The following is a 71,216-nucleotide window of genomic DNA, read 5'->3' on the forward strand; positions in this document are numbered from 1 at the left end:
CACACCTTGCATATTTTGAGACCACAATGCCATTAAACTTGAAATCAAACACAAGAAAAAATTTGTTAAGACCGTGAATATTTGGAGGTTAAAGAACATCCTATTAAAGAATGAATGGGTTAACCAAAAATTAAAGAGGAAATTAAAAAGTACATGGAAGCCAATGAAAATGAAAACACGACAACCCAAAACCTCTGGGATTCAGCAAAGGCAGTCATAAGAGAGGAGTATAGAGCAATCCAGGTGTTCCTAAAGAAGGAAGAAATGTCTCAGATGCACAACCTAACCTTACACTTTAAAGAGCTGGAAAAAGAACAGCAAAGGAAAGCCCCAGACCAGCAGAAGATGGGAAATAATAAAGATTAGAGCAGAAATCAATGATATCGAAAAAAAAAAAAAAGTAGAATAGATCAATGAAACCAGGAGCTGGTTATTTGAAAGAATTAACAAAATTGATAAGCCCCCAGCCAGACTGATCAAAAAGTAAAATGAAAAGACCCAAATAAATAAAATCAGGAATGAGAGAGAGGAGAGATGACAACCAACACTGCAGAAACACAAACAATAATAAGAGAATATTATGACCAATGATAAGCCATTAAATTGGGCAATCTGGAAGAAATGGACAAATTCCTAGAAACATATAAACTACCAAAACTGAAACAGGAAGAAATAGAAAATTTGAACAGACCCACAACCAGTAAAGGAATTGATTTGGTAAGCAAAAATCTCCCAGGAAACAAGAGTCCAGGGCAGGATGGCTTTCGAGGATAATTCTACCAAATATTAAAAAACATTTAAAAAAAATTTTTTTTTAACGTTTATTTATTTTTGAGACAGAGAGAGACACAGCATGAACAGGGGAGGGGCAGAGAGAGAGGGAGACACAGAATCTGAAACAGGCTTCAGGCTCTGAGCTGTCAGCACAGAGCCCGACGTGGGGCTCGAACTCACGGACTGTGAGATCATGACCTGAGCCGAAGTCGGATGCTTAACCGACCGAGTCACCCAGGCGCCCCTAAAAAACATTTTTTAATGTTTATTTATTTTTGAGGGAGAGAGACAGAGCACAAGTGGGGGAGGGCAGAGAGAGACGGATACACAAAATCTGAAACAGGCTCCAATCTCCAAGCCACCAGCACAGAGCCTGACGAAGGGCTCAAACCCACAAATCTTCAGATCATGACCTAAGTCAAAGTCAGATGCTGGGTGACTGAGCCACCCAGAAGTCCCTATTCTACTGAACATTTAGAGAAGAGTTAACACCTATTCTTCTGAAGTTGTTCCAAAAAAATAGAAATGGAAGGAAAACTTCTAAACTCATTTTACGAGGCCAGCATTACCTTGATTCCAAAACCAGACAAAGACCCCACGAAAATGGAGAATTACAGACCAATTTCCATGATGAACATAGATGCAAAATTCTCAGGAAGATAATATCCAACCAGATCCACCAATACAGTAAAAGAATTATTTACCACAATCAAGTGGAATTTATTCCTGGGATGCAGGGCTGGTTCAATATCCACGAATCAATCAATGTGATACATCACAGTAATAAAAGAAAGGATAAGAACCACATGATCCTCTCAGTAGATTCAGAGAAAGCATCTGACAAAATATAGCATACTTTCTTATTAAAACCCTCAAAAAAGCAGGGATAGAAAGATCATACCTCTAGATCATAAAAGTCATATACAAAAGACCCAATGCTAATATCATCCTCAATGGGGAAAAACTGAGAACTTTCCCTCCAAAGGCCAGGAACACAAAAAGATGTCCACTCTCACAACTGTTATTCAACATAGTGTCGGAAGTCTTAGCCTCAGCAATCAGACAACACAAAGAAATAAAAGTCATCCAAGTCGGCAAGGCAGAAGTCAAAGTTTCACTCTTCACACATGACATGATACTCTACGTGGAAAACCCAAAAGACCCCACCAAAAAAAAAAAACCCTGCTAGAACTGATCCATGAATTCAGCAAAGTCCCAGGATATATAAAATCAATATACAGAAATCAGTTGCATTTCTATACACCAATAATGAAGCAACAGAAAGAGAAATCAAGGAATCGATCCCATTTACACCAAAACCCATAAAATACCTAACAATAAACCTAACCCAAGAAGTGAAAAATCTATACACTAAAAACTATAGAAAGCTTAGGAAAGAAATTGAAGAAGACACAAGAAATGGAAAAGCATTCCATGCTCACGAATTGGAAGAACAAATATTATTAAAGTATCGACGGTACCCAAAGCAATCTACATATTCAATGCAATCCCTCTCAAAATAACACCAGCATTCACAGAGCTAGAACAAACAATCTTAAAATTTGTATTAGAACCATAAAAGACCCCGAATAGCCAAAGCAATCCTGAAAAAGAAAACCAAAGCTGGAGGCATCCCAATTCTGGAATTCAAGCTAGGTTACAGCTGTAATCATCAAGACAGTATGGTACTGGCATAAAAACAGACACACAGATCAATGTAACAGAATAGAGAACCCAGAAATGGACCCACAAATGCATGGCCAACTAATCTTTGACAAAGCAGAAAAGAATATCCAATGGAAAAAAGACAGTCTCTTCAGCAAATAGTGTTGGGAAAACTGGACAGCGACATGCAGAAGAATGAACCTGGACCACTTTCTTACACCATACACAAAAATAAAGTCAAAATGGATGAAAGACCTAAATGTAAGACAGGAAGCCATCAAAATCCTTGAGGAGAAAGCAGGCAAACACCTCTTTGACCTTGGTCGCAGCAACTTCTTACTCAACATGTCTCTGGAGGCAAGGGAAACCAAAGCGAAAATGAACTATAGGGACCTCATCAAAATAAAAAGCTTCTGCAAAGCGAAGGAAACAATCAGCAAAACTAAAAGGCAACCTACAGAATGGGGGAAGATATTTACAAACGACATATCAGATAAAGGGTTAGTATCCAAAATCTATAAAGAACTTATCAAACTCAACACCCAAAAAACAAACAATCCAATGAAGAAATGGGCAAAAGACAGGAATAGACACTTCTCCAAAGAAGACATCCAGATGGCCAACCAAAACATGAAAAAATGCTCAACATCACTCATCATCAGGGAAATACAAATCAAAACCACAATGAGAGACCATCTCACCCGTCAGAATGGCTAACATTAACAACTCAGGCAACAACAGATGTTGGTGAGGATGCGGAGAAAGAGGATCTCTCTTGCACTGCTGGTGGGAATGCAAACTGGTGCAGCCACTCTGGAAAACAGTATGGAGTTTCCTCAAAAAAGAAAAAATAGAGAAATCAAGGAATCGATCTGTATCACCCAGCAATTGCACTACTAGGTATTTACCAAGAGATACAGGTATGCTGTTTTGAAGGGGCACATGGACCCCAATGTTTATAGCAGCACTATCAACAACAGCCAAAGTATGGAAAGAGCCCAAAAGTCCATCGACGGATGAATGGATAAAGAAGATGTGGTATATAAATAAAATGGAGTATTACTCGGCAACCAAAAAGAATGAAATCTTGCCCCTTGCAACTACGTGGATGGAACTAGAGGGTATTATGCTAAGTGAAATTAGTCAGAGAAAAGACAAATATATGACCTCATTCATACATGGAATTTAAGATACAAAACAGATGAACATAAAGGAAGGGAAGTGAAAGTAAAAAAAACAAAACAAAACAAACAAAAAAAAAAAAACGGGAAGAGGGACAAACCATAAGAGACTTTTAAATACAGAGAACAAACTGAGGGGTTTGCGGTGGGGGGATGGGCAAAGGGCATTAAGGACACTTGTTGGGATGAGCACTGGGTGTTATACGTAAACAATGAATTGATAAATTCTATTCCTGAAATCATTATTAGACTATATGTTAATTAACTTGGATGTAAATTAAGAAAAAAAAAAGTACTGTGAGTATGCCCTCCTAGTATTTGTAATTATTTTTTTATTAAAAAATTTATTTAATGTTTATTTATTTTTTTTGGTTTTTAAATGTTTATTTATTTATTTTTTTAACATTTATTTATTTTTGAGACAGAGAGAGACACAGCATGAGCAGGGGGGGTCAGAGAGAGAGGGAAACACAGAATCTGAAACAGGCTCCAGGCTCTGAGCTGTCAGCCCAGAGCCCGATGCGGGGCTCAAACTCACGGACTGCGAGGTCATGACCTGAGCCAAAGTTGGACGCCCAACCGACTGAGCCACCCAGGCGCCCCAATGTTTATTTTTTTTTGGGAGACAGAGAGAGAGAAAGACAGAGCACAGCAGGAGGGGAAGAGGGGCAGAGAGAGAGGGAGACACAGAATCTAAAGCAGGCTCCAGGCTCTGAGCTGTCAGCACAGAGGCTGATGCAGGGCTCGAACTCATAAACCATGAGATTATGCCCTGAGCCCAAGTCAGATGCTTAATGGACTGAAACACCCAGGTGCCCCCAGGGTGGATACTTTAAAATCCCTCAGTGCTGGTTGTAAACTGGGCACAAACACATTGTGTGCATCTGAGGAATAGGGCAAGGGATAAGATTTGGCTCCAAATGAATGAATACCCTGCCATAGCCAGAGCTCTCCGAAAATGGAACAGGCCCTCTGAGTTAGAGACCATCCTGCTCCTTGAGCAATGCAGGCAAAAACGGGGTACTCATGTGGTGGCTAAGATGTCCAGAGCACTGGGAAGTTGGACTCGATGACTGATATCTTTCAAACCCTGAGTAGCTAGTACCCTAAGCATTAATAGGGTACTGGAGTGTGATGTTGTCAACCTTGTGAAAAGGATCCAGCCAACTGTGAGACCACCATCCTTCACTGCTGTTGTACTCATTCTTGCTCTGAACTGTACCCTTACAAAACAGTTAAGATGGTAAATTTTATGTATAGTTTTCCACAATTAAAAACTCAAAAAAAAAAAAATTAAAACATATGCAGTAGTCAGTTCATATGAAATACCAACGTATGAGGAATGAGCCTCAAAAACAGTGGCTAATGACTCTTAGAGGGCTTGTAAATGCTCCAAAGAGGTGACTGTGAGCTGGTATAGTGCAGCTGTCTGTTGGCAAGGAGGCATCTTTGCAAACGGCCTGGGGACCAGATCTGCCTGGTGTGGAGACCTTGCAATTTTCCCAATGGAGGCGGGAAGCTTATGGACAGTGGACCTGTCCTCCCTCTAACTGCGCCTTGTAGCTCCCTGTGGCACCTGTTCCTGTCCCTTGACCAGAGAAGTTCTCCTGCCTCTGAGTGCAATATTAGTTCTTTAACTGTGAGGTTGAAATATAGAATTACAGATCACTTACTGAGTGCTACTGTATGCCCTGCACAAAGTCCCTTACATGTTGTTCCTATTATTTTCACAGTGACTCTATGCAAGTGTTTTGTGATTCTTGTCTTATTTGTGAGACCGAAGTCCCAGAGTTAAGTAACTTACTCAAGGATGCACAAAAAGGAGCTAAATTCTTTCCCTTCTACCATGTAGCCTCTAAAATAATAATAGTAATAATAATAATAATATCCCTAGAGCAACTAGGATATTTTTAAAGCCCATAAGGTCTCAGAGGGAAAAATGTACTGTAATCATCTCAGGGTTGCCACAAAATAGTAATTGCTAATATTTATTAAACATTTAGCAAAGGTTAGGAATTTGGTGAAACATTGCATTACCATATTTAATACATTCAGTAAAAGTATTATGTGTAGGAGTGCCCACTTGTCCAGTGCCTGGCACACTGCTCAGTAATGGTCAATTATCATCAGGACAGAGGATTGACACTTCTTTCACACTGAAATATGTGATGCCCAAGATCAATGCCAACTCTGAAACTGTTACTACTTTATTTTTTTGAGCACTGGAAACAAGTTGTCAGATGATTTTAAGGCGGAACTCTTGGTTGTAGCTAGTTCAATGCTGCCAGTGTTTTCCATGATACTAACCCTAAAAACAGGAAGATACACCAGAAGATGCCATTGAGAATACGTGTGTTTATAGTAGAAAGGGATTCAATTCATTCATTCATTCAACAAATAGGTCTTCCATTTGCCAGACCGAACTTCCTGTTTCTCTTCCTCCCCTCAAAAATCAAACAGACAAGGGGCCCCTAGGTGGCTTAGCCGGTTAGGCATCTTACTTTGGCTCAGGTCCTGATCTCAAGGCTCGTGAGTTCGAGCCCTGCGTCAGGCTCTGTGCTGACAGCCCAGAGCCTGGAACCCGCTTTGGATTCTGTGTCTCCCTCTCTCTCTGCCCCTCCCCCACTCGTGCTGTCTCCCTCTGTCTCTCAAAAATTAATAAACATTTAAAAAAAAAAATCAAACAGACAATACGGAAAACCTCCAAACAACCCACCCCAAACAAAGCAACAAACACCACCCCCACAAATATATCTAGTTTTCAAAAGGGCTCAGGTTGTCACTTGCACATAGAATAGATCCTTCGCAGCAAGTACTGTAGTACTGACTTTGAAAATTTTATACTTACACATTGAATCTCATGGATCTTTATTAAATTCACGGTTAAAGGGGCGTCTGGGTGGCTCAGTCAAACCTCCCGACTCTTGATTTGGGCTCAGGTCATGATCTCACCATTAGTGAATTCAAGCCCCCCACCCCCAAGTCTGTCAGTGCAGAGCCTGAGTCTCTCCCCCTCCCCCGCTCACTCATGCTCCCGTGTGTGTGTGTGTGTGTGTGTGCGCGCGCGCGCGCGCGCGCGCGCACGTGCTCTCTCTCTCTCAAAATAAACTTAAAAAAAAAAATTCATGGTTAAAGCTGAAAAGTGGCGCTTTTGGTGTGTGGCTATTCTCCTTTAACGATATGATGACCTTAAAAGGATCTTTGTGTGATTAAAACATATATTTAAATACTTACAAAAGTTATTTTTCCTTCTACTCCTGATCCTCACCTTTTCATTTCTGCTCCTTTTGTTAGACCAGGCAATTATTGTTACCAGTTTCTCTGTGGAGATATTTTATGCCCATGCAAGTGTCAGAGCAGAAAATTTTTCCTTCTACGTTCTTTGTGTAATAATTTAATTGACGTAAAACACATCAACAGGGAAAAAAGTTAATTTTGTACACACAGAAACCCCATGAAAAGGTGCATCCCAAAGGTACTCAGGCAATTGAGGTTTATATGCCATTCTGAGCCAAAGAATGGGATAGGGGCTTGAGACTTCAAAGGGAAGGAGGGCTATTCAAAAGATGTTTGCCCTGCCATGCAGGAAAGTCCTTCAGATAAAAGCTAACCCTCGTAAAAGCTCCCTTTCTGGGCCAGGTCCCTCCATTTAAGTGCTTTCAGGCAGTTAAGTGAGAAATGTTTCTCTTGAATCGGCTGGGCCTGGATTGACTTCAGCCCAAACCAGTTCACATGCCAAAGAGGCAGACACATTTTGGGGTGGCATATTCTGCTCTCCCTCATAAACTCCTCTGTATCTTTATCCATGTGAGTCTTTTAATTTTTTATTTTAAATAATGTTTACACCCAACGTGGGACACCACCTCACAACCCAGAGATCAAGGTAGTCAGGCTCCGCTGTTGGAGCCTGCCAGGTGCCCCAGGACTATCCAAATGGGTCTTAAAAAAACAAGACGCCTTGGGGTCTGACCACATACATTTTTCTGTGCTTCGCTTTTTTTCACTTAATGATTCTTGGAGTTCCTTCCATGTTAGTATGTAAACTGCTCCTTTGCTCTTTTTAGCGATGGTAAGTTATTCTTCCGAGAAAATTTAATTTCACCTGGTTTTCTTGGCTCAAGAGAAGAAAAAGCAAGTCTCCTTGTCCACATGAGTCAGTTGCAGGTTATTAGGAATCCCCGTCCCGCCCACCTCCCTTAGTTGTGGGGAGGGAAAATACCTTGACGTGCTACAACAGGGTACCATTAAGGTGGAAATCAGTCCCTGGTGGAGCCTGGGCGCGGAAGCCCGGGAAGCGACGCCCACCCTCCCACCGCACACAAAGACAAGGCACACAAAGACTCCGCGTGCACGCCGGGCTCCACCTGCGGCGGGGGCGGAGCCGGCGCCCACCCCGCCCCACGCACGCACGCTCCCATTTTTCCGGCTGTCTCCGCGCCCGCAGTGGGAGCCGCCATCTTGGACTTTGGGCCACCTACCCGTCAAACAGACTCCTTGAAAACTCCGCCGCAGCCATCTTTCACGAGAAGCCTGTGCCGCAATCACTGCGCTAAGATTACCGCGTTTCTCACAGACGGGTCATAACTCTCAGCGTTCCGTACAACCACAAAGGAAGCAGCCATCTTGTACGGCAACCCCCTCCATTTCCGAACCGGCCCTCCGACGTGACAAGGCCAACATTGTCGTGACGAGCCAACATTAGGCGACTTTCGCGCCCTCTAGCGCCGGTGCCCTAGCAGCGACTCCAGCTTTGACCTGTTAGGGATTCTGCTTCCGGGTTTGTCGGGCGGGGCCTTGACGTCACTAGGCCCCGCTGTAAACGCCGAGCAGGGGCGAGACTGGGCTGGAATCTGAGCTTGCGCGCTGAGCGATCGAGGCGTGACGTGATTGGCGTGACGTGACGTGGCGTGGCGTGGCGTAGCGTGGCGTAGCGTGGCGGGGGAAATCCGGGGAGGACATCCCCTTTATTTAGAGTTCTTGCGTGTTGTGTTAATCCGCCACGACCCTGTGAGGCGCGTGTTGGTACCATTTCCAGAGGCGGAAACACGCGTCACCCTTGGCCACTCTGCCAAGCCCCGATAAAGACGGGATTAGGCATTTCCCTCACCCATTTCTTTAAATGGCATAAGTAGGGGCGCCTGGGTGGCGCAGTCGGTTAAGCGTCCGACTTCAGCCAGGTCACGATCTCGCGGTCCGTGAGTTCGAGCCCCGCGTCAGGCTCTGGACTGATGGCTCGGAGCCTGGAGCCTGTTTCCGATTCTGTGTCTCCCTCTCTCTCTGCCCCTCCCCCGTTCATGCTCTGTCTCTCTCTGTCCCAAAAACAAATAAAAAACGTTGAAAAAATAAATAAATAAATAAATAAATGGCATAAGTAATCCGTGGGATTGTTGCAAAGATTGAGTGTCCGGATTTAGTGCCTGGTTTCTAATTAATACTAGTTTCTTTCTCATTGACGGTAGTAATGACATAACATCAGCAACCCCGTTGCCAGGCACATTGGTATCTTAATTTACGCTACAACTCTATGAGGTAGGTATTTGTCAGCATTACCAAGTTCGCGAAATAGCTAGTAGCAATGGCCAGATTGTGGTGGGAGACTGATCTTAACTGTTATACCTACTCTTTGGCAGCAGGACCTTGTTGGAGTAATGTGCTAAAAAGGCAGTAAAGAAACGGGCTAATCACCATAGTTCTTGTAGCTTTGTTTTGACAGAGGATTCAAAGGACAGGCTTATGGAAGAGGGAAGAGAAGAGGGTGGGAGAACTGCACCAGAGGGAATGGATGAGAGAGAATAGAACATTTTTTGTCTTGTCTGCACCAGAGGTGAAGAAATGGCTTCGAGCTTGCAGAATGAGAAGTCACGATGGTAGTTGCTATGACACGTTTAGTAGTTACTCTTAGGTGTTAATCCAGCCCCAGAAATGGAGGTTGATGTTGGAAAAATAGGTCCTTTATTCTATTCTGGCAACGTTTACTTACCTATAAAACTGGGGTAATAGGAATCCCTGTCCTAGCCACCTAGCCAGATTGTTTTGAGAGAGAGTTTTGGTGTCCAACCCTACCATTTGATGTGATTTTCAAGGCGACCCCTGTGTTGGCAACGCTACCTACTGGTGGAGGGAATGTGCATCTTTACAGCCTCAATAGAAGCCAAACTGGCAGTGTCTGTTAATACAGAAGTAATTCTTTCCACGAATCTTTTGATCAGCCACATAAAGGCCATAAAGGAAATTATTTTACAGGCGTATGCCCTATGTGCACAGACATGTGTACAAAGAGATAACAATCCAGCATTGTTTGAAGAGCAAAAGCTTGGAAACAACCTAATTGTTCATCACTAGGGGATTGGTTAGATTTAAAACATATGACCTATCTATGTGACAATGTGACCTATCTATATGACCTATCTATGTGCAGCTCTTAAAAAGAACAAAGCGGTGCTGTTACGGAATGAGCTCCAAGATTATATTTATCACATATAATTATGATGGCATTTGGCTGCAAATAATAGAACATTCTTCTACTGCCGCTTAAACAGACAAGTGTCCATCTATTGCAAGTAGTAAATAATCCAAGCATAGTTAGAGCTGAGGCTTGTATGGGTATGGTGTGCCTTCAGGGATGTAGACCCTTTTTTTAATGCAAAAAAGTTTTCTGACTGCGAGCCACATATAAAAAAGTACATAAATCATTAACGTGCAATGTAGTAAATTATTGTAACGTGAACGCCTATGTAACCACTGCCTCGGCTGAGAAGGAGAATGCTGCCTGCATTCCCAGAAACTCCCCGTTTTGCTCCTTTACCCCCTGTGCTGGAAGATCCCCAGTAGGTGTGCTTCATTCTAATCACAGTGCACACAGCAAAATCCACGGCAGGAACGCCATTCAGGCCAGCACTGAGCTCCAGCACGGCCATGGATTTGTGGCCCAACCAGTCAGAGACGTTGATGATAGTCAAGAAATAGGACACAGGAATAAAGTAATTTCCTCAAGTTCTGGTGCCCTCAACACTGGGCCTAACCGTGGTGGACCCAGTGGGGACACGTCTTCTGTGCCAGGGGAGACAAAGCAGATGTATGGAGCCAGGCCTGTGATATTTCTGAGAACCAGCTGAGGGTCGTTGGAGGAAGGCTGTGGGCTGAGGGCTGAGTATCTCATCCTGTGTGTGGTCCACCTTGCTGCATTGGTCCACATGCTTGTGGTCGTGGCAGAACTCTAGCCTGGACAGGGCCAGAAAAACAGGGTGGGCAGCAGTATGACCAGGAAGATGTAGCTGAAGGCACTGTCTGATGCTGCCATGCCGTGGAGTTGGCACTGGTCATGGGCAGGGAGATGATCATCAGGCACTGGCGGCTTATGATAAGAAACATGTAGTTGCCAACCAAGGAGAATGGGCTGTCCTGCAAAGTGGCACTGAAAGAGTCCAAGTGCACGACCTTGATCATGGATGGCGGTAGTGGAGAATGGCATGGTTTCCAGGTGCCCCTCCACCAATATGGCAATGAGTATTTAAACAGCAGGATGGCTACTTGGCTGCCCAGGACTCACAGACTGAAAGATCTTCCTGAGCAGGGAGAAATTGAAGTAGTGAAGGACGGTAGGAGCATTGTGGCAAATAGGGTCAGGACATTGCTGATGAGAGTTGAGGAAGCTTCTGTCCAGAGGGGCCAACTGGGAACTAGATGACGAATGAACATACCTGCTAAGTTAAACGAGGCCAGCAACACGTTGAAGGTTATATGCCCAGATGGTTTATGAAGCACCCAGAGGTGGTTATGGAGACGTTCCGGGGAAGCATGGTCCCTAGGCCCCATGTGAAGAAGCCAACCCACATAGCCTTGTTCCTTGCCTGTGGCTGGTGATGGTTTGCCATGGTGAGGGTGTTCTTGTACCACCCGGCTATCAGATCTGTCATTCAGGAAGTTGACTGAGGTTGGGCAGGACCTGGGAGACAGTCCTGGCTTTGTCTCAGGAGTCTGGCAGCCTGACTCTCTTGGAGGGTTCCTACTTGTCAGGCTCTTCATAAGAAGGAGGAGAGCTGGAACTCTTTGGTATTCACACTTCCAAGATCCACAGCACCTACTTCCCAAGTAAGATGTTACAAATAAACAGTGATTTTAGGGATTTTTAGATATCATTACCTGCTCTATCTGCCTCAAATCATCACTTAGACCACGTCCAATTCCAATAGGGTAGCTTTCTGTTTCTGGAAATTGGATACATTCCAGGTCTTCAGGACTCTGTGAAGTGCAAAAATAACTTCACATCTGTTACCAGCTCCTACATTGGTTTATTAGTTAGCGCCTCAACAGGGATGTATTTAATACTTAATTAAGAGCAAGTATGAGTCACATTTTTCTTCCTTATCATCATATCATCGTCGTCGTCATTGTCATCATCATCATCATGATATCCTGGGTGAGAATCCAGTACCTAGAGAAGGTGCTGTTTCTGTCCATGGGAAAGACACAAGATTTGTTTGTGCAGGTGTGCAAATGCACATATGTTATTGTCTTGTTGTAGAAGAAATAGGGAAGCCTTTTCCTATTTTTCTACGACTAAGAGATTGAAATTCCACAATGTCCCTCTTAAACTTATGAGTAACATTCATGCAGGACAACACAAACCAAAACGAACAGGAACGTCAGACCTTTGCACTTTTGTCCACATAATATGCACAATTATTGCTTTATGCAGTTGTCTTTTAAGTCAGAGGAAAAAGGGGTACCTGGGTGGCTCATGTGGTTAAGTGTGTGATTCTTGATTTTGGCTCAGGTCAAGATCCCAGGGTCGTGGGATCAAGCCCCATGTCGGGCTCCGTGCAGGGTGTGGAGCCTGCTTGGGATTTTCTCTGCCTCTCTCTCTCTCGCTCTCTCTCTCGCTCTCTCACTCACTCACTCTCACTCTCTCAAATAATAAAAAAAAGTACATCAGAGGAAGGAAAGAGCAGAGCTACAAATAAAAAGTTTCTTTACTTTTTCATTTGGAATTGAATTACTGACTAGTGTCATTTCATTTTAGCCTGAGAAATTCCCTTTAACGTTTCTTGTAGTGCATGTCTGCTAGTAACAAATTTTCTTAAAAAAAAAAAAATTATTGGGGCACCTGGGTGGCTCAGTCGGTTGAGCATCCGACTTCGGCTCAGGTCATGATCTCACAGTTTGTGGGTTCGAGCCCCACATCAGGCTCTGTGCTGACCGCTTGCTCAGAGCCTGGAGCCTGCTTCAGATTCTGTCTCCTTCTCTCTCTGCCCCTCCCCCGCTGACGCTTTGTCTCACTCTGTTTCTCAAAAATAAATAAATGTAAAAAAATAAATAAAAAATTTGTTTATTTTTTGGGGGGGAGGGGCAGACAGAGAGGGAGACAGAGAACCCCAAGCAGACTCAGTGCCATTAGCTCAGAGCCTGACATGGGGCTTAATCTCATGACCAAGAGACAATGACCTGAGCCTAGATAAAGAGCCGGATGCTTAACCAACTGAGCCACCCAGGCACTCCTGTTAGTGACAGATTTTCTTAGTTTTTGTTCATCTAGAAAACTCTTAGTTTCTCTTTCATTTTTATTCTATTACAGTATTTCATTCATTGATTTTTTTGGATATTAAACCAAAGAATGAAAATTCTTGGGGAGAAGTCCATTTCATCATGATGTATAATTCTTTTCATACATTACTTGATTTTGTTTGCTAATATGTTGTTGAGAACACTTGCATACATATTTATAAAATATATTGGTTTATAGACTCTTGTGATGTCTTTGGTTTTGTTGTTAGGGTAACACTGGCCTTATAAAATGAGTTGAGAAGTGTTCCAGAGGCTGTAAGTGTTTGTGTTTTTATAGCTTTCACCAGTTTTACCCCAAAGGTCAGATGGCCTCCTCACGTCATGCTGGAAGTCAGCCCTTCACCCATGTTCTTCATTTAAAAACATTTTTTTAATGTTTATTTTTGAGAGAGAGAGAGACAGAGAGACGAGTGGGGGAGGGGCTGAGAGAGAGGGAGACACAGAATCCGAGGCTGGCTTGAGGCCCCGAGCTGAGCTGTCAGCACAGAGCCCGACACGGGCTCGAACTCACAAGCTGCAAGATCATGACCTGAGCTGAAGTCGGACACTCAAATGACTGAGCCACCCAGGCGCCCCATGTTCTTCATTTTTTTCATTAAAAAAATTTTTTTTTTAACGTTTATTTATTTTTGAGACAGAGAGAGACAGAGCATGAACGGGGGAGGGTCAGAGAGAGGGAGACACAGAATCTGAAACAGGCTCCAGGCTCTGAGCTGTCAGCACAGAGCCCGACGCGGGGCTCGAACTCACGGATGTGAGATCATGACCTGAGCCGAAATCGGACACTCAACTGACTGAGCCACCCAGGCACCCCTCAAGGGGGTTTTCAACTGTGCATGTTTTCAGCTTTCCACTGTACACTCTCTTATTTACAAGACAAAAAATATATACAACTTCATATGCAATATAATCACGTATCTTTTTAAAAGAGCATTATAAAAGAAAAAAGAAATATTAAAATATGAGCAATAGTAATGTCTGGGTGGTGGTTTGGTCTTCCTGTTTCTATTATTCAAGTTTTCTTTTAAAAACATGGCCTACTTTAGGGCACCTGGCTGCTCAGTCATTGGAGTATGCGACTCTTGATTGCAGGGTTATGAGTGTAAGACCCATGGTGGGTGTAGATATTATTTAAAAATAAAATTTAAAAAAAAACCCAAAAACAACAAAAACTAAATAAATAAAATCATTAAAAAAACAAACAAACACGTGGCCTACATATATAAATGGGGGCACTTTTTTTTAAAGATTCTTTCTGCTGGTTCTAACACTGTGAGCTCAACTACTTGAACACCAAACAATCCCAAACAACGGTCAATATTCAGATACTTTAAAAAAGCAAAAGAAAGGGCAGATATGACACAGAATATCCGACACAGAATCCGAAACAGGCTCCAGGCTCTGAGCTGCCAGCCCAGAGCCCGACGCGGGGCTCGAACTCACGGACCGCGAGATCATGACCTGAGCCGAAGTCATCCGCTCAACCGACTGAGCCACCCAGGCGCCCTTGTTCTTCATTTTTTGAAGGATATTTTGTTCCTAAAAATTCCTGGTTTACAGCATTTTTTCTTTTTAGCCTTTTGAGGGCATCCCAGTGCTTTCTGGCCTCCATGATTTCTGATGGGAAATCTGTTAAGCTTATGAAAGATTCCTTGTGCGTGGTGAATCATCTCTGCCTTGCTACTTTCAAGATTCTCTTTTTGTGTTTGCCTTTTGTTCACTTGATTATGATGTGTCTAGGTATGGATTGCTTTGAATTTATCCTACTTGGACAATTGTTCTCATACTTTGCTTTAGTTCTTTGAACATATTTAAATAAAAAAAATGTTTTTAGGGTTGCCCGGGTGGCTCAGTCGGTTGAGCGTCCGACTTTGGCTCAGGTCATAATCTCTAGTTGTTGTTGCAACAGTTTGTTTAGCGACTTTCATGAAGGAGATCTGTGTTTTTTGTCATGTGTGGCCAGTGAAGTCTCTGATCAGTTAGCTTAGTGGTCAGCTAATGCTTAAACAGAGATTTCATTAAGTGCCTGGAACCATTAAATCTCCCAAGCTTTGCCGAGAGGCTATGTGTGTATGTCGGCCACAACTTCAATGCTCATGAAGGCAGTTTACAGCCCCACCTTATCCTTCATTTACTGTTTCCACACAGCCTCACCTAGCCAGAAGTGAGAGCTTAAGTCTTCTGAGGTATTTTTTGGGCATGTGTGCAGCCCTACACGTCCTTCTGGTTTCCAAGAAGATGGGACATCTCATTCCTCTGTTCAAAATATTGATTTTGACCATTTCCCCCCAGTTCTCAGTGTATTTACGAGGTGTTTTGGAGGTCCTCACTTCGCCATTCCTGCTAATGTTGTCTTATCCATGTAGTATTTACAAAAGTCTTTACTTTTCACCTCTCGACAGATGACCACGTAAGATGTTTTTAATTTTTGGTCACTGCAAACAAAGCTCTATGAACATTTTTGTCTGTCTCTCTGGGCAGATGTGCTCACATTTCTCTAGCATATATATCTGGAAGTAGAATTGCTAGCCCTTGGGTGTGCACATCTTTGGTAGGTGATGCCAAACTGTTTTCTTAAGTGGTTATACCAAATTAGAGCAGGGTATGAGAGTTCCCCTTGATCCACATGCCCACCAGCAGCTGGTATTCTGAGACTAAAAGTTTTGCCAGTTGGTGAGTATATAGTGGCATCTTCTTGTGGTTTTAATATACATTTCCCTAATTACTAATGATACTGTATGCCTTTCATCCTTTGTTTTTTTTAGTTTGTTTTTAAATTTATTTTGAGAGAGAGGGCACGTGCACATGCCATGCAAGTGGGGGGAGGGGCAGAGAGCGAGAATGAGAGAGAGAGAGAATCCCCAGCGCTGCCAGTGCAGAGCCTGATGCAGAGCTCAAACTCATGAATCGAGAGATCATGACCTGAGCCAAAGTCAGACACTTAACTCACTGAGCCACCCAAGCGCCCCTGCCTTTCATCCTTATTGTCCATTTGAGTAATTCTTCTTTTGGAAGTGCCTGGTCAAATAAGCAATTCTTCTGCTTATTTTTCTACTGTCTTGTCTTTGTCTTATTAATTTGTATTTTTGTATATATTTTCGATATGAATCCTCTGTCTGTTAGATGTGTTCCAGTGACCATCTCCCACTCTATGGGTTGTGTTTCACTTAATGGCATCTTTTGAAAAATCTTTTTTTTTTTTTTTTTTTTTTAATTTGAGTTCTGGATTTGTAGAAGAGTTGGAAAGAGTAGCAGAGAGTGTTCTGGTCTGATCTCAGACTGTCTGCACAGCTGTTAGTGTGCCCCTCTCATCCTTCACCCAGCTTTCCCTTGTGTGATCCTCTTGCGTAATAATAGAATGGGAGTGGGCATCATTTTTTGTAAAGATCTCTGAGAGTAAGTGGTTTAGGCTTTGTGGGCCACACAGTCTCTGTTGCAACTGCACAACTCTGTTTTGTAGTGTGAAAGTGGTCATAAATCATATGTAAATGAATGGGTGTGACTATGTTCCAATCAAACTTCATTTACAGAAACAGGTGGTTGGCCTACAGACCATAGTTTTTAGACTCTTGCTCTGTAGGGAAGGAGCATGCTCTCTTCTTCCCCCTTCTCTCTTCCCATTAGGCAGAATATAGACATTATGAGGAAGCAGAGGCAGCCATCTTGGTTCATGACATGGAAGCCATGTGTTAAGGATGGGTGAGTAATCTTATTGAAGGAAGCTGGGTTCCTGGGCTCCATAGGATTATTACATGAGGGATAAACATTCTTCTTGTTTAATCCATTGTTGTTTGGGAATTTTCTAAGAGCAGTTTGCACTGCATACTACTATGCCCATTTTGAGTGGGGTTTCTATCTCGTGCCACCAAAAGAGTTTTGACTAATACACATGACAATAGGAATTTGGGATCTAAATAAAAGAACTGTCCTGAACATTCTTCTATGGGTAATTGATAGGCTCAGTGTTTGACCTTGTTTTCTGTAATATCTGGGTAGTTCTGTCTTTCCAAAATAAGGGAATAGTAAGGAAGGTTCCCTGATCTTGCTAATGTGCAGAGTGTTATTTCTTTTTTTTTTAATTTTTTTTAAATGTTTATTTTTATTTTTGAAGGAGAGAGAGAGTGTGAGTGGGGGAGGGGCAGAGAGAGAGGGAGACACAGAATCGGAAGCAGGCTCCGGGCTCTGAGCTGTCAGCACAGAGCTCGATGTGGGGCTCGAACCCACGAACTGTGAGATCATGACCCGAGCTGAAGTCGGGCACTCAACCAACTGAGCCACCCAGGCGCCCCCAGAGTGTTATTTCTTAAACTCACTTGACTGAATGGAAACACTTCTCTGTACTTTTTTAGTGAGCATCTGCAACACCACATGCACATCATGGGAAAGGATGAATTACAGTTTGGTGTTCCCCTTGCCTGTAAAGAAAGACAGGTATATAGACTACCTAGTAGGGGACACAGAGGTAAGAGGGATTAATTGTGTGTGTGTGTGTGTGTGTGTGTGTGTGTGTGTAAAATTCATGAATTGTTCTCAGATGATTTTAATTTTTTTAATTTATTTTTGAGAGAGAGAGTGCAAGTGGGCGAGGGACAGAAAGGGAGGGAGACACAGAGTCTGAAGCAGGCTCCAGCTCTGCACTGTCAGCCCAGAGCCCAATACGGAGCTTGAACCCACGGACTGTGAGATCACAACCTGTACTGGTCATGTGACTATCTCTGTGACTATCTTTGCAAGGAAACCAAAGAAATGGGAGCAGCAGTTGCCTCCTAGGAGTAGGACTAGAAGAACAGAAGATGACGACTGACCTGGTACCCTTTGTGGTTGCCTCCCTCCAAAATGGTCCGCAACTATCTCTGTCTGCCTCCTGGTACCATGGCCTTGCATAATCCCTTCCTACGCTGCACTATGGTTTGGTCTATCACCAATAGAATATGGCAGAAATGATGATATGTCATTTCTGAGGTTACATTTGATAAGAGAGAAAACTGAAAGGGAAGCCATTTTAGATTTCTTTCTGTGTCAGCCTGACATAAACTTTGTTTAAACCAAGGCCCAGTTGATGGCCCGCCATACATACATGGCATTGGGCACCTACTTTGTAAATGAGTAGCTTGAGGGAAAACCATCTTGTCCTCAAGATAGCTTTCAGTGCATTTCTTGATGTTAAAACTTGTGATTTTTGTCTATGCGAATCTATAATCTTCTGATCTTTTACAAGGTGTAAAAAAATATATAACCCTGTGAAAGCTGTTCCTTCTCTGGAACATCGTCTTCCCTGCGAAGAGTGTGTTTCCTGGGCAGCTGCCCTAACTTGGGATCTAAGAAAACCCTCTGTCTTAATTTTAGAGATTCTAAAAGGTTGGCTCATTTGGCATCAACACATTGCAGAAGACACTCTGGCTTCTGTCTTGGTCGCTGTCTCTGACACCTCCTGCCAATAACCACATGAGTGAGCCATTAGTTGGGCTACAGCCTCTGAAGACTTGAGTGGGGCAGGAGGTGCCCCAAGTGCTCTAAGCTCACTTAACTGGTGTTGGCAAGAGAAATGAGAGAGAGTGAGGGAGTAGACTGTGACCAAGATAAAAGATACCCAGGGACAATGGAACGTCTGAAACTCCAGGATAATTCAGGGATCTTTGCCCTGTCACTTGGTGGAAAAAATCAAATTGGTTTTTTTCATTTGGGACCTGGTGGATGGCCCTAGATTTGCAATAGACTCTGCCAAAGCAACTTCCCTGTATTGCGGTTAATGCTATCCATTCTGGCATTTTTGATGGAGAGTTAGGAGATTGGCTTCCTAGTGTCAGGTCTGCTCTTCGATAGCTGTATGACTTTGGATAAGCTACCCTCTCTGGAACTGTATTTCAATCTGTGAAATAAGAATTAGATTGGGATCCCTAATGTTTCTTTTTGTCAATGAAGATCTGGGATTTTATTCAAGGGTGTGGGGGTAGTGGAAAGAGCTCCAGTTCAGAAACAGTCCTGGTTTCCAAACAAGTTGGCATTTATTGGCTTTGATACTTGAGTTTAATAATCTACAAAACAGGGATAGTACTTACTAAAAAATGCTTAAGTTTATTTATTTATTTTGAGAGAGTGAGAGAGCGAGCAGGGGAGGGGCAGAGAGAGTGGGAGAGAGAGAGAATCCCAAGCAGGCTCTGCACCATCAGCACAGAGCCCAACATGGGGTTCAAACTTATCATGACCTGAGCAGAAATCAAGAGTAGAACACTTAACCAACTGAGCCACCCAGGTGCCCCGTGGGGTAATAATATTTATAATGAAAAGTGTATGTATTCATTCAATATTTATTGACACCCTGGGATCCTGGAATTAACAATCTAGATAACTTTCTGCCCTCAGAGAGATTGCCTTTTGTAATAGTTTCTTACTGCTGCTAATAGATTACCACAAACTTAGTGGCTTAAAACAATACAAATTTATTATTTCTATAGTTCCGGAGGACAGAAGTCTGAAATAGGTCTCACTAGGGTAAAGTCAAAGAATTTTTGGTTTGAGGTTTCTTATGGTTGCGTTGAGGTTATAACGTACATTTTCAGCAATTGACAATGCCACAGAAGAGAGGTGTCCTTCTGGGTGTATCAAAGGAGTGAGTACATGCTGTCACTAAGTCTTATAATTGGTGATCTTAATCTTGATCACTTGGTTAGGGTGGTGGTTTCTAAGATTCTCCACCATAAACTTATTATTGTTTTCCTTTTTCTAATTACTAAATATTTTATGGGAGATACTTTGGGACCGTGCAGTTAGCCAGTTTCTGCTTAAGCTTTCGCCTAGGGTTTAGTTTCTCCGTTTGCAGAAGACACTGTGGCTTCTGTCTTGGTTGCTGTCGCTCTCTGGAGCAGAAAGCCATTGTTCTCCCAGGAGAGGAGATTGGCAAAGGTGAAGGCGTGTGCAGTCGGGCGCCCCGCAGGCCTCCCGTTGCCCTGGAGACGGGGTCCTTCCTCCGTGGGCGCCGCCATCTTGTGGCGCCAGCCCGGGCCCAATGAGTAGCTGCACTGTGGCCGGAGGCGGGGCGGCGGCGGCGGCGCTCCGCGCGGCCTGCGGCTCAGCTCGTCCCGGTCATGGAGGCGCCCGCCGCCCGCCTGCTACTGCTTCTGCTGCTCGGGGCCTGGGCCCCGGCGCCGGGCAGCGCCTCCCCGGAGGCACCGCTGCTGGTCAACGAGGACGTGAAGCGCACGGTGGACCTCAGCAGCCATCTGGCCAAGGTGACGGCCGAGGTGGTCCTGGTGCACCCGGGCGGCGGCTCCTCGTCCCGCGCCGCCTCCTTCCTCCTGGCCCTGGAGCCCGAGCTCGAGGCCCGGCTGGCGCACCTCGGGGTACAGGTGAGTGCGAGCGGGCCTCGGGTGCCGCGCCCCTCCCGGCCTCGGAGGAAACGCGGAGCCGTGGGCGTCTGCGCGCGCTCGTTCCGCCGCCTCGGACACGTCAGCGTAAGGCTGCTGGAGAGCGGCCGCCGCCCACGTGGGCAACCGCCCCGACCGCGGTCCCCCAGTCCTCACCGCGGGCCCCTCCTGGGCCGCCGGGCGGACCCCGCGGCTGGCCTCGGGCCGTGCGAGCCCCCCAGTCCGGGGAAGCCAGGGGAGGGGCCGCCTCTGGAAGGGCCTGACGGGGCGCGGGAGTGCAGCAAACTTGTCGTGTCCCACGACTTGACGCGGGAGCCCATCTGGAGGACCAAGACGTGAGCCCAGATGGGTATCATTCCCTTAATTCGGTGTCTGGCCCATTGTAGGTGCTTCGTTCTAGCCATCATCCCGTACAATCAGAAATGTAACATTGCGTGTTTTCCCGTTTGTAATTTGAAACCGTTGTTGTAATGTACTTAAGGTTGCTAAGAATGCTTTTTAAATTTTGTCCCTCTCCTTAAAGTTATTTTAAAAAGGCATATAGGTAATGAAACCTCTTTTGAACTGTACAGAAAGGTAAAGTCCCAATTCACTCCCTTCCCCCTACCGGTTCTCATTCTTGCACTTAGCAGTATAGGGCTTGGAAGTTTGCTATTGTTCTTGTTCACGGCGTTTCAGTGAACACTTTTACAACTCGAGGAAAGGAAACGTTGGCTTACGTATTCATAGGTTTGGCTTTTTATTACTATTTTCATTAAACAACATCCGTTAAGTGATTACCCAATTATTTGTTGCGAGGAGAATAGTCATTACAGTGTCATATTGTAAGTACACCTTCCTCTCTGACCGAATCTGGAGCTATAAAGCTGGGTTTATGGAGACCATACTTCTAAAACGACTCCTGTTCCCTTTTGTGCCTTGTCCATGATGGAACGCACGGTTTTACTCAAAGGTGTGTGTAAAGATGGATCAAAACTTCATTTAAGTTGGTGCTGCCACCTTTGAATGTTTTGAATGTTAAATCCCATTCTTTTATTCAAACTAGTCCTGATTTATTGAAGTTGCCACGAGACAGTAGCAGAAGCCGTCTGCCATCATGCTGGAGAATGCTTTTGAGCAAGCTAGATTACCGTACCACATGTCTTACTGGCAGTCTGCTTTGTGTTGGGTAGGTCGTTTAAGTACATTCTCTTTAACCCTCACAACGACCCTTTGAGGTGTGTGTAGGCCTACTGCGGGTGAGGAGTGCAGTCTAGGAGTTATTTAAACCTCCCTGTGTCAGGTTTTAGAGCAATGAGTGAACCTGGGCTTAGGTTAGTTTCAAACGTTGTGTGCTCTTCGCTTTACCACGTTGCCTCATTTGGTCCAGATGTCTCTGTGGTAGGGCTGTGTTGGGATGTAAGAGCGGCAGTCACATTACCAAATTTATTCAAAATCATTTAATTTCGTAGTTTCATGAGAGGCACAAGTTAAATGGAGGTATGTGTTCCCTTATACTCCTGTCCCAATGGGAAGTGTAACTGGACGTTACACTTAGCAAAGAGGGTGTGTTCTCTTCAACGGTTGACTTGGAGGCGTTGGTGAGATGGCCAGAAGTTTTTTCAGTAGGTTATCTTCAGCCCTCCATGTAGAATATCAGGAACTGGTTTGAAGGGACAATGGTGATTACTGATGAGGAGCTAGTGGTTCCTCATCTTAGTACCAGGACCCATCTTAGTATTTGTCCTGTCGTATGACCCTATATTTGAGATCTTTTGTCTCTCTGATCTTTTATTAATTAATATCTTTTATTAAGACAAATCAACATATAATTGAATAGTGATAAGCACGAGTGTACTAGAATGTTACCATTGTGATAAAATTCCAAAGTGATGAAATTTGTTTTTATTAGCCTGTAGAGCTTTATTGAGGATGGCTGTATAATTACTTTTAGGCATTTTATTTATTATCTTTTTTTTTTTTTTAAAGGATTTTATTTTTAATCCCTATACCCGAAGTGGGGCTGGGACTTACAACGCTGAGATCAGGAGTTGCATGCTCTACCCACTGAGGCAGCCAGGCACCCCTTTTTATTTACTTATTTATTTATTTATTAAATGTTTACTTATTTTGAGAGAGAGAGCGCGTGTGCAGTAGGGGCAGAAAGAGAGGGAGAGAGAATCCCAAGCTGCGCAGAGCCTGACTTGGGCTCTAGTCTTGCTAACCATGATCACATGAACCATGAGATCATGACCTGAGCCAAAATCAGGGGTCAGAGGCTTAACTGACTGAGCCAGCCCGATGCCCTAGGCATTTAAAAATATTAAAAATAGGGGCTCCTGGGTGACTCAGTTGGTTAAGCATCTGACTTTGGCTCAGGTCACGATCTCACGGTTTGTGAGTTCAAGCCCCACGGGCGCTGTGCTGACAGCTCAGAGCCTGGAGCTTGCTTCGGATTCTGTGTCTCCCTCTTTCTCTGCCCTCCCTGACTTGTACTCTGTCACTTTTTCTCTAAAAAATAAACATTAAAAAAAATTTTAAAAATGTTAAAAATGGCTTCTTCTTTGTTATAGTTCTGTGTACCCTAATGGGAAAAAGTTCTTCAGCCCAAAAAGTAGTCTTAATTTTTTTTTTTTTTTTTTTTTTTTAGTAGAGGTTGGGTTGGCAGAGAGATCAGTGTGCATAAGTGTTTTCCTTATAGTCTGTTCTACAGTCTCACGATTCAGGGTGTCTACTCTGAGATAGACCCTGCAGCCTGCTGGAGTTAATATTTTCTTCCTGGTTATACATCTGGTGCAGTGAAGGATAAGAATAAGGGAGTGTGATAAGCAGTGGCTGTTGGCTCCTTCTCCCCAAGGGCTTAGGCCACTGTTGACTTCTTTTATGCAAGTATAACCAGTTTTGGCCCCATGGGAGACTTTTCTACCACAGCAGTAAATAATCCTATTTATTTTCTGTGCACATGTGTATTTGAATGTAAATGAAGAAGAAAACATTGCCTTTATATTTGGAAATGTAAAGTGTGAGTATAAATTGTTTTTTAAAGTTTATTTGAGAGAGAGTACCTGCCACAAGCCTAATTTTTATTTATATGTGTGTATTTGATCATTCAGGAGAATGTTAGGTACTTATAGAGCTCATTATACAGCTTATTCAGTGCAAAAGTAAGTCTTTGGCAATGTTCTTATGTTTCAGATGAAAAAAAAAACATTACTGAAACCAGAATTCAGTCTTTAAAAAGTTCTGGTAGTTTGAGTACTTCACTGTGGACATTCTGAGGCAGTTAGTTAATTGTTGACTCAAACTTAGAGACAAAAGACATAAAAAAAAAAAAAAAAAGAATAACCTCTTCTGTCCTGTTACAGGTGAAGGGAGAAGATGAGGAAGAGAACAATCTAGAAGTACGAGAAACCAAAATTAAGGGTAAAAGGTAAGCTACCAAACAGAGTATCTGCATATCTTTTTCTTGTACAGGTTATCAGATCGCGGTAGGAATCATAAGGTAGGATAGTTGCTTCGGAAATAAATACAGTGTTCGGTGTTTTAGAGGCTGTTTCAATTAATATAGTGTTTGGTAGTCTGCTAATCCCTGTGGGGATAGGGATCCCCAGCCAATGGGTGGAGAGCTGGTATGTGAGAACTCCAGGACGTTGGCCTCAACAAATAGCCACCCATTTGTTGTTGCTACCGTTCTCTTTCCAAAGGGCAGGTAGCTCTTACCCCTTTACCTCTTCTTGAGCCTTCAGGGCACTGAAAGTGATGTTTCTTTGCATGAGGTAGACTGAGCTCTGTGAAGGCTGGGGTTGGGCTTACCTTGTTCTCTGCTTTAACCTCAGCACCCAGCAAGGGGCCTGGCACTTCTTAGTTACTGTAAAACACTTTGTTAAGGATATTTTCCAAAATACATATAAAGCAGGAAGAATTGAATACAGAACCCTCGTATATCTTATCACACAGCTTCAGCAGTTATCAGTATGTTGCATGGTGTCTACTGGGCACTGAAATATTTGTTGAATGAATGATGTAGGAAGAAAACATTTTTTATTTTTATTTTACTTATTTATTTAAATTTTATTTTTTAAAAATATATATCCAAATTCGTTAGCATATAGTGCAACAATGATTTCAGGAGTAGATTCCTTAGTGCTCCTTACCCATTTAGCCCATCCCCCCTCCTACAACCCCTCCAGTAACCCTCTGTTCTCCGTATTTAAGCATCTCTTATGTTTTGTTCCCCTCCCTGTTTTTATATTATTTTTGTTTCCCTTCATGTTCATCTGTTTTGTCTCTTAAAGTCCTCATATGAATGAAGTCATGTGATTTTTGTCTTTCTCTGACTAATTTCGCTTAGCATAATACCCTCCAGTTCCATCCACATAGTTGCAAATGGCAAGATTTCATTCTTTTTGATTGCCGAGTAATACTCCGTCTTTTATGTATACCACATCTTCTTTATCCATTCATCTGTCGGTGGACATTTGGGCTCTTTCCATACTTTGGCTGTTGTCAATAGTGCTACTATAAACATGGAGGTGCATATGCCCCTTCGAAATGGCATCCCTGTATCCCTTGGATAAATACCTAGTAGTGCAATTACTGGGTTGTAGGGTAGTTCTATCTTTAATTTTTTGAGGAAACCCCCATATTATACTGTTATCCAGAGTGGCTGCACCAGCTTGCATTCCCATATTTTAATTTTTTTAATGTTTGTTTATTTTTGAGAGGGAGCGATAGAGTGCAAGCCGGGGAGGGGCAGAGAGAGAGAGAGGGAGACACCAAATCCGAAGCAGGCTCCAGGCTCTGAGCTGTTAGCACAGAGCCCAACATGGGGCTTGAACTCACGAACCATGAGATCATGACCTGAGCCGAAGTCAGATGCTTAACTAATTGAGCCACCTAGGAGCCCCAAAAGAAATTTTTTAGGTTAGTGATTCTTTTTTTTTTTTTTAATGTTTATTATTTTGTTTTTGAGGGTGAGAGCGAGCGAGCAGGGGAAGGACAGGGAGAGAGGGAGACACAGATCAGAGGCAGGCTCCAGGCTCTGAGCTGTTAGCACAGAGCCTGACATGGGGCTTGAACTCACGAGCTGTGAGATCATGACTTGAGCCGAAGTCAGACGTTTAACTGAGCCACCCAGGTGCCCCTAGATTAGTGATTCTTAACTGGGGGAGGGAATGGTCATGTCCTGCTCCCCCCCTGCCCAGGACATTTGGCAATCTTTGGAGACATTTTTAGTTACAGCTGAGGGGTGCTACTGGCATCTAGTGGGTAGAGCCAGGGATGCTGCTAAACATCTATAATACCCAGGATGAGTCCCTCCTCCCAGCAGAGAGTTCTCCACTCACAAATGCCAGTAGTGCTAAGAAATCCTGTTTGCTCAGGCAAATAGCTTTAGCTTATGCTGCAGTTTATCATAAAAAGAAGAAAAATAATTTGATTCTTAACTAGCAAACCATTGAGCCTTACAGCTATTGGTCCCCATACAATTTAGAAAGTGTTAAGTTCGGTCTCCCTGCTTGGCAGAGGTTTTGTTTGTTTGTTTCTGCTTTTTTTGTTTGTGTGTGTGGTGTTTTTTTTGTTTTTGTTTTTGTTTTTGTTTTTGTTTTGTTTTTTTTTTTTTTTGCTTGGCATAGTTTTAAAAACTTTTCTCATTAGTTTTGAATTTTTTAAAAAATGAGAATATGACTTAATTATTGTTCTCTTTCTTTCTTTCTTTCTTTCTTTTTCTTTCTTTCTTTCTTTCTTTTTTTATGTTTATTTTTGAGACAGAGACAGAATAGGAGCAGGGGAGGGGCAGAGAGAGGGAGATAATAGAATCTGAAGCAGGCTCCAGACTCTGAGCTGTCAGCACAGAGCCTGACCTGGGGCTTGAACTCATGGACCATGAGATAATGACCTGAGCTGAAGTCAGACACTTAACTGGCTGAGCCACCCAGGTGCCCCAATAACAATTTTTTTCTTATGCATTTGCTCATTCATACAAAATTTTATGTAATGGTATATCAATGGGATCATTTTAAATTTATTAATCTATGTAAAGCTTAATGGCAACATTAAACAAGTCATTTATCCTGCAGCCCTAATGCGACCACTGAAATATCTTTGTTCTGATCCGTGAAAAAATCTCCTTATACACCAGTATAGTCAGCTCTGTGCTGTCTGCCCAGCCTTTTATCAACCAGAAACCTTCATTAGCTGGTGCTTCTGAGTTGCAGTAAGAATTGATGTTTCTAATGATGACCCTGGAGCACTGAAAGGTTGTTAAAGTGAGATTCAGTTTTGCTGGGACATGTCATGTGAAAAGGTGGGGTTGTGTCACATTGTGTCGATGGGCTAGAGGGAGAAAGAGTTTGGGGGTTAATTAGGGAGAGATGCAATGATCTAGGCAAGGGAGAGTTGCTTGAACTGAGGTGGGCAGCAGTGGAAAGCCAGGAAGGGATGAATTTGAGCGACATTCTAAGGCAGAATTAACCAGATATTGAGGATGGAGTAGAGTGAGGCATCAGAACATGCCAGAGGGTTTGGTTTAGAAATGGTTAGATGGTGGTAATAACAGAGTAAGTAATCAGGATCATGAATGATACAGGTGTGTTCAGTGGTCAGTAGAGCTGTCTAGTGAACATTTGAAAATAGGAGTTTAGTGCTCAGGGCAGAGTGTGGGAAGAGAAGCAACTTGAAGCCAAGAATTGGTTAAGACTACCCTGGGAAAAGGTGTAGGGCTTATATTTTGAGTGGGTACTTCAGAGTAGGGATAGGATGTGTGATGGTGTAACTGATGAACACATGTCAGTTCTTCAAGGCGTGTCAGCAAAAGTGATCCACGTTCTGACCTTGGAGGACAAATTGCATGGAAGCATGTTAAATGCCTTTAATTTTCCACTGACGGTTTCTGAGTCTACCAAAAATTATCTCCTGGGTTAGAAAACTCAGGTTCATTTTTGAGTTAATATCTTCTGGATTTTAGTAGTTTCCAGGGCATCTCTTTTTGTTTAAAATGCTAGTAGCTTAATTTTTATTTTAGTTATTAGAGTGATAACAAGCTCATAAAACGGATTGGAAAAAAATAACAAAATGAAGCTTAACCTCCACGAGACGATTACCATTAACATTTCAGAAACATTCATTGTAATGTTTTTCTTCACATATATTTATATGTTTATACTTTAGGAAGGAATCATACTGTGTTGTTTGTAAACTGATTTCTGTTATTTGCATCGGATGTGGAAATGCTTAATATCTCTACAGATCCAAACATCTTTTTTAGTGGCTGCCAGAATTCCTCTGCTGTAATGCTTTTAGCTATTATCCTGTTGTTGGACTTTTATGTTTTGTACTCCATTATTATTATAAACAACTTTGAAATAATACCCATACATTTGTCTTAAAAGGCTTAAATTAGTAGGTTAAAGGTGATCTCTTGAAGATAACTGCTTTCGTCTTTGGTACAAAATGTTGCTGTGACCTTGAGTTGCTAGCCCTGTTTTCAAAAACCCTTCATCTCTTAATTCTCTTGCCTTGTTCTTCCTCCAGTGGGAGATTCTTCACAGTCAAGCTCCCGGTTGCTCTCGATCCTGGGGCCAAGGTTTCCGTCATCGTGGAGACAGTCTATACCCATGTGCTTCAGCCGTATCCGACCCAGATCACCCAGTCAGAGAAACAGTTTGTAGTGTTCGAGGGGAACCATTATTTCTACTCTCCCTATCCGACTAAGACACAGACGATGCGTGTGAAGCTTGCCTCCCGAAATGTGGAGAGCTACACCAAGTTGGGGAATCCCACGCGCTCTGAGGACGTCCTGGATTATGGACCTTTCAGAGACATCCCTGCTTATAGTCAGGTAGGCTTGTGTGGAGTCCATTCTGTCTCTCTTGCCTTCAGAGAGTCTCTTCTGGAGTGACTGCTAGTTGACTGGCTGTGAAACTACTAGTTTCACCTGCTGTGAAATGACTCCATGGGGGTCACCTTTCTCATTTTGGGAGTACAGATAGAGGTTCGGAGGTTTAGGAGGATTTTTTCAAAAGGCTCTAATAAGGAAAAACATGGCAAATGAACCTTATAAATTTTGCAACTTGGAGTTTTTCAGGCAGTGACACATGAGCTGATCCGAATTACTGCATAAGAATTTAGGACCTGACAAAGGCTAATATTAGCCAATGACAATGATTACTAGAGATTGCTGAGGTTGAAGGAGACAGAGTTTATCTGCAGGTACTGCAGGAGGTTTCCTAATACCGAACCCCAAATGTAGACAGTAGTGTCTGTACAAATAAGATGGGCCAAGGCAGGTCTCTCCCCTTGGAAGTCTTGCCAACAGATGAAGTGAGATCTCAAACTGCCTGTGGGCAAGTATGCCAGACGGAGAAGAGGAGCTGGACAGAACATGCCTTGTCCATCCCTCTCAAATTTACAATTACTTAGGGTGTATGGGTCCTCTGGACAAAAAGGCCCAGAGTCTTATACTAACAGAACTCCCATCACATGAAATTAAATGTGAGCCCAGAGGCATTAACTTCCTAAATGCATGCAGGCAGTGGAGGAGAAGGGGATTGGGAAGGGAGAACAACTTGCTGACTGTCTTTTGTCCTGGGCTCTGTAGTTAGTGTATTCAGTATGATCATTCATTTCATTGAATCATAGTTAAAAAACATAGTTAAAATATTTGTTTTTATCCTCTAGCTATAGAGGAGGAAACAGACTCAGTGAAGCTAAATGACTCCTCCAAGACTAGAGTAACAAATAAAGTAGCTTCCAGGGACGGTGGGCAGTTGTGTGTAGCACAGTGTTAGCAAATATACTCACATGAAAAAATAATAATACAAAATAAGGAGGTAGCATTTGGAGAGCTGAAGTGGGGGTTGGGGGAGAAGGACAAGGCATTGTGGGTAGAGGTCTGGAGATGGGAGACCGGGCGCTGTGCTGGCTGGGGTGGCTGCTGGGGTCATAAGGCAGTCTGCCTTACTGAGCCTAGGCGTTGGGCCTTAAATACAGAGGGAGCAGTCAAGGCTTAAAAAAGACTTTGTTGTTACAGGAAAGTTCAAACATATCCAGGAGTATGGAAAATAGTATAAGCTCCCATACACCGATCACTTAGATTCAGTGGTTTTCACAATATTACTGCACTTGAGCGCTCTCTTTTTCCTCTGCTTTAATATTTTAAACCAAATCTTGGGAGGAATCCTGTCATTTCAACCCATGTACTTGTTTATCATCTCTAAAATACATGGAGGAAAAAAAAATGAATAAAATAAAATACATGGAGGAGTGTCCGGGTGGCTCAGTTGGTTAAGTATCCTGACTTTGGCTCAGGTAAAGATCTCATGGTTCATGGGTTCAAGCCCCACATCGGGCTCTCTGCTGTCAGCACAGAGCCTGCTTCGGATCTTCTGCTCCCCTCCCCTTCACTTGCTCTCTCAAAAATAAACATTAAAAAAAAAAATAACATGGATATTTAAGACTTCTTTTCATTTCTGTGTTTAGAACATATGTTAATGAGGATGTACAAAGTAGTTCTAATGTCACTTGAAATAATTATTTCTTTCTCAGATGTCAGTTTGACATAGTTAGGGCTATTCATTTTGGGTCATTTTCAACTGTTAAGAATTTATTTTAATTTAATTTTATAAAATGATGGTATATTGGGAGAACTTTAGCTTCCACTTTTACCTTCTGTCTGTTCTTGGTGACCATGTATACTAGTTTTTGGTTTATTTTTCTAAATTTTTTTTTTTTTTTAAGTTTATAAATTTATTTTCGAGAGAGAGAGTGTGAGCAGGGGAGGGAGAGAGAGAGGGAGAGCGAGAATACCAAGTAGGCTCCGTGCTCAGTGCAGAGTCTGATGTGATGTGGGGTTTAATCTCACAATGGTGAGATCATGACCTGAGCAGAAATCAAGTCGGATACCTAACCGACTGGGCTACCCTGACACCCCTCTAATTTTTTTTTCTATGAATATATGTAGACTGTAGTAAATGTATTTATGTTCCCCCATTTCTCTAAAATTAGCACCCTGTGTTTACTGTGGCCCCATGGGTTTTGGGGGGGAGTGAGAGTGATGCTCTGTGATTCCTGGTGTAGTTACCATGTGGATAGAGAGTCCTGGGGGCTTGTACTTCTGGGGCTGAGGGACTGGCCACTCTGTGGGTTGTGTTTCCTCTAACTGCATATTTATTTCTTTTTCTTAAAACTGAGTGACCATTCATTTCATGTTAAGGACAGAGGTTTGTTTATTCTCCTACATAGGCTTTTAAATTTTGAATATTTTGGATTTTTGACTTCATTTTATTTTATTTATTTACTTAACAATTTTTATATTTTTTGAAAAGTTTATTCATTTAATACTTCTGAGAGAGAACGCATGTATGTGTGTGCACAAGTGGGGTAGGGGCAGAGAGAGAGAGAGAGAGGGAGGGAGGGAGACACAGAATCTGAAGCAGGCTCCAGGCTCTTGAACTGTCAGCACAGAGCCTGATGTGGGGCTCAAACTCACAAACTTAGAGATCATGACCTGCACCGAAGTCGGACACTTTACCGACTGAGCCACCCAAGCACCCCTCTTACTTCATTTTAAAATAACAAAATGTTGGGGCGCCTGGGTGGCGCAGTCGGTTAAGCGTCCAACTTCAGCCAGGTCACGATCTCGCGGTCCGTGAGTTCGAGCCCCGCGTCAGGCTCTGGGCTGATGGCTCGGAGCCTGGAGCCTGTTTCCCATTCTGTGTCTCCCTCTCTCTCTGCCCCTCCCCCGTTCATGCTCTGTCTCTCTGTGTCCCAAAAATAAACAAAAAACGTTGAAAGAAAAAAAAAAAATTAAAAAAAAAAGTAAAATAACAAAATGTTCATGAGATACTTACTTGGCAAATATAGAGGAAAATGTGATGCCAGTTGACATCTACTTTTGACATTGTCGTAACTGAGTCCTTTCTAAGCATAGGGACTTTTTAATGTGGGAATCATATTGTGTATAAAGTATTGCATGATACTTTTGCCTCCTAGGATATTCTGTAAACATTTTACATTACCTTTGTAAACTGTTTTTAATAGCCACTTAAGATCCTATGATTTAGTGTATCTTACAGTATATTTGCCAAGTTTCCTATATGGTGGACAGTTAGGTTTTAAAAAGTTTAATACTATGGCACAAAAACAGACATTCGGATCAATGGAACAGAATAGAGAACCCAGAAATGGACTATGGCCAACTAATCTTTGACAAAGCAGGAAAGAATATCCAATGAAATAAAGACAGTCTCTTCAAGTGGTGCTGGGAAAACTGGACAGTGACATGCAGAAAAATGAATCTGGACCACTTTCTTAAACCGTACACAAAACTAAACTCAAAATGGATGAAAGACCTAAACGTCAGATTTGACCTTGGCCGCAGCAACTTCTTACTCAACATGTCTCTGGAGGCAAGGGAAACCAAAGCGAAAATGAACTATTGGGACCTCATCAAAATAAAAAGCTTCTGCACAGTGAAGGAAACAATCAGCAAAACTAAAAGGCAACCAACGGAATGGAAGAAGATATTTGCAAATGACATATCCGATAAGGGTTAGAATTCAAAATCTGTAAAGAACTTAATCCAACTCAACACCCAAAAGTCAAACAATCCAGTGAAGAAATGGGCAAAAGACAGGAATAGACACTTCTCCAAAGAAGACATCCAGATGGCCAACTGACACATGAAAAAATGCTCAACATCTCTCATCATCAGGGAAATACAAATCAAAACCACAATGAGAGACCACCTCACTCCTGTCAGAATGGCTAACATTAACAACTCAGGCAACAACAGATGTTGGCAAGGATGCGGAGAAAGAGGATCCCTTTTGCACTGCTGGTGGGAATGCAAACTGGTGCAGCCACTCTGGAAAACAGTATGGAGGTTCCTCAAAGAACTAAAAATAGAGCTACCCTACGACCCAGCAGTTGCACTACTAGGCATTTATCCATGAGATACGGGTGTGTTGTTTCGAAGGGGCACATGCACCCAGTGTTTGTAGCAGCACTGTCAAAAATAGCCAAAGTATGGAAAGAGCCCAGATGTCCATCGACGGATGGATAAAGATGTGGTATATAGATACAATGGAGTATTACTCAGCAATCAAAAAGAATGAAATCTTGCCATTTGCAACTACATGGATGGAACTAGGGGGTATTATGCTAAGTGAAATTAGAGAAAGACAAATGTCATATGACTTCACTCATATGAGGACTTTAAGAAGCAAAACAGATGAACATAAGGGAAGGGAAGAAAAAATAATATAAAAACAGGGAGGGGGACAAAACAGAAGAGACTCATAAATATGGAGAAAAAAGGGGGTTATGGGGGGGGGGGGGGGGGGGGGGATGGGCTAAATGGATAAGGGGCATTAAGGAATCTACTCCTGAAATCATTGTTGCACCATATGCTAACTTGGATGTAAATTAAAAAAAAAATAGAACTCAATAGCCAAATTATGAAAGAGCCCAAATAAAGAAGATGTGGTATATATACTCAATGGAATATTACTTGGCAATCAAAAAGAATGCAGTCTTGCCACTTGCAACAGTGTGGATGGGACTAGAGTGTATTATGCTAAATGAAATACGCCAGTCAGAAAAAGATCAGTCTCATATGATTTCACTCATATGTGGAATTTAAGCAGCACAACAGATGAACATAGAGGAAGAGAAGGAAAAATAAGATAAAAATAGGGAGGCAAACTGTAAGAGGTCTTAAACACAGAGAACAAATTAAGGGTTTCTGGAGGGGAGGTGGATAGGGAAAGGCTAAATGGGTGATGGGCATTAAAGAGGGCACTTGTTGGGACGAGCACTGGGTGTTATATGTAAGTGATGAATCACTGGGTTCTACTCCTGAAACCACTACTACACTGTATGTTAACTAACTTGAATTAAAAAAAAAAAAGTTTAGGGGCGCCTGGGTGGCGCAGTCGGTTAAGCGTCCGACTTCAGCCAGGTCACGATCTCACAGTCCGTGAGTTCGAGCCCCGCGTCAGGCTCTGGGCTGATGGCTCGGAGCCTGGAGCCTGTTTCCGATTCTGTGTCTCCCTCTCTCTCTGACCCTCCCCCGTTCATGCTCTGCCTCTCTCTGTCCCAAAAATAAAATAAAAAACGTTGGAAAAAAAAAAAAAGTTTAATACTATAACGTTAATATCTTTGCATATGACTTTTTATATATTGTCAGGGTAGATTTTCTTTTAAATGTTTGTTTATTTTTGAGAGAGAGCAGGGGACAGGCAGAGAGAGAAGGGAGAGAATCTGAAGCAGTCTCCACGCTGCTAGAGAGCCCGATGCGGGGCTCGAACTGACGAACCGTGAGATTGTGATCTGAGCCGAAGTGGGACACTAAACTGACTGAGCTACCTAGGCGCCCCTCTTTTAAAGTTTTTACTTTAATTCCAGTTAGATAACATACGGTGTAGTATTAGTTTCAGGAGTACAATGCAGTGATTAAACCATGCAACACCTAGTGCTCATTGCATCCAGTGTAATCCTTAATCACCTTCACCTATTTAACCCATCCCCCCACCCTCCTCCACTCTGATAGCCACCAGTTCTTTATAGTTAAGAACCTGTTTCTTGGGGCGCCTGGTGGCTCAGTCGGTTAAGCATCCAACTTCAGCTTGGGTCATGATCTCATGGTTTGTGTGTTCAAGCCCTGCATGGGTCTTTGTGCTGGCAGTGCCCTTCTTCTCAAAAGGAGAGAGAGAGATTGTTTTGTGTTTGTCTTGCTCTCGCTGACTTATTTTGCTAAGCACTATATTATGTTGTGTATGTGTATGCCACATCTCATCCATTCATTGGTTGACAGACACTTGGGCTGATTCCATATCTTGGCTGTTGTAAATAATGCTGCTATAAACATAGAGGTGCATGTATCCCTTTGAATTGGTGTTTTTGTTTTTGTATTTTTGGGGTGAGTACCCCGTAGTTTCAGTAGTGCTGGATCATAAGGTAGTTCTGTCTTTAACTTTTTGAGGAACCTCCACACTGTTTTCCAGAGTGGATGCACCAGTTTGCGTTCCCACCAACAGTGCACGCACAAGGGTTCCCTTTTCGCACATCCTCACCAACACCTGTTTCTTGTGTTGTTGAGTTTAGCCTTTCTCAAGAGTTGTGAGATGATACCTGATTGTAGTTATTTGCATTTCCCTCATGTTGGGTGATGAGCATCTTTTCATGTGTTTGTCAGCCATAGGATAGATTTTCTGAAGTAAAAGTTTTTAAATTAAGGCATATGAACATTTAAAAATTTTTTTTTGAATGTTTATTTTTGAAAAAGGGCATCTGCACGCACAAGTGGGGGGGGGGGCTGACACAGAAGATCTGAAGCTGGCTCTATGCTGACAGCAGAGAGCCTGATGTGGGGCACAAACTCACAAACCGCCAGATCACGATCTGAGCTGAAGTCAGATGCTTAACCGACTGAGCCACCCAGGTGCCCCTAAAAATCTTTTGATGCATATTGCCAAGTGGTTTTTCAAAGGGTTATAAGCCAATTTATCATGGCATCAGCAGTCAGAAACTGCTGGTTTCCTTGCACCCTTGTCACTATTGGCATTAAATAATACGATATGGATGAAATTGAACTTTTAAAAATCCAGTCCTAGAATGAGTGAATAAAGTAGTAGGATATATGAGAATGAATACAGTGTCCTTTTCATGGTCTTTTGGGGAAGAAGGGTATTTTTCTGATCCTTCTGTCCTTTTAGATACCATTTTTTAAGGTTCCAGGTGTGTATTCATAGAGGGGCATTTATATTACTTAGTGATTGGGAGGAATTAATACTAATTTCAGTGGTGAAATTGGCAAAGTGGAGGAGGAATTGCCAAAAGTATTTCCTTTAATTCTCTGAGATGTCATTGGGAGGCATTATTTACTGTGGAGGAGTGCAGAGCCAGAACTACAGAGTTGAAGACCCGAAGACTTAGTATTGCCACTTAGATTCATTTATGACCTTGAATATGTTAAAACTGCTGGGCCTCGGTTTTTTTAATTTGTAAAATGAGATGGGTAGTACCTCACTGTGTTGTTTTGAGCATTAAATGATCATACATTTGTTTAGAGCTCATAAAAGTGACTACCAGATAACATGTTAGCTCCATACGTGTTAGCTGAAAAAGTCTTCCATGAACTTTTCTTTATAAGTCTTCTTATGTGCTAGAAAAATTCAGTAATGTTATGAATCATCCTCAGTTGAGGTTATTTGCTAGCTCATTGGGTAGAGATCATGTCTTTATTAGATCATGAATATTACCTAGTCACACTTTTTCTTTATTATAGTTTAAGGTTTCATTTTATGTTAAAACTGGAAAAATTATTTAAAAGGCAATTTAAAAAGCTCATTGTAGAAATTTTGCAAATAGAATGTACAAGGAGAAAGAAATAATCTATAACTGTTACTTGGGATTCTCATGTATTTCATTCCACCGTTTTTTTTTTTTTTTTTTTTTTTTTGTGTCCTTTTACTCATATGGTGGCTATAAGATGAGTGGAGCATAGAAGTTTTTGTTTTTAAAATACAAATGAAAAAAAAAAATTAAAAAAAAAAAAAGAGGGGCGCCGGGGTGGCTCAGTCGGTTAAGCGTCTGACTTCAGCCCGGGTCATGATCTCGCGGTCCGTGAGTTCGAGCCCCGCGTCGGGCTCTGCGCTGATGGCTCAGAGCCTGGAGCCTGCTTCTGATTCTGTCTCCCTCTCTCTCTGTCCCTCCCCCGTTCATGCTCTGTCTCAAAAATAAATAAATGTTAAAAAAAAAAAAATTAAAATACAAATGATGGGGAGGGTGGGTGATGGGTATTGAGGGCACCTGTTGGGATGAGCACTGGGTATTATATGGAAACCAATTTGACAATAAATTTCATATTAAGAACAAAACAAAATAAAAAAAACCACAAATGATACTTACGTTGGAATCTAAAGCAATTTCGTGTATCCTATTTTTCTATTTAATAATATATCCTGAATGTTTATTTCTGTATGCCAGTAAAAAGTCCCAGTAAGCGTCATTTTAGAATGTGGCCCACAGTAGATATACCATAATTTAACCATTCTGTTGCTGATACATGGATTGTCTCCAGTTTATTTGAAACTAGTATTGATTCATTTGTCACTTGTTTCCTTCCTTTATAGGATACTTTTAAAGTACATTATGAGAACAACAGCCCTTTCCTGACCATCACCAGCATGACCCGAGTCATCGAGGTCTCTCACTGGGGTAACATTGCTGTGGAAGAAAATGTGGACTTGAAGCATACAGGGGCTGTGCTGAAGGGGCCCTTTTCACGCTATGATTACCAGAGACAGCCAGATAGTGGAATAGCCTCCATCCGCTCATTTAAGGTATGGGGTCTTCAACCAGACAGTGGGAGAAAGTATCATTTTATCATATCTGCCCTTTCTTTTGCTTTTTTAAAGTATCTGAATATTGACCGTTGTTTGGGATTGTTTGGTGTTCAAGTAGTTGAGCTCACAGTGTTAGAACCAGCAGAAAGAATCTTTAAAAAAAAGTGCCCCCATTTGTATATGTAGGCCACGTGTTTGTTTGTTTTTTTAATGATTTTATTTATTTAGTTTTTGTTGTTTTTGGTTTTTTTTTTAAATTTTATTTTTAAATAATATCTACACCCACCATGGGTCTTACACTCATAACCCTGCAATCAAGAGTCGCATACTCCAATGACTGAGCAGCCAGGTGCCCTAAAGTAGGCCATGTTTTTAAAAGAAAACTTGAATAATAGAAACAGGAAGACCAAACCACCACCCAGACATTACTATTGCTCATATTTTAATATTTCTTTTTTCTTTTATAATGCTCTTTTAAAAAGATACGTGATTATATTGCATATGAAGTTGTATATATTTTTTGTCTTGTAAATAAGAGAGTGTACAGTGGAAAGCTGAAAACATGCACAGTTGAAAACCCCCTTGAGGGGTGCCTGGGTGGCTCAGTCAGTTGAGTGTCCGATTTCGGCTCAGGTCATGATCTCACATCCGTGAGTTCGAGCCCCGCGTCGGACTCTGTGCTGACAGCTCAGAGCCTGGAGCCTGTTTCAGATTCTGTGTCTCCCTCTCTCTGACCCTCTCCCGTTCATGCTCTGTCTCTCTCTGTCTCAAAAAATAAATAAACGTTAAAAAAAAAGAAAACCCCCTTGAGAAACACAGACGTTAGGGGTGCTAGCCCCCCACACAGTTGAAAGTCTGTGTATAACTTTTGACTCTCTGAAAATTTAACTACTTATAGCCTCCTGTTTTCTGGAAGCCTTCCTGATAACATAAACAGTCCATTATGACATTGTTTGGTATGTCGTATGTATTAATTATATACTACATTCTTATGACAAAGTAAGCTAGAGAAAAAAAAGAAAATCATAAGGAAGAGAACATGGCATTTAAGTACTGTATTTACTGAAAAAAAATCCACATATAAGTGGACTCATGCAGTTTATGAACAACTCATGTTGTTCAAGGGTCAGCTGTTCTTCTGTTTTATAGAAGGGCTCATTATGTGAATGGAAGTGTTAGCATTATTTCTTCCTGATTACGAAAAGATACTTACAGATTTGGAAGCCACAGTAAAGAGGTGGAGAAACCCTCCATGACCCTGCCACCTAGCGATTTGATGTAATTTCTTCCATTTTCATGTTTCTCTCCCTGCAGAGTAGTTTAAAGATTATTTTTATCTTTGTATTAATCGTTTAGTATTCGTAAAGGTATTTACAATTCTCTTCATTATTTATTGTTCAGGAGAATTTGGCTATTTACCATGATTGAGAAATAGTTACAATATCTAGAAATTTTGAAGCCTTGGGTGTGGGGATGGTAGTTAGACCTCTTTTTAGGTTGTTTCCAGTTTGGGGACTGTTTTAATTAAGTATTGCTACAAGGAGGCTCTTGGTGTAGAAAATCTTTTCTGTCATTAGGATCATCTCCTGTGAGTAAGTTTCTGGAGGCTTTCAGGCATGTCCCTTCTTTTGCAGACCATCCTCCCTGCTGCTGCCCAGGATGTTTACTACCGGGATGAGATTGGCAACGTTTCCACCAGCCACCTCCTTATTTTGGACGACTCTGTAGAGATGGAAATCCGGCCTCGCTTCCCTCTGTTTGGCGGGTGGAAGACTCATTACATTGTTGGCTACAACCTCCCAAGCTATGAGTACCTCTATAATTTGGGTCAGTCTTTAGTACTTAGTGCTTAGGGGAGAGACTATCATTATCTTTCATTTCCTGCATTTTTATTTCTACTGGTGTTCGTTTGTTTTGAGAATTACCAGTCGTTTTTGATGGGAAGAGAGAATTATCATTTTTTGGAAGGCTGGGATAGCAGGAACAACTTTTCATGGGTGGAGATAAATTACTGTTGTAAAAGTAATGCCTGCATATAATAGTTCACACAGCCTAGTTAAAATCCTTCTAACCCCCGGTTCCATCATAAGACAGAGCTGCGTAAGTTTTTTTTAATTTGAGGTATTTAAAAAATTAAGGAAAACTCAGAATAATAAGCACTTTTATGTGAGCACCCAGAACTAATCATTATAATGATTTGGCCATATTTTCTTCAAGTCTTTCTTTTTAAAATCTTTTAAACACAAAATTGAATGTAGAAAACCATACAAAACAGATGTATAGCTCAGTAAATGACTAGAACACCTTGTAAACACCACTCAGGTCAAGAAGTTGAACTTTGCCAGCCAGCCAAAAGGCTCTCCATGTACCTCTTCCTTCCCCACAACCGTAGTTACCATCCTGACTCTTGGTAGCCACTTTCTTGACTTTCTTCATAGCTTTATCACCCAAGTGTACTTCTCTAGATAATCTACTTTAGTCTTGCCCTTTCAAAAAATTCGATGTCTTATCAGTCTCTAATAATCCACAGTCCCTCCTGTGTGTGTGTGTGTGTGTGTGTGTGTGTGTGTGTGTGTTGAATACAGTTTATCTGTTGAAGAACTTGAGCCACTGGTAGTGTAGTCTCCAGTCTGGATTTTGCTGACTGCTTACTCAAAATGCGGTTCCTGTATTATTCCTATATTATTCAGTGTATTCCTGTATCTTCAGTATTTCTTGCAAATTGATAGCTGTTAACCTTCCTTGCTGTCTTACGAAAAGACATTCTTGGTTCAACTTGTATATTTTCATTTCTTGTTTTTTTTTTTTTTTTTAAGTTTTATTTATTTAAGTAATCTCTACACCCAGCGTGGGGCTCAAACTCACAACTTTGAGATTAAGAGTTGCATGCTCTTCTGACTGAGCCAGTCAGGCACTCCTCAACTTGTTTATTTTCTGTCCCAGACCTGGAATCAGCTTTTTCTCTTTAAAGCTCTGGTTTCTTCTTGTGGAAAAGGGTGTTTTAAGACCACAACCTGAGAACTAGGAATGTTTATTGCGCTTAGTTTGGTCAATTTCTAGGCCTTTTCGGGGCGCCTGGGTGTATCAGTCAATTAAGCATCTGACTCTTGATTTCGGCTCAGGTCATGATCTAATAGTTCATGAGTTCAAGCCCTACGTTGGGCTCCATGCTGACAGTGTGCAGCCTGCTTGGGATTCTCTCTTTCCCCCATCTCTCTGCTCCTCCCCCACTTACGAGCATGCTCGCTTGCTCTCTCTCTCTCAAAAATAAACTTAAAAAATTTTTTTCTAGGCCTTTTCAGTTAATGGAGTTAAGTATATATTATGTCTTTGTATAAACAAAATTATGAAGTTTTATAGTTACTTAATAGTATGAGCTATAGGGATTTTGTTCCTGTTATATCTGTACTTAGTTCCATACTGAGAATTCTTGTTCTGAAGGACAGAGAAGGTGACAGAATTAGAGCATTCCACAGTTGTTTTATCCCACACCTGCTACACAGCAGTCTCAGAATAAAAACGATCACACTGCCACTTCCAATATGGTTACTGAAAAGAGTTAGTTTATTTATTTATTTATTTTTGGAATATCCTCTCCCCATTCTGCCCCATTTTTTTTTTTAAAGTTTTTAAATGTTTATTATTTTTGAGAGAGAAAGAGAGGGAGAATGCAGATGGGAGAGGGGCAGAGAGAGAAGGGGACAGAGGATCCAAAGTGGGCTCTGTGCTAACTAACCGCAGCCAGCCCGATATGGGGCTCGAACTCCCAAACCATAAGGTCATGACCTGAGCCGAAGTTGGATGCCCAACTGACTGAGCCACTCTGGTGCCCCTCTACCCCATTTTTTGGTGTGCTGCATGTATACTATGTATATATCATCAGAACAAATAGCTGTTACACAGCATAGCTCCCCGCTTTTAACTCTGGTCTTAGCTCTGCGGTAAGTGTAGTTAATGCTCACCATATCAGTTTTTACATCGACTGATAAGGTCTCTATTCATTTTGATGATCTGGAGCTCATTCTCTAGTAGATTCCTTAGGAAGGGCTTGTAGGAATGAGTTCTTACATGTTAACAGGTTGTGCCTTTTGTGCATATGAGTCACTTTGATGAATATAAAATCCTTGGCTTACACATCTTTCCTGGAGTATCTTACATGTGTTACACTCTTATTGGTATAAAGTGTTGCTGTCAAAGTCTGATGATTTAATTTTTCCCCTCTGTGAGTCACTTCCCTTCTAAGTCTTAAATATTGAAAGGGATTCTTTCTTTAGAATCTAATACTTTTGGGGCGCCTGGGTGGCTCCGTCAGTTAAGCGTCTTGACTTTGGCTCAGGTCATGATTTCATGGTTTGTGGGTTCAAGCCTCGTGTTGGGCTCTGTGCTGATAGCTCGGAGCCTGGAGCCTACTTCAGATTCAATGTCACCCTCTCTGCCCCACCCTGCTCATGCTTGTCTCTTGAAAGTAAACATTAAAAAAAAAAAATCCTAATACTTCTACTAGAACACATCTTGGCAGTGGTTGCTCTGGGTTGCTATTCTTGGGTCTGCGTTATGGTTTTTCAACTTACAGTTTTAAACCTTTTTGTAAGTTTTTTCCTTTGGCCCTCCCGATTATTTTTATGTTGAGTCTTTGCCTGTTTTTTTTATTTAAAAAAAAAATTTTTTTTTTTAATGTTTATTTATTTTTGAGACAGAGACAGAGCATGAACGGGGGAGGGTCAGAGAGAGAGGGAGACACAGAATCTGAAACAGGCTCCAGGCTCTGAGCGGTCAGCACAGAGCCCAATGCGGGGCTCAAACTCACGGACTGTGAGATCGTGACCTGAGCCAAAGTCGGCCGCTTAACCGACTGAGCCACCCAGGCACCCCAGAGTCTTTGCCTGTTTTTTAATATTTGGCAATTTCTCTTGAATCTTTCCTTCATTGAAAACTTTGCTTCCTTTTACTTTTGATTTATTAGAAGACATTACCTGTTGTGTTTATTCACTCCTGTTCTTTCTAGCTTAGCCTTCATTTCTAAGACAGTTTTTTTAATTTCTAAAAGTTATTTCCTAAATTTTTTTCTGAGTTGTCATTTCTGAATTTCTAGAATTCTTGTTTATATTACTCTTTCATGACTTGTGTCATTTTTAGAATACCTTTAACGTTAGCCTGTTTTTAAAAAGCAGGAACAGTTTTGTGGCATGAATTTCTGGCATGTTTTCATTTTCTGTAGGGATGTTGTCTTTTTTAGTAATTTTTAAAAACATAACTTACTCTAAGACTGAGGGGCACCCTTATCCTTTTTTGTTGCTCATTTTTTCCCCTAAAGTTTTTTTTTATTTATTCAGTTAAGTAATCTCTGTACCCAGTGTGAGGCTCGAACTCACGACCCCGAGATCAGGAGTGGCATGCTCTTCTGACTGAGCCAGCCCGGCGCCCCCTGTTGCTCATTTTTAATGTGAGCAATTAAGAGGAAGTATCGTAACTGTACATTTGATTTAATGTAGTATGAAAAATGGTGGCTTGCTTTCGGAGCCTGCCCTGGCTCGGTGTCCTGTAGCTCTGTTGTTCCTGTTAGGCTTGATTTTGTTTTCCTCCGTGTATGGTGCTGTCCTTGGAGGGGAGCTCTGATGGCTTTTCCAAGTTCTCAGGGGCTAGATGCCTCTAGACTGGCAGGTCTGTGGGCCCATTTTGCTCTCTGCTATGTGGGACCGAGGGAGGAGGACTCAGAGCTCTGGCCGCTCTTCTCCAGTTGGCCTGCTTCGCTCTCTAGTGAATATGTCTTGTTTGGGGCTCTTCTCTTCTCAGGTCTGTCACTTGCCCTGTTGGTTCCTTCTTCCTCCTCTACAGACACTGGTGGCCTTACTAATAATGTGCAGGTTGTGTGACTGTTGGTGTTTTGTGACTCCTCTGTGTTTTGGGGTTTGTGGAGATCCCTAGTTTATCCAGTTTTGTTGTAAGTATGTTCCGTGGGGTTTTGGTTTTGCCATCTTGTTGCTCTTTCTGTAGAAATCGGTGAAGACCCAAAACCATGCTGCCACCACACCTCTGTCTCCCAGAGTCTCCTAGTCCGTTAACTTCAGATGGCATCTGTTCATTCCTCTCTGGAAGATGAGAGCGTCCATACCCTCTGCATCCCTCTAGCTCCTGTGCCATTTTCTCTGTTTTTCACATCACTGCGTGTATTTGCTCTTTCTTCAGGTGACCAGTATGCACTGAAGATGAGGTTTGTGGACCATGTGTTTGATGAGCAAGTGATAGATTCTCTGGCAGTGAAGATCATCTTGCCTGAGGGGGCCAAGTGAGTGTGACTGTTCCTTTCCTTGGCTTCCCATTTCTCTGGTGGTGGCCTTGTGGTACTTCAAGGGGAAACTGTGTCCTAGGGGTGTAGAATAGGTGCTCAGTACATACCTTTGACTGAGAGGCCCGTAGGGACTTTCTTTTTTTTAAAGATGTATTTATTTTTGAGAGTGCAAGTGAGGAAGAGGCGGGGGGGGGGGGGGGGGGGAAGAAAATCTGAAGTGGGCTCTGCATTGATAGCATTGAGCCCGATGCGGGGCTCAAACTCATGAACTGTGAGATCATGACCTGAGCTGAAGTCAGAGTTGGACAATTAACCGACTGAGCCACCCAGGTGCCCCTGTTTACGAAACCTATTCCCCAAACAGAGTCCCTGTATGTGACAGGTGCAGCCTCCAGAGGGGATGGGATGATCTGTAAGAGGACAAAATGCAGAGTCAGGACAGCCAGGTAGCGCTTGTGCTGTGTTACTATAAAAAAGAAGAGCAGTGGGGGCGCCTGGGTGGCTCAGTCGGTTAAGCATGTGACTTCGGCTCGGGTCATGATCTCACATTTCGTGGGTTCACACCCCACGTTGTGCTCTGTGCTGTCAGCTCAGAGCCTGGAGCCTGCTTCGGATTCTGTCTCCCTCTCTCTCTGCCCCTCCCCTGCTTGCACTCTGTCTTTCTATCTCTCTCAAAAATAAATAATAAACATTAAAAAAATTAAAAAAAAAAAAAAAAAGCAATGGAGTAATGGCTCTGTTTTATCCCGGGCCCATCAGACCAGGTTCAGAAAGGGTGGTCCTGGTGGTGTATTAGGGTTCTGTGCTTAAAACGGTAGGCAGTCGTTGGCCAGTTGAAGCAGAAAGGACTGCATTTGAAGGGTAAGGCATCTCTTATAAAATGGCAGCGTAAGTTGCAGATCCAGAGAGTCTCTGGGAATCCAGTTGGTGGAAACTGGGTGGATGGATCCATCCATGGATGATGGATGTTCACAGGGGACCCGCCCTTGGCATGAGTGACAAACACCTATGTGCATATTTGTGTCACTTTGCTCTGGGTTCATTTCAAAGGGGAGCATCTGCTTGGCCTCTCAGGTCATGTGTCCACTCTGATCACCAGAGAGAGTCACCTTGATTGTTCCTCCTGTGGAAGACATTCCATGGGGGATGGGGAGTTTTAGCAAAACTAGAGTGTGAGAGCCTGGAGGAGGGAGAATGGATCCAGGCAGACAAAGACAGAGCCTGTCCCACTATACCTTATAAGAAGTTCTCAGTTATGTGAAGAGAAGGTACTTCGAAGTAACTTCTCAGGGGCCTCTTCAAGTCCCGGCGAGGCTCTTGTTGGGTGGAATGAGCAGGAGGGCTGTGTGGGCTATGTGACTCCGAGGGGTTGGCCAGCACTGGTGAGGACTAGCGAGTACAAGGTGCAGGGGGATGGTTGTTGCCTCGGCAGGAAAGTGGTCTGATACTCAGGGTTTTCTGGCAGCGGGTTAGCTGTCTCGGGAGGTCTGGTGGTCCCTGGTGCCGGGAGGGGAGCAGAGTGGAGTGTGAACTTCATGACCCTGAAAGGCCTCTTGAGCCTTAGAATTCTCCAACCCTAAATAAACCTCGTACATAGATCAGTGCAGTTTGTCTAAGGCTGTATTTCATTCCTACCTGCGTCCAGGAACATCCAAGTTGACAGTCCCTATGAAATCAGTCGTGCCCCAGATGAGCTGCACTACACCTACCTGGACACATTTGGCCGCCCTGTGATTGTTGCCTATAAGAAGAATCTGGTGGAACAGCACATTCAGGACATCGTGGTAAGTGGCTCCACAGTTCTGCCTTCTGGGCCTTCCTCCTCAGAGTGTGGGTCCTGGAGGCCAGGGACTTGCCTGTCTTTATCTTTCCTTCCTTGGGCTGTAGGGGTTTGAGCACAGTCCCCTCTGTGGGTAGGTGGGGCAGCCTGGATGATCGTTGGCCTGCTGAGGCCCCTGTGTTGTCCCCAGCGTCCATGCAGACTGTCAGAGCCCGTCTTCCTCATTCTCTCTTCCAGGTCCACTATACGTTCAACAAGGTGCTAATGCTGCAGGAGCCGTTGCTGGTGGTGGCTGCGTTCTACATCTTGTTCTTCACTGTCATCATCTATGTCAGGCTGGACTTCTCCATCACAAAGGTACCCCCTTTGGCTTTCCCCCTACATTTGCTAGTCATCTTGCACCCTTGGTCATGTGTTTCATTAGCTTTTCTGAGCACCAGTCCTTTGAACAAGTTCAAGGCAGAACCCTGTCCCCCAGAAGCCTTGTCCCTGCCTGTGGCCTCTGCTAACCCTTACCATGAAAAGAGACACCTTGTTCTTGTTGCGATCACAGAGCGCGCTTGTTAAATGAGGCAGGTGCTACTGGCGCCTCACAGCCGCTACTGGCGGGTGAGTACTGTGGAAACAGGGCAGCTGGAGGTGTGTGTTTCGGTGGTGGGACTACCCTGAGGCGGTGACAGGCAGAGAAGGTGGAGAACGGCATTCAGCTGGAAGGAACGGTTTGTGCGACAACAGGAAGGGCTTGAGTGGAACCCATGAGGGGCAGCAAAGATGTTGATCTGGCTGGTTCCATAGACCGGTGAGGCTGCCCAGTGAGGCAGCTACTAGCAAATCTTGTCATACGGAAGGGCTGAGTCTAGGTTTTATTACAAAATAGCCCTGTTTTTTTTAAGTTTAAAAGCTGATTTTTTTTTTTTAATTTAAATTTTTTTTTTTAATGTTTGTTTATTTTTGAGACAGAGAGAGACAGAGCATGAACAAGGGAGGGTCAGAGAGAGAGGGAGACACAGAATCCGAAACAGGCTCCGGGCTCCGAGCTGTTAGCACAGCGCCCGACGCGGGGCTCGAACTCACGGAACGCGAGATCATGACCTGGGCTGAAGTCGGACGCTCAACCGACTGAGCCACCCAGGCGCCCCTGATTTTGTTTTTTTTAATATATTTATTAAATTTTATTTTCAGTAGGCTCCACCCAACATGGGGTTTCAACTCACAACCCTGAGATTAAGAGTCACATGTTCCACTGACTAAGCCAGCCAGGTGCCCCTGCTTTTGTTTTTTTTAAACTTTGCTTTAAAATAATTCCACTGTTAGGGAAATTTTGCAAGCATAGTAAAAATAACTTGTATACTCTTTACCTAGACCTAGCAATTAACGTTGGCCTCTCTATATATAATTATTTTTCCTGGGCCATTCAAGAGTAAGTTGGAGACATTTTTATCCTTCCCCTCCTTGAGCACTTAAGTGTGCGTGTAGCTTAGGGACAAGGGTATTCTCTTAATAGAACCACAGTATGATGATCAAATTGAGGAGGTGTTACATTGCCATAACACTGGTAACCAACATGCAAGCTCTGTTCAGATGTGGCTGATGGTCCCAGTGATGGTGACATTTTTAGCAATTGTTTTTCTTTCTCCAGAATCCAGCTGAGGATCATACGTTGCATTTAGTTGTCACATTTCCTTAGACTCCTTTAACCTGGAACAGCTCCACCGCCTCTCTTTGTCTTTAATGACCATGACGTATTTGGCATGTAGAGACCAGTTTGGTAGAACGTCCCTTAGGTGTATCGTATGTTTCTCCCTGATTAAATTCAGACCATGCATTTTTGGTAGGAATGCACTTAAGTGCTGCTGTGTCTGCAGCGCATCACATCAGGGGTACCTGATGTCAGCTGGTCCCAGTGCTGGGGATGTTAACTCTCCTTATTGGGCTAAGTTGATGTCTGCCTATTCTTCATGTTAAAGTTACTGTTTTTCTCTTTGCAATTAATATATGATTTGTTTGAGGCTATGTAAATACCCTCATATACATTAGAGCATTTACCATTGATTCTTGTCTGAGTCTGTTATGTGGTGGTTGAAAAACTGATTCCTTTTGCTGGCACTGTACTGTAGGGAAGGCTTTTCTTCCTGGTTGGCTAGTTACTTGTGTCGACTTGTGCCTTACCTTATTCTATGGGCTGCTGTCCACTGGCACTACTTCTTTGGTGCTCTAATTGTTGCTGATTGGACTTTTTTTCATGTCTCATCATTTTTTTGAGCACTTCCTTATTGTCAGGCACAACAGCATGTTCCAGGCATATCCTTCACTTTCTCCAGGCAGCCCTGGTTCCTTTTATTGTGGAATGGTGCCTGGAGACTATGATCTGTGAGCTAGGTGTGATCGTTGCTTTTGGAGTATCACTGGGTCTGGGCCTTTCAGCAGACAGAGCCAGGGGAGAAACATATTTAAAATAGCGGTTAACACCGACGTCTCGCTCCATTCTGAAGCCACAGGGTTCTTGCTGTACTCCCTCATTCCACCATGTTTCCTTCTCTCCTGGATCCCAACATTAATGTATTTATTCATTTGTTGAATTGTGTAAACACACAAAATAGTTTCAGAATTGCTGCAGTCATGCTGCCACAAACACCATATCTACCAAGTAGAGTCCCAAGATTCGTTAGCAGTTCTTTTTGTCTTTAGACTGAGAACGTCTTATCAAGTACTGTGTTCCCAAGGTAATTGGCTTAGTTTTCCTGTATTAACTCATTTGAAACATAATTAAGTTCATTTATTTGTTTGAATTTTGCTGTAGTTTCCCTCTCTGTCACTGTTAAGTATTTAATTTTGGTTATGAATTTGTAAAACCCTGCCTTGTGGATAACCAATTTCATCACTCTCTGGGTATCCTCCCTGATTTATTTGGCAAAAATAAGCAGATGTTTTAATTCTCATTTCTTCTTTCTTGCACAAAGCATAGCACTAGTACATATTTTTTGTACCTCTTTTTTTCATTAAACACATTCTGAGAATTACCCATACCAGTTCATAGAGAGCTTTCTCCTTTTTAAAAAAATTTTTTTATTTTTTGTATAGCTGCAGAGTACTTCCTTGAATGAATGGGTCAGTTTATTCGATCAGTTTCTTATGTATACATTTCCTTGTCTTAAAGCTTTGATAATTTATTGAGAAAAAAAATAATCGTGGGCCAGATGAACCATTTGTAGACCAGATTCAGCCTTTGTGCTACCAAGTTAGGACTTTTGAAGTAGACTCAAGGTGAGAGAGAATGCTGGAAAGTATGTAGGACCGCATCTAAAGGGTCATGAATAGCAGGATAAAGAGCTTGGGCTTTATTCTTTGAGCCTTGGGAAACTCTTGGAGGTTTTAAGGAGAGAGACATAATAAATGTCCTGGAAGCCTTCCCTAACTTGCATTGAGACTTCTCTTTCTTCACCTGGGACCGCACCTGTCCCTTTCATGGTGTATTCTGGCATTAGTATCTTTTTTCACGTCCCTCTGTATGCCCTGCCGGACTTTGAAGTGAACGTCTCCTTCATTCTCATGTCCCCAGTCCTGCCATTTGCGGAACTGGAGTGGATTTAATGTCAGCAAAGGTTTGATTCAGATGGCTTTTATTGTTTGCACAGCTGGTGGTGGGTGCTTTTTGGAAGGTGAAGGTTGGGGCAGGCTCAGGCCTGGATGTTGTCATGCACAATGTCTCCCCCACAGGATCCAGCCGCAGAGGCCAGGATGAAGGTGGCTTGCATCACAGAGCAAGTCTTGACCCTGGTCAACAAGAGAATAGGTCTCTACCGTCACTTTGATGAGACCATCAACAGGTACAAGCAGTCCCGGGACGTGTCCACCCTCAACAGCGGCAAGAAGAGCCTGGAGACAGAGCACAAGGCCCTGACCAGTGAGATTGCATTGCTGCAGTCCAGGCTGAAGACAGAGGGCTCTGACCTGTGCGACAAAGTAAGTGTCTGCCATGCTGGAGTCGCTCGGCTCTCTGCCCGCTTGGTCATACTTCCAGGGATTGTCTCCCACCTGCTAGAGCGCCGCAGGGCTGCTCTGTGTAGAGCACACACCAGGCAGCTCCCACTCACCGCTGGCTGGTCCTGTGGTGCCAATCCTCACAGTGGAACAAGAAGTTTGGGGGTGTCGGTTGTGGGCTGGGACCGGAAAGCTCTGCTAGCCTCCACGTCACTGTCTGTCCACATGGCTGGCATGGAGAGCGGCTGCTTCCTCTGCTGGAGACCAGCCTGGGCGAGGCTCCAGGCTGCTCGCGTGTACTGAGAAGAACCTAGACTTAGAATCACTCGTTTGAATTCAGGCTCTGATTCAGCCTTTGTAAACCTGGGCAAGTTACCTAATTTCTGCGCCTCCGTTTCTTCATGTCTTAGTACTTAACCTCTCAGTGTTGTGAGAGTGTGAAATGAGTTAGTGCACGTCAAGTGCTGAGAACCATGCCTGGGACAAGCTTTGTGAGTGAGTTCTTGTTGGCTGTAAATGAAGACGAGCCTCCCTCCCCGCCAGAGGTGCCCCTCCTAGTCTCCCACAATCCCCCTCTCCACATGCCGCTCCCCAGCACACCGTCTCCTTGCTGTGTTCTTCATGGCTCCTCCCTCTTTCTGAAGCTTTTCTTTATGTGCTCAAGGAGTACCTGGCAGCTTCGCAAAGGCAAGATGCCCAGTCTGTCTTTGCTGCTCTTTTGCAGAGCCTCGAAGTGTGCCTGGGACTGTGGCTCACTAAATAACTGTCGTGTTGAATGATTGTGACCGTGAGATGCTCAGTCCCACACCCAGCTGGTGACAGCGGGGGGAGACATTCAGTCTCTCTGCCATATCGCTGCCATTGGTCTTGTCTAACTGAATCCCTGGACCTGATTTGGCCAGCCAGAGGGAAGAGGAGGAGTGTACCTCGAGTACCTGCTGTGTCCCTGGTACCATGCCAGGGGTGACCCATCTGTTCCCACTTGATCCTCACAACTCTCCTCTACAGCTGATGCTCAGGGTCGGATCTTGAAGGAGTAGAGAGTGGAGCTGGCATTTGAAGCCAGGCCTGTCTCCTTCCATAGCCAGCCCATCTGCCCTGGGCCTCCAGGGTCTGTAGGCATGGGAGGTGGTGGCCCTGCTGAGGGAGGGTGGGAGGACCCTTCTCAAGCTCTGCCCTGCTCTTGCCTCGGCCAGGTAAGCGAGATGCAGAAGCTGGATGCACAGGTCAAGGAGCTCGTGCTGAAGTCTGCGGTGGAAGCCGAGCGGCTGGTGGCTGGCAAGCTCAAGAAAGACACATACATTGAGAACGAGAAGCTCATCTCTGGAAAGCGGCAGGAGCTGGTCACCAAGATCGACCACATCCTAGACGCTCTGTAGCCCCATCGTCATCAGGGTGGGCCCGGGGCGCTGCACTTTCAGATGACAGGTTGGGGGCGAAGAGGGGGAGGTGATCATCAAGGCCACTGAATGCTGGCATCTGTATTTTACAAAAGGCCTTCAAGGAAGTGAAGCCAGGCCCTGCTGCAGGCAATACAAGAAACTTAGTTTTTGTCCTTAAAGGGTTCCTTTTTTAAAAAACAAAATGAAACAAAAACACTTTAATCCCATTAAAAACAAAATATTTTTGTGTTTTGAACAAAGAAATTTTCAGTAGTTGATTGATTTTGTTTTGTTCTGAAGCCTAGGGTATTGTTTCAGCCCAAAGGCCCCCTTGTTTTTTGCTCTAATTCCTGATGTTTGGGTATTTTGTAAGTGTATGTTTGTTTTTTTTAAAAGTGTGTGTGGCTAAATGAAAATAAAGCAGGGACTGTGAACATTTTGTTTGTTCTGGTGACAGTCTCATAACTTATTTCTTAACTCTGAGGATAGTCCTTTATCAAGTGCTTTTTATTCATTGAAAAATAGTGGATTTGCTTCTTAGAGCAAGTTTGCACGGCAAGTGTTGGCTGCATTTTACATGTTAGAACACTTAAGGCCACAGAGGTAAAGTGGACTATGTAATCATCGAACAGAGTGGTGGAGTGAATGCTCTTTTAAACTTCTTTTTTTAAATCTGTTTTGCATCACATGCTATATTAGGCACTAAGGATACAATGATGGACGAGGTAGAGGTGGTTCTTATGGAGGACAGATGATCAAATACAAATTCATAATCACAAACTGTGACAAAACCCCATGAAGAAAAGGGACAGGGTTCTCTGAGTATTTACAGGAGAGTACCCAGCGCAATCTGGGTCGAGAGGGGAATTGGGCAATTTCCCTAAGGCAGTGACTTTGGAGTTGGGCTCTGTAGGAGTTACATAGATGGCAGAGGGCATAGCATGTGCAGAGGCCTTGGGACAGGCTAGGGCTTGAGGACCTGAAAGGAATCCGAAAGCGTAGGGCATAGGCTGCAGAGGTGGGAGAGCCCAGATGAGATCGGGCTTTGTAGGTCTGGCGAGGCTTTTGGTTTTACGCTAAAACCAAGGGAAGACCAACCACTGTATGAGACATGCTTAGATTTGCATTTTGGCCGAGAATAAACTGCTGAAGGCCATAAATGGGTGTGGGAGAGAACCTTGGGCAAGGGTAGCCATGTGCCCACATGGGTGCAGCTGAGAGATCTAGGTGGGGGGAATGGACAGTGTGAGATGAATGCCATGCTTTTCTCTCCTTCCTCTCTGCCTGAGGTTTTTTTGTTTGTTTGTTTTTAACGTTTATTTATTTTTGAAACAATGTGAGAGACAGAGGGCAGAGGGGCAGAGAGAGGGAGACACAGAATCTGAAGCGGGCTCCAGGCTCCGAGCTGTCAGAACGGAGCCCGACGCGGGGCTCGAACCCATGAACCGCGAGATCGTGACCTAAGCTGAAGTCGGACGCTTAACCGACTGAGCCACTTGGGCGCCCCTCTGCCTGAGGTTTATGCCTTGTCTTCATTTAGGTAGTTCCTGCTCAGCTTTCAGGTAGTAGCTTCAGGGAGGCCTTCCATGACCTCCCACACCTAGTCAGCCCCTCTTGTTCTTCTCTGCACATCGTATCACAGTTGGGATATGCATAATTACTGGACTAGCTCTGATGGGGCAAGGGTTTTGCCTGATAAGGGCCTCTTCTGTTATCAGCCAGACACACAGATCAGCGTATGACATAGCATGTGACATACTGGCAGGGTGGGTTGAGGGATGGTTGTGCCATTCATTTAACAGGGGGAGGTCTATAAAGACCAGTTTCGAGGAGGATGATGATGAGGTCTGTTTCAGAGATGGTGAGGTGGGCGTGCCTGAGACTTCCAAATGGAAATGTCTGGGCAGTTGGATATTTAGGCCTGGAGTTCCAAGGGGCCTGGTGTGGAAATGATAAATGTGGGGGTCGTTCAACATGCAGCTGGCTGTGGGAATAGCGAGGTAAGAGGTTGTGGTGGGTGAGGGTGTCTAGGAAGGGTGTCAAGAAGAAGAGACCCAGAAGTCAACGTAGGGCTCCAAAGCACAGTGGCCACTTGGAGCCCCCCATCTGCACACAGGTTGTGAACTGGCCTGTGAAATAAGAGAGCAGGAACGTATGAGGTTATGGAAACTAAGGGAAGGGGTGACTTTACGAGGAGCAGGATCAAGCACTGCTGAGTGGTCATGTGACAGGAAGGCTGGGAAAGGTCAGCCTGTGCTGGGAGCAGGTCACCGACATCGGCCTTCAGGGACTTGAGCGCTGTGTGGGTGGAACAGCGGGAATGGGAACGGGACCCAGGCGAGGCTGAGGCTTCCTTCGAATGTTGTCGGAGGCTGTGAGAGGGAATGGGGAGGGAGATTCAGGTGTGTTCAGTGCCAGTGGGAAGGGTCCGGTGGAAGATGAGAGGCTGAATATAGAGGTGAGAAGACGTGGGCAGGGTGAGAGGTTTTTCCGGCAGTGGGAAGATAAGGAGTCCAAAGGACAGTGGAAGGAGAGGACTTGGATGTGCACGAGAATGTTGGCTCAAGAGTGGGGCGTGCAGTCAGACAGACTGCATAGTGTTTTTAGAACATATTCACCATCTTTTTTTTTTTTTTTTTAAAGTTTATTTTGAGAAAGAGTATGAGCTGGGGAGGGGCAGGGAGAGAGAGGGAGAGAATCCCAAGAGCCTGATGCGGGGCTCGATTTCATGAACCGTGAGATCTTGACCTGAACTGAAAGCAAGAGTTGGATGCCCAACTGTCTGAGCCACCCAGGCACCCCAGACTGACTGCATATTAAGGCCACTCACCGTGACCTTAGGTGAGTCTTTGAGGCATCCATTCCCTCATTTGTAAAATGGAACAGTGCTTTGTTAATGCTTCATAGGATGGATCACGTGAGGTAATAAACATGGAGTGTCATAGGGCAGCTGCTCGTTAAACATTAACTATTGGTTTCGTCCCATCGCTTAATCTCTTTCCATTCCTCCAGTCAATGTTCCTGGCAGTATCCTGGGTGCGTCTTTGGGGTGTTGTGGCCTCAAGGGTTGGAAACTGTAGAGGCGGCACTTGACTGGTGTTCACAGTTGTGTTCTCGTGGGTCTGGCCCCACACTTGCCCAGTCTCTGGCGCCCCTCGGTGGGACCGAGCTGGGCCTCCCTTTGTTCCCCTGGAATTGTCAGATTACTTGCCCAGCAAGCAGCCCTGCGCTGGCTGACCCTCTCCTTTCCCTCCCCGTGCTGCCTCTACTTCTCTAAGGAAGCCCCAGGGGCAGCTGTGTGTCTTAGAGTGGGGACCTGGTTACCCTGGGTGGGTACCATCTCAGGCCTTTGGGCTAGTTTCTTCCCAGCCCTCCCCATCCTTTTGTATTTGGTTAAATCTTTTCTCAATTTAGAGCAGGAAAAGACAACTTGGCCGGAACCAAAGGTCCCTGTCGCCGGGCGCCCTCTGCTGGGCTGCTGGGCTGCTCCCAGACCTGGGGAGGGAGCTGCGCTTGCGCCCTTGTGTCTCTGTGGAAGCTGTGGACACGTCACTGGGGCGCCAGGAAGTAAGGTGGAATGCACAGGCGCAGAGGGCCCGCTGGGGTTGAAAAGCGGCGGCGCATGTGCAGGGCTGCAGCTGCTTTAAGGGCTGGGCTGCTCCGACATTCCCCAAAGCCAATGCTCCGGCTGTGGCGCCATCTAGGGGTGCAGGTCGGGAACCACAGCCCTGGCCTGGACTACACCTGGGTCTGGGGTCTACGTGCAAGGCGGGCCGCGGTGCTGCCAAAGGACAATGAGGACTTGGGCTCCCAGATGCCCTGTAGGGTTTAGGGGCCAACTGGCCCATAGCTCACCCAGCATCAGGGCTGGGGACCACAGATGAGACATCCCACACTCTCCACTAGCCCCTCCTTGTATTCGTAGCTCTGGGGCATAGCGTCTTAGTCCATTGACAGCCCTGTGCCTCTTGGGTCCTTGATTTCCCTAGTGGCAAACAGGGCCCCAATTTCCTCCTTACAATTCCTGGGATGGGCAGTAAAGTGGGGTCCTGAGTATGAAGCCCTGGCCCAGGCCTAGCCCCCCTCCCCCAGTGTAGGGTAAGGTGCCCCAGACACCTAATAACTCTCATTTGGTCTCAGACTGAGCCTGCCCTCTCCGTGGCCCTCATGGCTGGCGGAGAGGAGTGCTCTCCCGGGGCTTCCCTGCCACTGTTGAGACCCCCAACTCTGGCCAAGACTCCTGACCCCAGTGACCTGGCCCTGGCCTCCTCCCCTGCCCCAGCCTTGAGCTGTCCCTGCAGCCATAGCTGGTTGGGTGGCAGGCCCCAGCCCTGGGCGGCTGCCCACAGCCCGGCCCCTGGCTCGGGGGAAAACACGGCTGAAGAAGGGCGGGATGTCACTTTCCCTCATTCATTTGTCTTGGAGGCTGACACGGGAGAAAACCCCAAAGGACCAAGTGCACCCTCACAGTTTCACCACAAGTATCCTGACCGGGCATCTGGTACCAAGCTGATAGTGCAGGCCCCGGCCGCAGCCCCGCCGGAAACCGCGCTGCCAGCGGTTGGGGGCCGCAGGCCCAGACAGGAAACGCCCCCAAGCGTACCCCAGGGCCCATGGCCTCCGCACAGGCCTGCTGCCTTGGACCTGGCCCTGGCGCCATTTTGAAGCTGGGCTGGACTCTCGGACTCTGGCGTGAGACCTGCGGACTCGTCTGTCACCTGCCTGGACGGGCTTGGAAGATGACAGAGAGGGAAGAGGGAACCTTCAAACGGGGCTGGATGTGAACCAGAGCCTCTCCCCTCCTGTGGCCAGTCCTTCCATGGTGCCTCCAACCCAGCCCTCTAAATTCCCAACCTCCTTCAGGTGACTGGTTCTGTGTTTTCTGTGGCAGGCCCAGAAGGAAATGCAGGGGACCGGGCATGAGAAAAAACAGAATGGGGGCATAGCCAAGAGGAGTAATAATGGGGCCTGAAGCATTTGCATGTGGGGGGTGATGGAAAGGAGCCCATTTAAATGCTGAGAGAAGGAAAGAGGTCATGGGGAGGGAAAGGTTGCAGATCTAGGAGAGAGGGAACCTGAAGAGCAGGACTGGATGGGACTGAGGGATGAAGGGGGAGACCTTGGGGAGATCGCTGAGCCGTTGGCTGTGCCTCCCACCAGCGCCCTCTCAGGCCTGGGCCGCCTTCCCTATTTCCGCTGGGAATTTGGCATTGCTCTCTGAGGTGCTTGCCTCCCTAGACTGGGAGCTCATTCTGAGCAGAGTCAAAGAAGTGTCACACCCGATGCCTCTGATTCACTTGACACATAGCTTTACTGTGTGTCAGACACTGTGCCTGAAAGACACCAGGGACATTGTACGTAGGACACAGTCTTGTGTGACTTTTAGTTTTTACTTATTTTTTAATATTTTTTTTTGGTGGGCGGAGGGGCAGAGAGACAGGGGGACAGAGGATCCGAAGTAGGCTCTGTGCTGACAGCAGACAGGCTGATGGGGGCCTTGAACTCATGAATGGTGAGGTCATGACCTGAGCCAAAGTTGGATGCTTAACTGAGCGAGCCGCCCAGTCGCCCCGCGTGTGACTTTCAGAAAGAAACTAGAAAGGCGTTCCTGGGTGGCTCAGTCGGTTAAGCGTCCAACTTCGGCTCAGGTCATGATCTTGCGGTTCGTGGTTCGAGCCCTGCATTGGGCTCTGTGGCAACAGCTCGGAGCCTGGAGCCTGCTTCGGATTCTGTGTCTCCCTCTCCCTCTGCCACTGCCCTTCTTGGGCTCTGTCTCTTTCTCTCAAAAATATATAAACATTAATAAAAAAAATAAACTAGAAAAATGTTGGCAGGTAGCGATGGATGTTTTGAGGGACAAAATAGCGTGCAGTGACAACTGGATTTAGTCCGAAGGGCCGGGAGGCATCCCTGGGAGGAGACCGCTGAACCGAGAGCTCTGGAGGGTGGCATGGCAGAGTGTTGACTGGAAGGCTGAGTGAACACCCCAAGTCCCACCACCTCACCCCTCCCTGCCCTGGTGGCTGCAGAAATTCCTGCCTCCAAGTCAGGTATCATGGCATCCCTTTTCTCCAGGGCAGCCCAGATCCTTAGCTCCTGGCTCCCTGCTCCCTGCCCTTGAGGCCTGGGTCTTGGTGCCCTCGGCCATCATTGTCTTGGTGCCCCAGGCCGGGCTCCTGACTGGGCGTGTGACCCACTCCAGACCCAGGGCTTATCCTGTCCTCTGAGCCTCACCTTGCTCATCTGGAGATCGGGGACCATATGGTTGGAGGTCTGTAAGGACCAAGTGACATGGCACAAGTGAAACCCTTCTTGAGCGGTGGCCTAAGAAATGGGAGTTTCTCCTCAACAGTTGCTGGAATGATCAGCCTAACACTTTTGTCCGAAGAGCTTAGCTATTTACAAAGTGCCTTTATGAGTATCCATTGCTCATTGGTTCAGGTGCAGACGGGGGTCCCTGAGCATGGGAGCCTGGGTCCCAGCTCCCTCTCCCCTTTGGGACTCAAGTCGTCTTGCACAATGATGGGTGTTCTGGGGCCCTCCTACCACGCACACCTGATGCTGGGGCCAGCCAGGCAGGGAGGAGCCTCAGCTGAGGAGAGAGTCACAGAGCTTCCTTTCCCCATTCCAGCTTCTTCCCAGTGCTGGGCTGGGCTCTTAAGGGGAGAGGCCGAGGCTGGTCGTCTGAGGGAGGACCCGTCTTGGCTCCTGGTTGCCTTGTGAGCGAGCTCTGGAGGCACCGTGAGCAGAGCAGATCCTTCCCAAGCCTCCGCATGACCTGCACTAGCAGGGTGGGGGCTTTCTCTCCATCTCTGTCTCCCGTGTACCCTCTTGGGGGGCAGAGAAGGCACACGGCCTCGGGCGTGCGGCCATCCAGCACCTGGGAGCACCCGCCCACCCCGCCATGGTTCTCACGGAGACTTGCAGACCGACATGCACACCCGCTGCTGGGCTGGGTCGAGGGTGTCAGATGTTCACGGGGCGTGCATCGTGTGCTAGGTGGGGAGTGGGCAAAGTCTCCGCCCTTAAGGACCTTAGAAGGCCAAGTTGCGGTCATAATGACCGCTGACACTCAGGGCACGCACCTGGTGCTGCCGCTGCTCTCGTTGCTTTACGTGTCCACCTGTGTTAACCCTGAGTCACTCTGTCGATGGGCACTGTTGCCTCACTTTGCAGCCCCGGGGCTGGCACAGGCAGGCCTGGCATTCTAGGCCTTTTCTCACCCACAGACTCTCTCCTCCGGGCAAGCAGGCTGCTCCAGGGCACCCTCATGAGCAGAAACACTTCTTTGCACCCTCAGGCCTGCTGCGTGGGGCTCTCCACGCACCCTCCCATCACACAGCTATTCCACACCCCCTCCTCCGTCCTGACTCACATGGGCTTCTCCGGAGGGCATCTTTCTGTTTACTTAGTCTCAGAAGCTGCTTTTGCGGTTCTGACCCATCCCCCTTAGGGCCTGGCACAGAAGCCCCCAGGCCTGGCCACCTCCTCCACCAGGCTGAGTCCAGGGCAGGCCCTGGGTTTTGAGCCGAGCACAAGGCCTGCAGTAGAAGTGGGTCTTTGTGCTTCAGGGGTGTTGAGGGACACTACACAAAGGCACAGCCTCTTACCCACAGAGCCCTTCCAGAGAGCCCAGTTTCCCCCTTATGAGGCCTGGTCACTGGAGCAGGAAGCTCAGAGCCAGGAGGGAACTGGGCAGGAGATGAACTGGGCTCCTGGAGACCCAGCTGAGGGACTCCAGCAGCATGGCGGGAGGGGGGGGGGATGTTGTCAGGGATGGAGACTGGGTCCTGAGGAGGAGACCTGTTTGAATTTGGGAGAGCTAGAGAGGGCGATTGGGAGTGTGAGGACTGGGACAGGGTATCTGTGCACACCCGAGGCACAGGAGGGGAAGAGACAGCTCCAGGAAAGTGTTCTGCCATGCTGTGACCCGTGTGTGTGTGTGTGTGTGTGTGTGTGCACGTGTGCATGCTTGCGTATGTGTGTGCGGTGGTGGGAGGCAGCCCTGGGACAACTGGAAGAGGGTGGAACCAGATCTACCCGGAATCACTTGGTTCTGGGAGTCACTTAACTTTTCCACCAGAACAGTGGGCCAAATGATGTTACAAGAATGGAAAACATGTAAGTAAACATCCTGGCACAGAGAACGTGTGTGCCTAACACATAGCAGTTGCAATTTGTATGCGCGCGCGCGTGTGTGTGTGTGTGTGAGTGTGTGTGTGTGAAAGAGAGAGGGGGAGAGGGAGGATTTGGGGGCCCTTTTAGGGCTTGTGAATTGCAGGTCCTGGCAGAGCTGGTCTTGAGGGCCCCATCCCAATGTGGCTGTCCTGTGATTCTAGGGGCGCTGCCCATCTGTTACCCAGGACCCACAGTCACCTGCTCTCCTGCCCGCCGGACTCCCATCTGTTAGACACGGACACGGGTACTTAGTCCTTGACCATGGTCTGATAGGTTAGATTCTGGGCTGGGCGTTCTGTTACTAATCCCTACTTGTTTCTTTTTCTCAGATTGGGACACATTGCCTCTGTCCTCGAAGTACCTTCATCCTGACCCCTCTTCCCCTCCTCTGTCCCCGTAGACAGCCCCACTGTGTAGAGTGCGTGTCCTCAGATGTGGGGGTGTGTCCTGGGAAGGCATGTGGTATGTTTTCATGCGGATGTGTCCACTTGGCTCTATCATACTCTGATTCTTACTGACCGTACTTGGCTCAGTTTTGGGGGTCTGCCCGTGTTGCTCTGTGTGCATCCACAACGTTCTATCCCAGATTATTTCACTGTGCGTCCTCCACCCCTCAACCGTCTACCCCCAGTGATGGGTGCCACACACCCCCATGTCCCACCCTCGAATCCCCAGTGATGGACCCCCACACCCCCGTCTTCCCTCTGTCCCAAAGGAGGCTTCAGGGAGTAGACCTGGCCAAAGGAGCTGGGGTGGGAGGACTGGTGGGTCACACAGGCTTAGCAAGGGTGGTCACCAGCTTGCACCGCCCTCCCCCGCGGTGGTGTCACCCTGCTTTGCTGACTTCGGCCGGGGTTCTGTTTCGTCCCTACAGCAAATCTGGCAAGTGGGGGCGATTTCTTTCCGTTTACAGTGAGGACTGGAAGCCAGAGACGAGTGATTCTTCTGGGGCCAAACAGCCATCGGGCAAGTCTGGTTGCAGAATAGTGGTTACATCATGCCGCGCACACGGCAGCGGGGCTGTGCCCGGCCTGGGGCAAGATGGGAGCCCTGGTCTTAAGCTCCAATCCGCTCTGAGGTATCTGTGCCCCCAGAGCGCAGCCTGGAAAGGAGGTACTAGGCAGTGCGGTTCCCTGGGAGAGATGGGACATAATGACTCAGAGGGCGGGTCTGGAGGGTCTGCCAGGTGGGGCAGCTTGGAATCTCACAGCCCCCCAACAGGTAATCTCACAAAATCAGGGCTGCTTCCAAATGCCAGGCTTTCCATTCGCGATTCCGTGTAGTCAAATGGAATCCCTTCATTCTATGTACATTCTCTTTGGGTTTTTTTTAGAGTATCTTTTACTTAAGCCAGTGAAATGGTAGATTACAAATTTTCATTACAGCTAGTTGAGACCATGAGACAGACCTGAGCAGGGAGGTGACCTCTGGGCGGGCCCTTGGGGTGGACTGCTGGCTTTGCCACTTCTGAGCAGTGTGACTGGGCAAGGTACTCGGGTGCCCTGAGCCTCGAATTTCCCATCCATAAAATGGGGCAATAGTAATTCCTAACTCGGAGAGCCGTCGTTGGTGTGAGGCTCAAATGACCGGGCAGGGGCTGGGCAGGCGCTGGCCCACAGGGGGCATGAGGTGGGTCTGTTGTCCCTGTAGGAACACAGACTACAGGACCGGAGTGTGTGACACAGGGTGTCACGGTGGGGCTGGAATGCTGGCAGGCACCCATCTGATTCAGCTCCTATTTCAGAGGGGAAACCGAGTCCCTTTTGCCTTATGCCACCCTCCACTGCACCCTCCACTGGAACACGGGGGCCATTAAGATGCCCCCTGGGCCTCCCTCTGGGAGGCTGGCCTGCAGGGTGGCTTTGGAATCAACCTGACATTGAGCCTTGGGTCTCCTCCATAGAATGGGATCATCCCAGGGTTGACCAAACTCTGGTTGGGCTCCTCTGAAGTCTCTCCTCAACTGGGCCCTGACTTTGGGGCTTTTGTCTTCTTTTGCAACATCCAGTTGTAGCTAGAATCCTCCACTCTGTGTATCTGATCAGCTAGACAGAAGTCTGGTTTCTTCCTGCAGTTCTTCCATGAACTGTTCTGTGGCCCCGGACAAAGTTACTGCTCCATTTTCAGGGCTTTGGTTTCCCCCTTTGCAAAGTGGGGCTGCGGGGCCCTGGCCCCTGAGTGTGAGCCAGGTTCAGGTAAGAGTTGGACCCGCCTCACCTTGCTCTAAAGACCCTCCCAGGCGGCAGGGACTCTGAGCCCTTCGCCACCAGAGGGCGCCTCCTGCCCAGGAAATTCACTCTTCTCCTCGCCTGGAGGAGGCAGGCCCGGGCATTTGGCCCCAGCTCTGGGTTGCTTTTGCCAGTTGGTGGCCTGTGCTCTGGTGCAGAGGACCTCTGTTGACGGTGGCCAAATTCTACTTTGGAATGACGCAGTCACATGGCACCAGCCTGAGGTATGTGGCGGGTGACAGCCGGGATGCCCGAGCCAGCTGCGTCAGGGTTCAAATCCCAGCTCCCACACTCCCTGGCTGTGTGTCACCCTGCCTGCCTCAGTTTCCTCATCTGTCATGTGGATTATCGCTGGAACTGCCGCTTAGGGCTCTTGGCAGACTGAACAAATTGATGGAGGTAAGGCACTTAGAAAAGTGGGTGTCGGATAGATGTCAGTAATTGTCCCAGAGTTCCGCTCTGCACCACAAGTCAGGACCAGTGGTGAGAACTTGGCATCCTCATACCCTTGGTTCCTCACAGTTACCATGCAGCTGGAAGTTTTACTAAGGAAACTGGAGCTTAGGAAAGATAGCTAAAGGTCCCACTGTGGTGAGGGAAGGTCCCAGCAAGACTCAGACCTGCTGACCGGCTCCTAGTTGGCGGCTAGTCACGCTATGCTGCTCGGGCCTTTGCGACTCCCAGTGGGTGGGCCCAGGCTCCCTGAGAACCCGCACAGCCCGAGGCAGCCGTTCATCCTCCAGTGAAGGACTGAGGTCCTCCTGGACCTCTGAGAGGTAGCTCTGGGCCAGGCCTTGTGAGGACCCAGGGCCGTTCTCAGGCTGCAGGCCCTGCTTTGGAACCACTCTATGGTTTCCAGCTCAATTCCAGGTCCCTGACATGTGTCAAGTTCATTTCTCCCAACATGTCCGTGCTTGTGCCATGCCATAAAACCTTCCCCAGCAACCCCGACAGACGCTGATTTCCTTGGTCTGCAAGGAAGTTTCCCTCCTCGTCTGCCTGGAAAAAACTCCTATTTCTTCTCTAAAATCCAGCTGCCAACGTTACCCCTGGGAGGGCTTAATGCCATCCTCCTCTCCTCTCCTAGATGAGGACAGTTACTGCCTTGCTGGGCGTTCTGTAATGTGAGTTACAAGTATCACTGCATTGCTTTACAGACAGATTCATTAGAAATGCACCTTGTGTTTTAAAAATTGTGAAAGTAGGGGCAGTGTTTAAGCTTCGGACTCTTGATTTCAGCTCAGGTCATGATCTCCCGGTTTGTGAGATTGAGCCCTGTGTCGGACTCTGCACTGACAGCGTGGAGCCTGCTTGGGATTCTCCTTAACCCTCTCTCTCTCTCTCTCTCTCTGCCCCTCTCCCACTCGCATGTGTATGTGTGACTTTCTCTCATTCTCTCAAAATAAATAAACATTAACAAAAACCCTGTAAAAGGTTTCCTTCCTACCTGCCCATAGTGGCCAACCACTCTCCCAAAGGAAAACTTTGCTGGCAATTCTTTGTGAGCTTCCAGAAAACTCTATGCCTGTACAAGAATTCTTGCCCTTCTTCACTGCACTTTAATGATCTACATGTCTACCTCCATGAGGCCTGGGATAGGGTCTGAGTTAGGTGGTTGCCCAGAGCCAGCCCTGGGCTAGGCCCAGAAAACACACCTGGATGATGTTGCCCAGGCTGGCCTTGTGGTTTTCACTGGCCGTATGTAGTGTGGGACCTGCTGAATCTCCTTGCTGCCGACTGGAGTTTGCACTCTCTGGCCGCCATGTGCATTTTCTTTTCCTGTAGAATGTTATTATCATTATGAAGTACTGAGTTAATTTTCAGCACTTAAAAGCCAGGTGATATACCCTAAAAGTCTGACTTTTTTTTTTTAATTAAAAAAAAATTTTTTTTAATGTTTTTATTTATTTTTGAGAGAGAGAAGGACAGAACACCAGCAGGGGAGGGGCGGAGAGAGAGGGAGACACTTCTGTGTCTCCAGGCTCTGAGCTGTCAGCACAGAACCCGACGTGGCCCTCGAACCCACAAACTGCCGAAGTCAGATGCTTAACCGACTGAGCCACCCAAGCGCCCCTAAAAATCTGACTTCTTTACGTCTCTTGAAAAAATTCTGATGATCGGGCCGTGGGGGGGCCTGTGCCCCTGCCTGGTGGCCCTGGGCTAGAGCGGTGGCTGCTCCCGTGTGCCCTGATCACACAACCGACTGTGCTCCCACCTCCCACTTCCATCTATACACTTGTACGCACCCCCTGCCTGGCCCAGGGTCCCTGAGTCTGTGGCTTTGGACTTGGCCATGCCTGTCTGCGGTTCCCCAGGCCCCCCAGGAGCCTCTCTTCTAGGTTGGTGCCACCCAGGACAGTACTGGGGTTCACAGTCTGGGTCCTTGCTGTTCTGGAGGGAGTACCCTCCGCACATGCAGGGTACAACCCAGGGTAGCACCTTCAGCCTGTCCCGCTGTGGATGCCAGGGGCACTGGACAGGTGGACCCTGGCGTACCTTGCCCATGGAGGGATTCAGACACACGAGGGAGGCGTTCCAGGGCGAGGGATGGGGCAGGGGCCAAAACCCCCTGGCTTGGAACACACGGGCCAGGGACAGGCTGCCATGGTGTGGGACGACCGTGTGGCATGGCTAACTCTACGTGACACAAAGTGCGAATCATAAATAACCAGCGTAACTCGGGGTTGCTGCAGGGAAGAGGGGGAGGGAGCCAGTGAGAGGGCTGGGGCCTGGGCACATGGGGACGCATGTGGCTCAGAGCTTCTAAACAAAGCTGGAAATAACAACCTAAACCCAGCTACCCAGCAAACGCCGGGCAGCCGTGGGCCTTCACTCTGCTGTGTCTGATTGGCTCGTACCATCATTTCTTCAGAGAAAAGGTTTCACTTTTTTGCCCTCCTAAAAAGTGGGGGTCTCATCATCTCAATGTACCATGGCAGCCCTTTCATTTTTGCTTTATGGAAAGCCTATGAGGTTGCCCTCAGGATTCTGGTTTCCAGGCGAGGAGAGGAAACTTCATTTGGCCTAAACCTATTGACCTGTGTGGGGGGACCCCGAACTGTGGTGACCCCACACGACCGAGTCTGGGTCTGGAGTCCCTGCCCAGCTACAGGAGTGGAGGGATGCTTTACAATATGAAGAGGAGGCTGGCCAAGGAGAAGCCCACATCCCCATCTAGCCCAACGGCCAAGGAGGCAGGCAGTGCCAGGTGGAGCACCCCCCCAACCCCTGGGGTCCCGCGGGCTCAGTCGTGGGCATGGGGGCTTGAAAGTCACTGATATGAGAAGCTTCTAGGCCAAGGCGGGGGTTCTCTGCAGACAACCACCCGTCTCCCTGCACAACAAGGGCCTGCTCAGGCCCCAGGGCCACCATGATTCTCGCTTGGCCTCACGCCTTGGCCCCTTCCAGCTCAGGGTGCCCAGGGCAGGGTGGCGCAGGTTGGGGAGTGAGTCCGAAGCCGAGGGATTGGGGTGGGCTGAGCTGTCCTGTTGCCTATCTCTGGTTGAGGCCTCTCTGTCCTTCCTTTCCCAGTGCTCCCCCCCATCTGCCCCTGCTCCCCCTGTGGGGGTGCATCGTGGGGAGGTTGTTGACAATTTGTGCATTAATCTCTCTGCCTGGGGCCTCCTGGTCAGGTGGTGCTTATCAGGGTTCCGCTCCTGTCAGATGGGCCTTCCGGAGCCCGTGGGCAAGGGGGGGGTTTGGCAGGAGCCACTGCTGCAGGGCCTGGAGGCTGCCTCACCATCCTCGGGCCTTCACATCCCCTCGCCCCCCTGCGGGCTGCCTTCTTTACCACATCAGGATACAGAACATTGCATGAATTCCGGTCTCAATGGAATTATTTCAGAATTCTGGTCAACCGCAAGCTTGGGGTATTTCACAAACTATCTATCACTGCTGTGTGGTGGGCAGAGCCTGGGCTGGGGGGCGAATAACGGATGCAGGGAGGCCCCTGTCCGCTGCCTGTGGGGGTGGTGAGCCCCTGCCCACCTTGCTGCCCCTCCCAGCAGCATCCACAGCTTTGTAGGCTGACGCCCCCCATATCTGCAGGGGACTTGTGGGAGGAGGGCGGTTCAGGAAAGGCAGCAGGAGGCCAGGCCCTGGGATGGGAAGAGTGGATGGGGGGAAGCGAAGTGGGGGGGGCTCAAGAGCGCCTGGGTTTGGGGTCCATTCTTGGCTCTATCACTTACTAGCAGTGGGACCTCGGCGAGTACGTCGTAAGCCTCAGATGCTTCAGCTCAGCTATAAAATGGGGTTATGATACCTACCCCTCAGTTCCAGAGTGTCAGAGGTCAGTGAGACTCCAGCCCTTCCTAATTGTCCCCACGCTTTTAGGACTGTTCCAGGGGTAGCATCTGCGAAGTGCCTGGCTAAAAGTAGGTGCTAGATATTGTTAGCTATGAGGGTAGTAATCGCAGTTCCTGCTAGTCTGCTAATAACCTCTCCCACCTCTCTCTAGTGGAGGGGATGCCTACAATTTTGGGAGAGGAAAGACCGTACCTCCGGGATGACAAATACACAGTCTGTACCCTGCCAGTCTCCCATTCCACGTCGTGCCGACATGGCCAATATGTCACCGGTACACTCTTTCCTTCAAGCTTGGACTGGGCCTCAGATCCTTTCTCGTCACGGTGCCCGGAAGCACTATGAACTGACCAGAGTAGGCACACGGGTAGAAGCTTCTCTCTTCTTCTGGCCCCAACTGATGGGAGTGGTGTAAGCTGGCAGGGCAAGGGGTCCCCACTCTGCTTCCTGCTCCCTAAAATCCTCTGAAAAGTCTTGGCCCTTCCTCTAGGAAGCTGCCTTCTTGGAGGGCTCGAAGCAGGGCAGGGATTGGAGGAGCCAATCACATCTCCTCCTCTGCAGGTTTCCCACCGACCACCAGTGAGGAGGCCCCAGCCCCAGGCGGGACGCGATAGTGGGGCCTGGGCTTGGCTGGCACAGGAAATCCTTCCCACAAGGGTCCGGGATTCGGGCCATCTGCTCAGCAAGATGCTACCAGGCAGCATTGGCCAGGCTAGGCCCGAGCACCCGGTAGACAGAGAAGGGGTTGCCGCAAAGACCTTGAAAGCCAGGCCTGGTGGCGGCCCAGCCCGTGAGCTTTGAAAGGGGCTCCAGGTCCTGAGTCTGGGAGACTAGTCCTGTCCTTCCTGTTCAGGGCTGAGGGGAGCACAGGGCTGGCAGGGGCCGTCTGGCCACATGCCCAAACTATGGTTGCACAGTTTGTAAGCCCCACCTCGAGACTCCCAGCTGGCCATGTCTGAGGGCACTAACAAGGGGTGGAAGGAACATTTGGAGTCAGGATGGTCCCAGCAAACCCAGGACTCCTGTCCCTCTGGCAAGTCCCTGAGGGCTAACTGAGTCCTCACACCCATTTCTTTTTCCTTGTCCTTTAAATGAGGATGACCCCCCCCCCGTCACCCTCTCTCTGTCCCTTCCCACTCATGCTCTGTCTTTCTCAAAAATAAACAAACATTAAAAAAAGGAATAAATTCCAACCTAGAAAAAAGAGTAAGAGTAGTGTAAAAGTCGCCTGTATACCACTTACTCCAGCTCATCCACTGTCTACGTTTCTTTAAAAATATTTTTACATGTATTTATTTTAGAGAGAGAGAGCGAGAGCACGCGCACAAGTGGGGGAGGGGGCAGAGAGAGATGGAGACACAGAATCGGAAGCAGGTTCCAGGATCGGAGCTGTCAGCTCAGAGCCCGACGCGGGGCTCGAACCCACAAACTGTGAGGTCATGACCTGAGCCGAAGTTGGACGCTCAATCGACTGAGCCACTCAGGTGCCCCCATTGTTTAGGTTTTACTTTATCATTTTTCCCCTTCCCCCTTTTCTCTCTCTTCCTCCCTATGTGTATTATGTATAATGCAAATTATGCATATATAGTATGCACTGGAGAATATATTGTATGCATCATGACTTCCTTAGAGACTTCCATGTGTGTTTCCTAAGAGTAGGGATGTTTTACCTGAACACAACACAGTTATTAGCCTCAGGGCTGTATTTTTCTCTAATTTACTAGCTGTGATCCTGTCCCACTAGTTGAGCCAATAATGTCCCTTGTTGACAGTTCTGCCTCCAGACAGACCCAGTGGAGGGTCATGGACCGCATTTAGTTTTCCTGGAACTTGTTAAAGCCTCCAAAGCAGTGAAATATTGTTTTGCTAGTGATAATGTATTTCAACTATGTACCAAAAAGGTGGTATTGTTTTCAAATACCACACAGGGGTGGGGTGATGTGAGATCTGTGATTTACTTTGAAACACGTCAGCATGAACAATAAAATGAATTGGGGCACCTGGGTGGCTCAGTCGGTTGAGTGTCCGACTTGACCGCTGATCATGATCTCACAGTTTGTGAGTTCGAGCCCTACATCGGGCCTGCTTCGGATCCTCTGTCCTCTCTCTCTGCCACTCACTCTCTCTCTCTCAACAATAAATCAAAAATAAAATGAACTAAAGCTTCCTTCTGCTGTTTAACTTTGGATCAGAGTTTCACGTAAGTCCTTTAGCGACGAAGGTCATAAAGTTGAGGACAGGGCGAGGAAGACGTGGCTCCGAAGACAGAGGGCTCGTCAAAGGCAGAACACAGGGGAGCTGAGGAGGTGGGGTTGGAGGGAGCGGAGAGGGCCAGAGGGCCCAGCAGGAGGCAGCGGGGGTGCAGGGTGGCTGTGTGGGGGTGGCCTTTTGGCACCCAATCTTTCCTCCTCTGCTGGAGCTGGAGGTGAATGAATGCTGCAGGTGGTCCAGGGCAGAGTTGGGTTTGGGGTACATTTGAGAGAGGAAGGTGGGCAAGGTGATGCTGGGAGTAGTGGGGGTTTGGGGTTTTCGCTGCTGAGTAAGAAGTGGTAGCACAACCCACTGTTACCGTCACTCATAGCAACTTAGAAGGACTTACTAAGGTCTTACTAGGTACTATTCTACGCATTTTTACATTTATTAACTCATTTGGTCTTTGCAACAGCCTTATGAGATAGATACTATTATAGCACCCATTAAAAAGTTTAAAAAATTATTTTAATGTTTGTTTATTTTTGAGAGAGAGAGAGAGAGAGAGAAAGAGCAGAGGGAGGGCAGAAAGAGAGGGAGACATAGAATCCGAAGCAGGCTCCAGGCTCCGAGCTGTCAGCACAGAGCCCGACGCGGGGCTTGAACTTGGGAACGGTGAGATCATGACCTGAGCCGAAGTCGGGATGCTTAACTGACACAGCCACCCAGGCACCCCAGCACCCATTTTAAAAATAAGGAAATGGAGCCGGGGGTGGGGGGGTTCAAGGAGCTTGCCAGCGACACTCAGCAGGGGAGTGGAAGGAACCCCGGGCACTCTGGCTCTGGGGTCTGCTCTTGGCCACCAGCTGCATGGAGAAGGGGCTACTGGGGGTAGCCTGGAGCCCTTGAGATCCCTCAAGTTTTTAAGGTTCCATTGGTTTAGTCTGAATTATCAAACTAATATAGCACTGCAGAAAGTCTTCAAAATAACGAAAACAAAATGAACGAACAAAATCTTTCCACTAAACTACCCATGGTGATCAATTAGGCATGTTCGCTGGGCATGCCCCGTGAACATTTTCATGGATATAACTTTTCCTCTCCTCTTTCCCTCCTTCCCTCCTTCTCTCTGTTTCTCTTGTTTTCTGACTTTCTGAGGCTAGATTTCCAGAAATAGACATGTGGGGCAAGGGGGTAAGATTTTTTTTTTTTTTACTTTTTTTTGTTTTTTGTTTTGTTTTTTTAATGGTTTGTGGTAGCTATGGTGTGAGGCCCAATCTTGAACAAGGGAATTCCCATTCGTGGAGGCTGAATATGGGGGTTTCACAGATCAGAAGATATATCTTAGATCACTTTTCAGAGGCTTCTGGGAAGCACTGAGGTCCCAGGCATCATTATCTCTGGCGGTCTTCTTCACTGCATTATCAAAAGCACTTGCAGGAAGTGTGAAGGCCTGGGAGAGACTGACACAGCCCCAGACAGCTCTGCCCTGGCGCTTTCTTGTGAGAGAGGATGCACACCACGGAAGGGGAGTATGGAACACACAGGAGGACAATCTTGGAGGCACGATTGAAGAGGGGCGGAGGGCCCTGTGACCTGAGTGCTGGACCGCTGCCATGTCAGGCTGTGCAGGCTGTGACTTATAGGAGGTGCCGTTCACGGCGAATTATGGCCCAGTGGGGCCCCCTGGAGATGAGCAGTGCACGACCCTGACAACTTGCCCAGCTGGTCGTGAGCATGAGTGAACAGGACACGTGTCTGCAGATTAACTCCACAGGAATGTTCTTCACTTCCATAAAGTAAAACCCATGGCTCTTTGGTTTACTTTCCATTTTCCAATTTTTGATAAAGACACGGATACGAAGAGCCATGTCTCACCCATAGGAAGAGCAACGGCATAAAGGCCTTCAGAAGTGAAAACAGTATTGCAGCTTCTGTGTCCTGGTGGCAATAGGGAATGTATAAGGAGGTGACTGCTGTTCAGCTCCAGCTGATGGGTGCTATGCGGGATGTGGGCCCAGGGCTAGCAGACCATCCATTTTTTCCCTAGAGAAATCAAAAATTTAGATTAAAAAATTTTTTTAATGTTTATTCCTTTTTGAGAGACAGAGGGAGACAGGGAGAGATAGAGTGTGAGTCAGGGAGGAGCAGAGAGAGAGGGAGACACAGATTCCAAAACAGTCTCCAGGCCCTGAGCTGTCAGCACAGAGCCCGGCACAGGGTTCGAACTCACGAACTGTGAGATCATGACCTGAGCCGAAGTTGGACACTTAACCGACTGAGTCACCCAGGTGCCCCTAAAAAAAATATTTTTTTAATGTTCATTTATTTTTGTGGGGGGGGGGGGACAGAGAGAGAGGGAGACACAGAATCCAAAGCAGGCTCCAGGCTCTGAGCTGTCAGCACAGGACCTGACATGGGGCTCAAACTCATGAACTATGAGATCATGACCTGAGCCAAAGTCGGATGCTTGACCAACTGAGCCACCCAGCGCCCCCCAAATTTGGATTTTTTAAAAATGTGTGATCCTTCAGCATTTACATGCTGACTCAGGTGTATTTGAAGGCTTAGGCCTAACAGAGCACACTGTGGTTGGATCACTGGCTCCCCCGGGGGCTGAAACAGCACTGTCTGGCCTGCATGTGGCAATGGCCAGCACTCACAGGGTCCACCCTGCCCACCTGTGACCACCCCTACATATCGGATCCACTGGGACATCGGTCCATGTTGGCACGTGGCAGCGAGAGGACAGGAGATAACAGTCTTTAACCAAAGGGACTGATAATAATAATGGCAAATGCACGCCCCTTTGGTCTATATCATCTCCATTTAATCATCCTGGGCCCCAGCTTACAGATGAGGAAACAGAAACACAGATGGGTTAAAGGCCTTGCCCAGGGTCACACAGCCTGAAGGAGACAGAGGCCAGACACACCGCCATTCCCAGCCTGGTGCTCGCACGTGGCGGGGGGGTGGGGGGGGGGTGGTGCGGGCAAGTTCTCAAGGACGAAGGGTTGCTGCCCCAGCCAAGCAACTCTTGTGAAGGGATGCCCTGCTGGTGTTTTGGGGTGAACACCGTTTTGTCTTTCCGGGTGTGATTCCCGCCAGAAGGAACAGGTGGGAGGGATGCCCTTCAGAAGACTACAGAACTCTGCTCCATCACTCTGGCTTTCCGAGGAGAAGGAAACGAAATTTCCTGAGGACACAGCAGACACTGTTAGAATATCTGTTTCTTTTATATTATTTTATTTTTTTTTTCTTTTAATTTTTATTTATTATTGAAAGATAGAGTCAGAGCGTGAGCAGGGGAGGGGCAGAGGGAGAGGGAGACACAGAATCTGAAGCAGGCTCTGTCCGCACAGAGCCTGACGCGGGGCTTGAACCCACAAACCGCGAGATCATGACCTAAGCCGAAGTCGGACGCTTAACCGACTGAGCCACCCAGGTGCCCCTAGAATATTTGGCCCTGTGTGTCGTTAACTCCCCAGCACACTGCCAGGATCCCTGTGCAGACCCCACGGGACCGGTGAGGTGGGCTGAGGCTCCGAGAGCAGAGGCTGCAGGTGAAGGTGTGCCCAGGGCTCAAGCTGGGCCTGCCTCCCAGATGGGAGACCCCGAAATTTCCACTTTTGTACAAGGGAGCAAAGAGCTCCTTGGCACCTGTCCTTCCCCCCCTGCCCTCCGTTCCACTGGACCGGGCCTCCAGGAACTGAGGCCTGCTTCTCAGTCTCCCGGCTCCCTGTGCCACCGAGGGAGGGCACCGCCCTGGCTCCTTTGTTGCCTCCTTGGAGGGCTCTGCGCGGACCGCAGGGCTGGTGACGCCTTGATTGTCCTCTTGCGTCTTTCAGGTGCTTGTCTCCTTGATCCCATCTGGGCTGCGTCCTTGACACTCAGAAACTCTCTCCCAACCAAGGCTAAGTTTCTGAAGCTGCAAGACGCATGTGCACTTTTAAAACTGGAAATCTGGGGGCACCTGGGTGGCTCAGTCGGTTAAGCGGCCGACTTCGGCTCAG

The 71,216-nt window shown here is 46.3% G+C and overlaps 1 protein-coding gene across 2 annotated transcripts; it reads left to right on the plus strand.

Annotated features, from left to right (window-relative positions):
• Positions 1-20,176: 20,176 nt before the first annotated feature.
• RPN1 (ribophorin I) lies at positions 20,177-50,744 on the plus strand. Of its 2 annotated transcripts, XM_049641108.1 has the most exons (11): positions 20,648-20,930; positions 21,594-21,716; positions 23,893-23,957; positions 28,058-28,364; positions 36,661-36,870; positions 38,508-38,700; positions 43,060-43,159; positions 44,808-44,946; positions 45,180-45,299; positions 48,660-48,905; positions 50,120-50,744. In XM_049641108.1, exons 2-11 carry the CDS (start codon positions 21,645-21,647, stop codon positions 50,300-50,302), a joined length of 1,635 nt encoding a protein of 544 aa, XP_049497065.1. In that variant the 5' UTR covers positions 20,648-20,930; positions 21,594-21,644; the 3' UTR covers positions 50,303-50,744. The 2 variants fall into 2 exon arrangements, with proteins under 2 accessions (XP_049497064.1, XP_049497065.1); XM_049641107.1 differs by lacking the exons at positions 20,648-20,930; positions 21,594-21,716 and adding an exon at positions 20,177-20,530.
• The last annotated feature ends 20,472 nt before the right edge of the window (positions 50,745-71,216 follow it).

The sequence above is a fragment of the Panthera uncia genome, chromosome A2 (genome assembly GCF_023721935.1).
Source record: "Panthera uncia isolate 11264 chromosome A2, Puncia_PCG_1.0, whole genome shotgun sequence".
NCBI lineage: Eukaryota > Metazoa > Chordata > Mammalia > Carnivora > Felidae > Panthera > Panthera uncia.

Bases quoted from the DNA above. Each gene is read 5' to 3' on its own strand.
- RPN1 (XM_049641107.1), top strand. From the start codon at position 20,270: ATGGAGGCGCCCGCCGCCCGCCTGCTACTGCTTCTGCTGCTCGGGGCC. The intron at 23,958-28,057 runs GTAAGCTACCAA...TTCTTCCTCCAG, and splicing joins ACCAAAATTAAGGGTAAAAG to TGGGAGATTCTTCACAGTCA. The intron at 28,365-36,660 runs GTAGGCTTGTGT...CTTCCTTTATAG, and splicing joins ACATCCCTGCTTATAGTCAG to GATACTTTTAAAGTACATTA.